Below are 60948 nucleotides of genomic sequence, written 5' to 3'. Positions count from 1 at the left end.
ATTTGGGATTCTATAACAATAAGACACCGGAGTGTCCGCTATAAAAATAGACTTTGACTATTGGCCCAGATCATCCGATATTCAAGAAAGAGAAAATAAATTAAGATTCTGATCGGATATTTTGCGCTGCTTTGGTGAGACTCTTAGCTCTGTCTACATTGTCCTCTTGCTTTTTGTAAATATAACATTTATTGAAATAGGCTATAGCAAATAGGAATATAGGCAATTTACTACCCTGCTGTCTGATCCAATTCTGATCGGAGTAATTGTTTGATATTGTGATTTTTGTTTGATTCTGGTTGTCCAATTTTTTAAACTTGCCTCAGGCAAATGGACAAACCTTAAGGTCGAGCCTTGGAAATGGTAATGGCCCTACATCTACAGTCTCTTCGCTCTGCCCAGATTCATAACCGTAGAGATTTTTGCTAATTTTGACAGTGAGGAAACATAATCAATTTAAAGTGAGTCGCTCTTGACCTCGGGGAAGACTGAATGCGGCACTCCTGCGCTAATGATTTTGTACAGGGTTTCCCAACTGCCGGCCCACGGGTCCTCCATTTATTTGTAATTATATTCCGATCCCCTGACCATCCACTCAAGAAAAAATCGTCCTGCGACTGAATCTAGTTGATGATGCCTGATTTAGTAGAATATACAATAGAAAAAACTGTTGAATTAGTCTTGCTATGCTTCCTTTCCATATTTCTCTGTAAAGCTGGTAAAAGAAACTCCATTTATAACAGGCCATGTTGTTACAACAGAAATGTTATATGGCACCTTCTTGTTGGCACAACAGATATTCTCTCTCTTTTGTACTGCTTGTATTTACTTCCTCTGTTTTAGCAAGAAAAGCGGGGCTGTTCTCAGATCTGTTTGTACTGTCTTGCCAAATCATATGGTCATTGTCATGCCAAACATGGTAGCCTACCCACGAAAACATTTCCTTCACTATTACTCACACTTGGGTGTCTGGAGTGGCGAAGCGGTCTAAGGCACTGCATCTCAGTGCAAGAGGCATCACTACAGTCCCTGGTTCAAATCCAGGCTGCATCACATCTGGCTGTGATAGGGAGTCCCGTAGGGTGGAGCACAATTGGCCCAGCGTTGTACGAGTTTGGGCGGGGTAGGCCGTCATAGTAAATAATAATGTGTTCTTCACTGACTTGCCTGGTTAAATATATAAATAATATTCTGGCTTCATTAGAATTTTGGACCCACTGTCTTTACACATCAATCACGCCATTCTGTACTGTATGTCTTTACAATATGAAACCAAACACATTCTGAAACTGAAAATAATTGAATAAGTGTTTACCCTGACAATATAGTGTATTTGAATGAAACTACCGGTATTAAGTATATTGACACATCCACTATATACCTAAAGTATTGTGAATAGTATGAAAGCATCACTTGGTTTCATAAGAGCAGGTCATCTGTTTCTGTTCTTTACTTTTTCTTTCTTTATGGTCTAAACCCATCTATTGTGAATAAAGGGGTTTACGATCCAATGCACTACACTACTTAACAAACGAGTGCCATTGTCCATGTTTGACATGAGATCCTGTGTAACATCAGTGGGCTTACGGGAAAGACACACACCTCACCTCTGAGGAACTACAGGGAACCTCACCCTACTGATCTAAAGTGGGTCGTTCCACCAATCCGTTGCCTTTTGAGAAGTGTAACTTGGTCACCTAATTTGTACATTCTGTCATAAAGTTGAACATTTTCAACTTCATAAAAACACATTTTCCCATCTGAAGAGGTTAAATACATAAGAATACTATACTAAATTTTTTTATTTTATTTATTTAACCTTTATTTAACCAGGTAGGCAAATTGAGAACACGTTCTCATTTACAATTGCGACCTGGCCAAGATAAAGCAAAGCAAATGCCTATTAAGTAACAGGGTCGACCGTGACAGGGTTGACAATTTCAATTCCATACATTCCCTTGTGACAGGGGGAATGGAAGCTTGTTGTGAATCACAGGGAGGTGCAATTGAATGCAAGTTGGGTAACAGGGTTGACGTGTTATTGCTTGAGCCACTCAATTTTCCACCACAAAACACCCAAAAATTGGCCAAAAAGAGTATAACAGTATCTTAAAATGCTTCTTAGATTGATGACACCGGACACATAAGTTTGTTTTAGTATTTAATTGTAACTTAGAATAACATTCCCTAATGCACCTGGTGTAAGCTATCTGAGACTTTCTAAAGAACGGTTATACATGGCAGACATAGAAAACAGCTACGGATGCGGAAAGCAAACCACCTTCTTGAGTCAATACTGACATCTTTTGGTAAACATAAATAAACCAGGTTACTACATTCCCCCATTTAAAGCTAATAACCCAACTTAAACATTTTATGATTTTCTCATAACAATCACATGCTATTTTTATATAACTTTTTTTCCCGAACATGATCTCCCTTATGATCTAAAATAGTCTGGCGGACGTATCTCTAATAGAGCGTCTCAGAGGTGGTGTAGCTGGTGCCACCAGCACTTCACCCCCTGATGGTGAAACAAAGTCCTTTTGTGGAGACTTCACAGGAGGAGGTCGTCCCGGAATGGTCTCAGGAAGTTGAGACTTGTTGGTCTCAGGTTGTTTGTCCAACTGCAACTCCGGGGAACGTTCCAATGTCCTGTCCTGCTTGTGTAAGCATTGATCCATGTCCACGGATGAAACTGGAATTCGAGCTCGGATCTGATCCACGTCTCCTTAGTCTTTGTCCACTTCTGATGATCACAGTATAGGATACTTGTCCTGAGCAATCCTCAATTGTAGCTGGAATCCATTTAGGACCAAACCCATAGTTTCTTGTATAGACATCATCTCCAGGTGAGAAACTTCTGAGTGTGGCTCTGTTGTCGTGATTCCGTTTTTGATTCCATTGCTTTTGTTGTATTTTCACTTTCAGGTCTGGCCTGATGAGATCCAAGGTTGACCTTAACCTCCTTGACGTCAGCATTTCTGCAGGTGACAACCCAGTTGTAGCTTGAGGAGTGATCCTGTAGCTAAACAATAATCTGGACACCTTTGTTTCAATGCTGTCTTCCTCATCTTCCGCATCTTCCTCATCCCCTCCTTCAAGGTCGGAACTGCACGTTCTGCTAATCTGTTTGAAGATGGGTGAAAAGGGGCCAACATTATATGCTGAATTCCATTTTGTTTCATGAAACTTGTGAATTCAGTGCTTGTAAAACAAGTAGCATTGTCGCTAACCAACATCTGAGGCAATCTCATGACACTGAACTTCTCAATCGTAATGTGCGATGTTGACGTGTTCATGGGGTAAAAATCCAGCCACTTTGAATGAGAATCAATCAGCACAAGGAACATTTTCCCTAGGAATGTTCCAGCGTAGTCCACATGTAGTCGTGTCCATGGTTGTTCCGGCCATTCCCATGGATGTAATGGAGTGGTGGGGGGTGACTTCCTGTTACTCTGACAATCTGTACACAGGGTAACCTCATTTTCCACATCCTGGTCCATCTTTGGCCACCAGACGTATGACCTTGCTAGGTCTTTCATTCCCGACATACCTGGATGTGATTGGTGCAACAACTTCAGTAGCATACCCCGCCCTTGTGATGGGATTACTACTCTTGAACCCCACAGAACACACCCATCTCCAACACTCAAGGCCAAGCGACGAGCGTAGTAAGGCATGATCTGAGGCTCTGTCACAGTAGGCCACCCTTTCAGGATGAATTCATGCACTTGTGATAACGTCACATCCTTTGAAGTCCATTTCCTGATTTGTGCTCTGTTCACCGGTGTGTCATCCAACACATCGATCATCAAGACTTGGTCATTTACTCCTTCCTGAGCGATGATTTGTGGAACGGGCAACCTACTCAGAGCATCAGCATTCCCATGGTATCTACCTGGTTTGTAAATGATTCTGTACACGTGGGCCCTGAGCCACACAGCACAACGTTGAACTCTTGAAGAGACCATTTGTGATACTGGCTTTTGTTCATGGAACAGAGAGATCAGAGGCTTATGGTCCATTATTTCACAGTACACCTTCCATTCCTGATTTTTAGGATCAAATGGTGGTAGTGAGCCCATTGTTGCCAAAGCCATCTTTTCCGATTCTCTCTCCCCTCACACAGTCAATAATTTGTCCTATCCGTATCCAGGGAATCAATCCTTCCAAATCTTCCACCGCTCACCTGAGTCTCACATCCAGCGTTGCACGCCAAACACTCCGTTGAATTCGTGGCAAACTAATTCATAGCAGTCCTCCATAGTCATCCTCGTCGCCAAATATGTAGTATCTTAAAATGCTTCTTAGATTCATGACACCGGACACATAAGTACATTTTAGTATTTAATTGTAACTTAGAATAACATTCCCTAATGCAGCTGGCGTAAGCTACCTGAGGCTTTCTCAAGCATGGTTATATATGGCAGACAGAAAACGGCTACTGATGCGGAAAGAAAACCCGTCTATTGCCATCTATTGGTAAACATAAATATACCAGGTTACTACAAAGCTCATCTACTTTTTAATTTTTTTAATATATATATTTTGTTGCCCTTTTTTGTGGTATCCAATTGGTAGTTACAGTCTCGTCCCATCGCTGCAACTCCCATACGGACTCGGGAGAGGCGAAGGTCGAGAGCCGTGTGTCCTCAGAAACACAACCCAGCCAAGCCACATTGCTTCTTGACACAATACCCGCTTAACCCGGAAGCCAGCCGCACCAATGTGTCAGAGGAAACACTGTACACCTGGCAACCATGTCCGCGTGCATTGCACCCAGCCCGCTACAGGAGTCACTGGTGCACAATGGGACAAGAGCATCCCTGCAGGACAGACCATCCCCTAACCCAGATGACGCTGGGCCAATTGTGCACTGCCCATGGGTCTCCCGGTCGCGGATGGCTGTGACAGAGCCTGGACTCGAACCAGGATCTCTAGTGGCACTGCGCCACTCGGGAGGCCTCTACTTTTACACTATGATTTGACTATTAGATGTTAAATGTTTCTTTTGAGAATTTTATTTATATTTTTTTATTTAAAGTTTCACCATATTAAAACAAGAGAAACTTGGAGAAATGTTGGGGTTACAGTGAGGGAAAAAAGTATTTGATCCCCTGCTGATTTTGTTCGTTTGCCCACTGACAATGAAATGATCAGTCTGTAATTTTAATGGTAGGTTTATTTGAACAGTGAGAGACAGAATATCAACAAAAAAATCCAGAAAAACGCATGTCAAAAATGTTATAAATTGATTTGCATTTTAATGAGGGAAATAAGTATTTGACCCCTCTGCAAAACATGACTTAGTACTTGGTGGCAAAACCCTTGTTGGCAATCACAGAGGTCAGATGTTTCTTGTAGTTGGCCACCAGGTTTGCACACATCTCAGGAGGGATTTTGTCCCACTCCTCTTTGCAGATCTTCTTCAAGTCATTAAGGTTTCGAGGCTGACGTTTGACAACTCGAACCTTCAGCTCCCTCCACAGATTTTCTATGGGATTAAGGTCTGGAGACTGGCTAGGCCACTCCAGGACCTTAATGTGCTTTTTCTTGAGCCACTCCTTTGTTGCCTTGGCCGTGTGTTTTGGGTCATTGTCATGCTGGAATACCCATCCACGACCCATTTTCAATACCCTGGCTAATGGAAGGAGGTTTTCACCCAAGATTTGACGGTACATGGCCCCGTCCATCGTCCCTTTGATGCTGTGAAGTTGTCCTGTCCCCTTAGCAGAAAAACACCCCCAAAGCATAATGTTTCCACCTCCATGTTTGACGGTGGGGATGGTTTCTTGGGGTCATAGGCAGCATTCCTCCTCCTCCAAACACGGCAAGTTGAGTTGATGCCAAAGAACTCCATTTTGGTCTCATCTGACCACAACACGTTCACCCAGTTGTCCTCTGAATCATTCAGATGTTCATTGGCAAACTTCAGACGGGCATGTATATGTGCTTTCTTGAGCAGGGGGACCTTGCGGGCGCTGCAGGATTTCAGTCCTTCACGGCGTAGTGTGTTACCAATTGTTTTCTTGGTGACTATGGTCCCAGCTGCCTTGAGATCATTGACAAGATCCTCCTGTGTAGTTCTGGGCTGATTCCTCACCATTCTCATGATCATTGCAACTCCACGAGGTGAGATCTTACATGGAGCCCCAGGCCAAGGGAGTTTGACAGTTCTTTTGTGTTTCTTCCAATTGCGAATAATCGCACCAACTGTTGTCACCTACTCACCAAACTGCTTGGCAATGGTCTTGTAGCCCATTCCAGCCTTGTGTAGATCTACAATCTTGTCCCTGACATCCTTGGAGAGCTCTTTGGTCTTGGCCATGGTGGAGAGATTGGAATCTGATTGATTGATTGCTTCTGTGGATAGGTGTCTTTTATACAGGTAAGAAACTGAGATTAGGAGCACTCCCTTTAAGAGTGTGCTCCTAATCTCAGCTCGTTACCTGTATGAAAGACACCTGGGAGCCAGAAATCTTTCTGATTGAGAGGGGGTCAAATACTTATTTCCCTCATTAAAATGCAAATCAATTTATAACATTTTTGACATGCGTTTTTCTGGATATTTTTGTTGTTATTCTGTCTCTCACTGTTCAAATAAACCTACCATTAAAATTATAGACTGATCATTTCTTTGTCAGTGGGCAAACGTACAAAATCAGCAGGGGATCAAATACTTTTTTCCCTCACTGTAAGTGAGTTAAAATCTTCCTAGAAGTCACAGAGGATGCACGGAGAGACATTTTGGCACTAGTTAGTCAGATTTATTGAATTCTCCATGTGGTCTATACTAAAGGGCACTTAATTTAATATAACAGGCTTTTAAAATTCAATATTGATGCACAATTTCTACTTAAAATATCAAAGGGATGCAAAAGGCACTCATTTGGTGTAACAACCCAGTTGTTAGTGCTTGAGTTGAACTATGACTAATGACACTGTCATCTCCTCCCAACACTTTGTTGATGGGACAACCTTTCCTCATATCGTAGAATCAGAGATGCAAGTCCAAGAACTCTCACTCTCTCTCCCATCCCTCCCTCTTTCTCCGTCTCACTCTTCCCCCCCCCTCTTTCTGTCTCTCTCTTCCCCTCCTCGCTCTTGCTCTTCCCCTCCTTTCCCCTCTCTGTCTCTCTCTATCCCCTCCATCTCACTCCCCTCCCTCCATCTCTCTGTCTCTATCTCTCTTCCCGTCCTTCCCTATCTCTTTCCCTCCTTCCCTCTCTCTCTTCCTCTCCGTCCCTCTCTCTTCCTTCTTCTCTCCATGCTCGCTCACATGATGACGGCTGTGTGACTTATGTAACGAGACAGACAGACAGACAGCTGGGGGTGAGAGACAAAAGCTTTTTCAAACCAGCACAATGAGTCACTGGGATTAAACGTTCTTTGTTGTGTGAGTTTGACAGTATGAGTGCCTGGCATGCATGGTGCACAACATGTTTCAGACAGTGTACTGTAAGAGTACTGAGAAGAAACATACTTGGAAATCGCTTTAGTCCTGCTTGGTTATTGAGAACAGGTTTCAATTAGTAGTTTTTGTAGTTTTGCAGCACCTGCAATTCTATCAGATATTTCATTATTGATACTCAAAGGGCTGTAACAGGCCCTAGCGACCAATGTTTAAGCAGCACATTTTTTTCCACAGACGCAACAAGAAAGAAGGATGTGCTTGCTTTAGATTGGGCGTTTGACGTTTCTGAAGTTATGACGCAGTGTGTCTAAATGCAGTTACAGAGGGTAAGAGGTGAATGTCAAGCAGAGAGACAGAACAAAGGCCAGGGCATAATGGGTGTGTATTTTTGTTATTCTTGTTGTTTTTTCTCCTAACAGGAAACAATATTGACTTCATTTCAAAGGGCCTAATACAGAGCTCGGGCTAGGTTTCCATTGGTTACTCTCACACCATACACACAGACACACCCATTAGCCTACACATGAAATGAATAGATCGAATGTGACATACATTTTTGCAGTTTTATTGAATTCTCCATGTGGTCTATATTAAAGGGCACTTCATCTAATACTTTCATTCTTAAAAGTGTAACTGTATTTAAAAAAAAATAACAAAAATTGAATTTGGCCTTTACTGCTATAGCCAATATAAACTCATTGAATAACATTCATAAATGTCAAAAAATACCTGTAAACAAATTAATCATAAGGAATAAGGTTTGGAAGCATTTTCACTTTTCATGTATAGGCCTATACCGTTAATCTAAGCTTTAAAATATTCCTGATTTGTGTGCTTTCAATCTTAGTTTTGGATATAAAACTCATAGGTTTACACAGGCAGCCTAATTCAGATCTTTTGTTCTAACAACCTGTCTGAACATCATTCAAGGCACGCTACCTCATGCCCTTATTCAACCTGATGACTTGAGAGAGAGCGAGAGGGAGACCAACAGGTACCCTCCCTCTTTAAGATAATTAGCTAGGCAATCAATTAGTCATTGTACACCTGTGTTTTCCTAAATTGAACTACCCTTCCACTCCACACACTCTGTCAATGAGGCCAGTGTGTATGGATGGACTTCTAATCAAAACAATGTTTATGAAATGACCATCATGTGAAATGATAATGAAACATGCTATCAGCCCTGGTTAAAAATCAATGCAAACATGTAATGTCCGGGGATATTTGCAGGTAAGAAACAAACTATTGTCTATATAGTTGACGGTCAAAAACGGTTTAATCTTAATAGTTGTAGGCCTTAGGCCTAGTATTTCCTTATATATTAATTGTCAGAAATACAGGCACGATGCACACAGAGAGCCAGTAGCATGGCTCATCTCTCCAGTGTTGATGGTTTGCCAACAAGAAAACAAAAGAGAGTTGGGGGCTCGCTCACTTTTAATGAAGAGATAAGTTAAGCGGAAAGATATTGGACCTGACAGATCTGTAATCAACAGATTACTTATACAGGACCGTATTACACAATGGAGAAGAGGGGAGCAGGGAAAGAGAAAAAAGGGGACCACCCGCCCTTCTTCCTCTCTTTCCCTTTCTCTCCATAGTTCAGCTGTTAAAGCGCCAACCAGTACAATCAACAATCACTGAGTGACCATTCATTGCCACTCTCTCCAGCTCCAAGCTCCCCATCAACACAGTTTCCCTGTATGGAATGCTCTTGTCATCACTCAGAGAGAAACTGTACAACCATCATGGCTCCAGAGATGAATCTGGGCTGATCTGTCAAACTGCGGTTTAGGAGACGCTCACCAATCGAACGCAGTAAGTTACTGTACTTTCTATTTGTGTTTCCTAGCCTGGGAATCGAGTCTGTTTTTGCTTTAGCCAACTCCTCTCTGTGTTCATTCATTGCCATGAAGAGTTGGCTAAGGAACTCTTAAAGTCTAGGTCCAGGCGATGTGTTGTCTAGACCTTTTGGGGGAAGGGACGGGTTGAGATGCATGTGAAATATTATAGTCAATCAGATTGGTATGACCAGTAATGTCATTCATGTTCATACATTATTGTGGAGCATTATTTAATTCAACCCAAATGGCAACCAAAATGTAACCATAAGTTGTTCAAGCACCATTCAGTACAATCAACAATCACTGAGTGACCATTCCATTTTGACTTCTAAATATTTGATTGTGTTTATTTTTGGCACCACTTATGTTAATGACTCAAAGATGGAGGCGTGGAGTCAAAGGATTATATGGGTAAAAATAGCTGTGTTATTATTATTATTATAGGTAGCCTAAGTCATGCTATGCCTCCTTTCCCTATTTCTCCGTAAAGCTGGTAAAAGAAGCCCCATTTATAAAAGGGCATGTTGTGACAACACATGCTGTCTGGCATCTTCTTGTTGGCACAACAGATATCTTCTGTACTGTTTGTATTTACTTCATCTGTCTTAGCAAGAAAAGGCTGGGTGGTTCTCAGATCTGTTTGTAGTCTTGCCAAATCATATGGCATCTCAACACAGTTTCCCTGTATGGAATGTTATTTTCATGACTCAGAGAGAAACTGTACAGCCATCATGGCTCCAAAGATGAATCTGGGCTGATCTGTTAAACTGTGGTTAAGGAAAAGCTCACCAATCAAATGCATTAAGTTACTGTACTTTTATATTTGTGTTTCCTAGCCTGGTAATATAGTCTGTTTGTTCTTCAGTCAACTCCTCTGTGTGTTCATTGCCATGAAGTTGGCTACAGAAGCACCAGGCTATGTGTTGTCTCCACGTTTGGGTGAAGGGACGGGTTGAGATGCATGTAGAAGACTATAGTGAATCAGATTGGTGTGTATGACCAGCCTCACTCATGTTCACACGGTACACTATTGTGGACCGTTATTTAGATCAACTTAAGTGACGACAAAACTGTAACCATAATATTTTGTCACTTATGTTAATGCCTCAAAGGTGTGGAGTCAACAAAGGATTATATGGGTTTAGAGTGAACAAAGCCTGTCGGTCCTGTAAAGAGCAGCGATTACGTAGCCAGACGGGGACTTCTTGATTGACTTGGTCATGGTTTCATAGATTGACTGGATGAGTTTTCTAAACTTATTTTTGGTATTTTTTCCTGTTCTTAAAGGTAGACAGCATTCCCTTTTCATAGAATTGGGTCAGAAAATGGACGTCATTGTGTTTCTATGAACCAATGAATATGTTAGGGTAATGTACAGGAAGTCAATGTTCCAAAATATTTGCTATCCAGCCCTCTAAATGCCACTAAGAAATTCCCATAAAGTACTGTACTGTTGAATGACTCTTTTGTCTTCTTTATTGAACCTCTTCCTTGCAACATAAGATTACTGAATTTCCTAGACAATTGGCAATAAGGTATTGGAATGTAACATAACAAAGCATGACTTTCATTCTGTCCTGTAGACCTATCATTCATTCATTGTCACTTATCCTACATAGTTGTACTATAGTGTGGTGGTTAAGGGCTATCTCTACTCTCCCCTTGTCAGGTGAGAACCTTGATGACTCTACTACCTGTGGATGAGGATGCGGTCTACACTATCTCTCTGTGGAGGAGAAGGGGAGGGCAGGGGCCTGAGAGCCCGGGTAGGCAGGATGAAGAGACTGCTGTGCCTTCGACACACCCACCGTGTGGACGTCCTGACGGACATGGAGCCGGGGCTTTGGCTGAGGCGCTTCCAGCTGCTGGACACAGAGGTCACTGAGGTGAGTTGGTGGAAAGGTGATGTTTGCCCTTTCGTTATAGCTAAGGGCCAAAGAGAGTGGCGTGGGTTGCATTGAGTGTCAATGCGTAGAGGATCAAAGGTCTGTCTGACTCAGTATTGTGTAAAGTACCTATCAAATGGTAATGTATTAATTTAGGAGGTTAGATTTGGTGGCATGGTGTTTCCCCCTTCCAGTTAGGTAAAGAGTTGCTTGAGTCTCTGTGTAGAGGCTGAAGGGTTTTGTCTGACTGATACCCTATAAAGTTATTGTGCATACACATTTGAGCAGTCAGTTAGCTTGGTAGCTCCATTAAAACCATATAAATATTAGACCTACAGGGACTTGGCAAGTGAAACCAGTGAGTGGGAGCCTCCTGAATATGACATGAAAACACTTTTCTTGTGTCAGAATATCCAGTTGCCTTACTTTGGAAGCTTCCTCTTACCAGGATTGATTTATAAGAGCCTGACATCTCCAGTGACGTCAGTTGCAGAGCTAGGGTTGAGATTTATAGGGGCCAGCTTTACTGTCTAGGTTAGGTTACTGCGTAAATGGTAAGAGGGAGGGGTCATCACTGTGCTGTATAACAACTGTCATGTACCTCAGTGTGCGGTGGTTTTACGTCAGAGCAGATGTTGTTCTCATGTAAGGCTGCTGCTTTTGTTTCCTTTTTCTTCAGTAGTTTGTGTTGTTGAACACAGTAGCTATTTTGACACTGAGGAGGAAGGAAGTCCACCAGGAAGTGTCTGTCACTTCTGAAGCGTGCTGGTTTTAACATGCCTCTTCTGATAAGGGCAATCATTTGGACATGTCCCACAGTTGTAAACCGTATTTCATACCAACAAAAATATTGTTCCAAAAAGACAGTTACTCATGTCATCGATTATACAAAATCGAGATGAATTTGTTTTGAAGTCATCTAATCGGACAATTGTTGTGCGTTGTTGTGAATTCACTGTGTCTCATTAACGTTAATTATTCACCCTGCCCCCTCGGCTACCCCTCTCATTCTCTTTGTGCCTCTGGACTGGCAGAGTGTGGCATTGGATGGCCATGGTTCAGATATTCAGAGGAGAGAGAGGGGGGGAAACTCATTAAGCAACAGTTACCCATTCTCCCCTTTTGAAACCCAATGTTTGCTAATGAGGGGGGTTTATAATAGAAACCGCCATTGATCAAACGCCATCTGCTGAGCTAGAGATGGTTGACACTTTATCATTGGGCGATCAAGGCGCTTTCTCATTGGGACAATTTAGGGATAAAAGTAGATTAGACTACAGTGACAATTTTATAATCAAGACTGTAAAAATGGGACCCGATGCGTCTCGAGTGGTACTCAGAATTAAGGAGAGATGTTGGGGGTAAGGCCCTGCGATAGACTAGTGTCCTGTCCAGGGGTGTACTTGTACATTAAGCTGCCTCACGCTACAGAAACAGGAGATAGGATCCTGCTATATGAGCTGTTCGTTCTGGCTCGCACAAGCCAAGGCTATAAGAACATTGGGACTATAGAGCTACTGTTGAGCTCAACAGAAACCCTACATGTTTCTCTTCACCAAATGATAAATATGGTCTGCTTCTAAGTCATTTTGGAACTTTCAGGCAGCCAGTAGAAAAGGACAGCAACAGGTGACACTGGCTTGGAACACTCAATAGGAACAAAACAGACTTGTTTTTCTGTGGAATTTCCAACCATGCCATACCTCTTACAGACACCATGGTTTGAGAGCAGTCCTGAGAACTGTCCCGACTGGATTTTAGAATAGTGTCAGTAAGGTATGAAGGAGATACCAGGAGCAGTCACATGAGAAGCACATTACAGGCCCATGGTTCTTGCCTGAATAATTCTCTCAGAATTTTCTCAGACTCAGAATTCCCAAAACACTAATAGCAAAAAGCTCATACTGTACCTAGAGAATAGAAAGTGGATTAATGCATTTAAGGAAAAAATGCAAATGTTCCCTTTATGGCTATAGTAGGCCTACAGTAATCAGACATCATTTATACCTACTAAGATGGTGCAAATGTTTGTTTATTACATTGTTTTAAATTATTTTAATTTGCCTAAATAATCCAAAAAACATTACAAGTGTGAAAGTTGTGAATGACATGGCCTGTTACCGTCAGTTTGTGACACTGCTATCACCAAATCTGTTGACGTAAAAGCGCGTGGTATCGAGATTCCCGCCCTGCCTTCACCTGCTAGTACAGCCTCTGCTCTCGCGCTCAGGTGCAATCAGTCACTGCGACTTGCACAGAAACCTGCTGTCGCACAGCTCACAGCGAAGCTCACACAGACAGGCTGTGTAGCGGCTAGGCTATCGAGTTTGAAGTCTGCTTAGAAGTATATTCATCTATTAATGTCGTTTGAGTTGATACAGTATACAAAATATACTCTATATTATTATACGAAATTCAGAATTGTTATTTTGGTCGGATCAGCGACATCCCAGGTAATTTGCGGAACTAGGCTACTGGCCATCCAATAACTTATTTCGGTCACTCACGGATTACTTCATTGGAATATCAGTATCTACCAGCAGCAAAACAGAAGAAATGGCTCCCTAAACTACTGGAAACTTTACCTTCTTTCATCAACTGAAACGACTGGGAAATATGGGGAAATGGCGTTTGTCAATGGTATTAGTTTTACCTTTATTCATTGCTTACTGTACTTCTTTTGAAATGTCTCTGTTCTTTTAGGCTACTTGGTCTACTTTTGTCGCATACAATCAATTAATTACACAGCCTTTTATCCTGTGAGATTTTACTATTTAAAAAAAAAAACAATAGCCTAAAATAATGAAACCTTCATAATTTTTCAAATAATTAATACATTTACTGACAAAGCAAAGAATCAAAATTATTATTATAGGACCATATTGTGATTTTTCCTGCTAATATTATTTTGTTTTCCATATAGTGTAATCACAACTTTAACTCAATATTGTCTTCAAGATTTCATATTTTGGTTTTTATGTAATTTTTTGATTATTTTGAAGGTGCATTTGTGTGTATGTGTTCACACACCAGACAGGGACAGAACATTGAGGGTGCCTATTGGTCCAGACCAGTGTACCATGGAGAGTTATCAACAAAACTTGCATGTCTGGCATATGGAGGCCACCGATATGGAGGGCACAGTAAATAGTGGCTTTTGTTCTCGTTCCCTCTGCAGCCAGCCAGACTCCATTAGGTGTTGTATAATGACAACAAAACAGTCATTTGGAGCCTGGAAATGTTCTTTACGACAGACTATGGATATCGACAGGCTTTTAGTGGCTGTGAATAGCATCAACCAGAGACAGATATAGGGAGAGTTTGGACGTTGCCATCTATATGACTCAGATCCAATATGTCTGACCGTGTGGAAACTTCCTTGTTTCCTCATCCTCTATTTATGGCTTGATTCTCCATTGTGTGTCAGTGGGATACTAGCTAGAATCTTCACCCTAGAAGTTATTATATGGAATTCATGGGCTCTCTCCAGGGACTGAGAACTGCTAGATGTTACTGAAATGTGTTACTCTGATTTTGTTACCGACGTGAACAGAACTCAGAGATACTGAGAGGTACTGTAGTGCTCTCCAGTGCATGGGTAGGCAGGCCCCATGGATACAGTGAGTTCTGCTGTGTCTAAAAGCTACAGGTCTGGGTAGGGTCTTCTGTCTACCTACCCAGTCGGGTCAAAGTCTAGGGGCTACAGAGCTGGTAGCACCACACCCTACCCACTCTACACTGCCCTATCAGTGAAACTGAAACCTGATCCTCTGGTTACATGGTGAGGGTATAACCTCTGTCTAGTCTATGGGATGTTGGGCTAATATGGGCGATGTGGATCTCCTTCTGTATGTCAGGAAGTGTGGATGTGTGTCAAATGGCACCCTATTCACTATATAGTACACTACTTTTGACCAAGGCCCATAGGGAATAGGCTGCCATTGGGATGTACCCTTTGTGTGAAATGGTGTTTGGTTGGTTTTAACACCATACGTCGGCGTCTTCTTCAAAAGAGAAGGAAATGCCATCGTGTTTTTTTGCAATTGTATTTATTTGACCATTTTAATAGCACAACTGAACAACACATGGATGCAATGCATTTAAAAAACGTTGAGGAGAACTTAAACGTATTTCCATTGTGGTTCTCTTTGATGGAGATTGAATATTATCTTTACTTTGCGCTGGGTGATGGAATGGGAGTTGATGTAGTATAGCTTGAGTGGAGGGAGCAACGATGTTGCACATGTCTTGCTAAAAACGTTCCACATTTTAGACATACAGGTCTATAACTAGCAATTATACATTTCAAAATGTATAATGTGCTCTCATACCAGTCAGATGGGATATAATCATACAGTATAGTAAATTCCACTGTTGCTGAAAACATGCCACACATTGACATTTAGGTCCCTATACATTGTGAATGTATAATATCTATTTAATGACGTCACATACCTGTTGCTGTAGAGGCATGCAGTCTAATAACAGGTACCTCTGCAGCATTTAAATTTGCGTAGATGGATGTCTAGCTAAAAATGTGCCACACGTTTTACATTTGATCCCTTAACATTGTGAGATGTGCAATCAATGTTTAAAAAGCTCTCATACCAGCTGCTAGACAGACTAATTGATGCCTCTGCAGTACCTGCATAGATTGAACTGAGAATTCTATGTTGTTTGAAAGCAGTATCTGTGGAACGGTGCTATTGACGTAGCTGTGCTTAACCTTCTCACTTAAACTGCTCATTGCCTGAATGCTTTGAATGTGAAGATCTCTACATTTGACTGGTGGTGTTTGTGTCACAGAGCACGAGGAAAATGTAGGCCACTTCACTGCAGTTGAAGTTGAACGTCTATGTGAATTTAGTAGGACCGGCAAACCCATTTTGATTAATTCTGTGTGTTATGGCACTTTTGGCTAATGTCAACAACCCTTAATGTGCAATTACTATTCTATTGAAGTCTCACCTCCACTCCCTTTGTCTCCCACCAGGACCCAGTGCAGGAGTGGGGGGAGGAGGTGGAAGAGGGGGCCGTGTTCGGCATAACGCTATGTAGGGAGCCTGTGCTCCCCAGCCCCTCCACCCTGGACCCCTCAGAGCCTCTCACTATGTCCCAGTCGACTCCATCGGCTTTCAACTTCATCCAGTACCACACAGTGAAGGTAAAAGCACTTTGAGAGAATGAATGATCAGAGAGAGATGTGGAGAAGGACAGACTGGGGATAGACAAAGGACAAGAGAGGTGGAGAAAGGGAAAGATGTAGGGAGATGGAGACAAGCACTTTGCGACAACTGCTAATGTAAAAAGTTAATTATGAATAAAGTGGATTTGTATTTGATTGAAGGTGCGTCGGTTGAAAGCGGGGACCCTGGAGCGCCTGGTAACCCACCTGCTGGACTCGGAACACCAGGAATCTGACTATGTCAGAGTGTTTCTGTCCACCTACAGAACCTTCACCACCACCAACACACTCATAGAACTGCTCTTCCAGAGGTGAGACACAGAATAGGATTTCATGGTGGTTGTTGTTTTTTGTTGTTATTCAGAGCAACATGCATTTAACCCAAATGTAATTCAGTATGTGGCACTGTGCTGTTGCTCTTCCAGAGGTGAGATGGTTACAGAGATTATATGATGCTATGTTACTTCTGAATGTTTTGTGATATGATCATGTATTTAGCAGACACTTACTGTTAAGATAACTTTTACATGCATGTGTTTTTGTAAGTGGGAAAAGTCATTGAAAACAGTTGACTAAAGACATCTTGTGAAGTAAACCCTTGAGTCTTGCCTGGAGTCCTTGGCCTAGATAGGACCCATACAAAATGACCTGAATTCTTATCAGACTAATAACCTCTGACTAACCTCTGACTAATCTCCGAGGCTGCACTTTGGTTGCACCTTTTTCAACAATATTTGGAAGGCATCTGGCATGATGTAGGACTACCAGTCTAATGTTGTAAGTCTTTCCTAGTTTGAATAATTCAGTTTCACCCCATACATATTTGTGTGATGTTGTGGGAGGCGTCAGTCCCTCAGTTATGAGTTTGCTTAACCGGTTCCTAATTACCTACCACATGACGGGTCCAACAAGAATGTCTAAAGACTCCTTTTTAAAAATGCTGCCTCATAGGTTATTTATAATATTTTATGCAAAATAAAAGATTTAAAAAACTGAGGTTTTCCAGATATCATAGTTGGAGGATTCCTGGATCTCCTGCTTATTCCCTCACGATATCCAGGAATTCTCTAACTGGGATTTCTGGAAAATCTGGAAACCTTATTCTGTGATAATATTGTATTGAACTTTTCTGAGCTATCGACTAGTAAGACCCTTTACCAGTTCAGTAGTTAGCCTTTTACTGGAGTTTAATGCTATCTGCTTTGACCTATGACATTTAGAACCCTAGAGATAATGATTAATTGGTTGTTAAGCTGTCATCCTCATTTCTGCAGTGCTGGAAGCAACAGGCTTCCTTAAGAAACTGACGTCACCATATGCTAGCCCCAGGGCACATGGATTGTAATGGACAGCAATGGGCTTTCCGCCGAAGGTCAGGTCTCTGTAGTTTATATGTTAGTAAAGGGCTTCTCTTGCTTGTCAGATTCATGGTATGGGAGGAGAGTAGCAGAGGGCCAACTATTTCTTTGACAAAGACCATGTTGGTCAAAACATTGCTTTGTACCCCTAAATCCCTTGTAGGAGCAGTAACCATTGAGGAAACATTCAGGTTTTTTCTAAGTACTGCATGTCTCTATTTCCATAGGGATGATATGATTGCCAACCTGGACAACACAGTCTGCCCAAGGAGGTATGAGGAACTTCACTCTCTCAACTACTTCTACAATGTCTTCTTACCATAGAACACCCTTGATATTAATCACCCCCCTTCCTCCAGCACCCTGGTGCCCCTGATCAGAACCTGGCTAGAGGAACACAAGGAGGACTTCAGGGAACCCCCTCGGCACCCCTCCCTGAGGCTGCTCTGTTTCCACCTCCGCCACCGCCTCGCCTTCCGTCGCCTCGCACAAACAGCTGAGACGCTGCTCAAGAAGCTCCAGGAAGAAGGTTGGTAGCATTCAGTAAGGCAAACCGTAGAAAAACGTTTTTCAACAGAAATCAAACTCTGGGTTTATATTGGACAAATGTAGGTAGTATCTCGCTGTTTCAAGTTTTTATCCTTGCCCCTTTCTCTCACAAGCAAAAAACTACATCCTACCTCACCAGTAGAAGTCTTACAAGTTGTGATTTTGCTTATTTTCTTCCTAGATCGCATTAGTCTGCATCAGTCTTCACCAATAGATAATAGTGATTGTCAGCAGAAAGAGGAGGGGTCAGGAGAGGAAGTACCGAAGGAGGTGACTGGAGACTTTATGGACTTCCCTGTCATAGAAGTGGCAGAGCAGCTGACACAATTGGACGCTGTAAGTGTTAAACATCTTTATGACCCAACCCTTTCTGTTCAATCACTCCGCATGAATGACAAAGCTTACAAAGTGTATTTCCCTCCTTCCTATAGGACCTCTTCATCAAGGTGGTCCCATTCCAGTGCCTGGGCTGTGTCTGGTCTCAGCGGGACAAGAAGGAGAGCCGCAACGTGGCGCCCACCGTCCGCGCCACCATCGCCCAGTTCAATGCTGTCACCAACCGGGTCATCACCTCCCTGCTGTGCTCCTCGTCAACTTCTCCGATCTCTGTCTCCTCCTCAACCCCGAGTCTGTCTACGGCCCCTAGCTCCCCTCTCCTCCCCCACACCAGCCCCACCCTCAGGGCCAGGGTGATAGAGCGGTGGATCGCCATAGCACAGGTCAGCAAGTCCAGATGGTATACATAGAACATATATTTATCTACATTTTGAGCGCTTTGGAGACATGTTTTGCTTTGTGTTCTGTCCTGCCCTCTGTAGGAGTGCAGAATGCTGAAGAACTTCTCCTCTCTGAGAGCCATCCTGTCAGCCCTGCAGTCCAACGCTGTGTACCGCCTCAAGAAGAGCTGGGCTGCCGTCAACAGGTGAGATATGCAGAGGCACGGTAGCAGGTTTACATTTTGTCAGCCAGGGTAAGTTCTCAGACCCAGATTTACTCTACTTCTGAACTGAAAACCACTTGGATATTCTTCTTTGAGTGGAAAGCAACCCTGAATATGGTGGCTGAGATGCATACTGCACATTTCTGAAAACTGACAATTAATTTTATTTTAGGGATTGTATGGCCTGTTTCGACCAGCTGTGTGAGACGTTCCCAGATGAGAACTGTGTTCTGACCAGCAGAGAGATCCTGGTGGAGGTAAGAACCACAGAATAGAACCAAAGAATGGTAGTGGTTAGAGCGTTTGGCCAGTTACCAAAAGGTCGCTGGATCGAATCCCCGAGCTGACAAGGTTAAAAAAAATCTGTAAATCTGAACATGGCAGTTAATCCACTGTTCCCCGGTAGGCCGTCATTGTAAATAAGAATTTGTTGTTAACTGACTTGCCTAGTTAAATAAAGGTTCAATTAAAAAAAATAAACACAGAATGGCACCACAACCATAGAGTTCAACAGTAAGAACACCACTTAAAAATACATTTTCCACCTGAGTAGCAACATTTACTGTTCTGTTCCATAAGCATTTTTTTTCATTTACATTTTAGTAATCTAGCAGATGCACTTATCCGGAGCAATTAGGGTTAAGTGCCATCCTCAAGGGCATGTTGACAGATTTTTCACCTAGTCAGCTCAGGGATCCGAACCAGCGACCTTCCAGTTATTGGCCTAACCCTCTTAACTGCTAGGCTACTTGCCGCCAACTAAATGACTGATATGGGTGTTAATACAGTATAATGATAGGGCTGTTATCATATCGGAAGTGTACACTTCAGCACAAAAGAGCCATTGTACTTTATACTTTGGCCACACAATCAAATAGGGTCAGTGATATCCGATAGCACTGTCTATCATATTATATTCACTTTTACTTGTTGGCTTTGTAAACGGCCCACATCTAAAGGTGGCGTATTCAATATGACTGCCAGTTTCGGGCTGGGCACACTGAGTCACACCGCTTTGACTGAACCCACACACGCCTCCGGGTAAAACTAGCAACATCTATTACCAGGCGGAGGTGACTTGGTATGTGTTGATTCCAGAGGAAGCTGGTGAGGGGAGGATGGCTCATAATGGATGGAATGGAGTTAATGGAATGGTATTAAGCACATGGGAAACCAGGTGTTTGATACAATTCCATTAATTCTGTTCCAGCCATTACTATGAGCCCGTCCACCCATTTAAAGTACTACCAGCCACCACTGGCTGATTGTCTAAAGAAGGGTGTGTGCTTGGGTTTTATAGGTGATTCAATCTCAGCCTTATCATGACGGGGGACAACCAATCAGACACCACACCCAATAATAACAAGAACTAAGTAGTTATTAATTAACTTAACTATGTACTGCACAAGGAAGTATTATAGAACAGCTATTTGGCTTGCTATGATTGCCCCACCCATCTCATATCAAACTCCATGTACTTGTTTAAGCCCAAAACAAGTAGATGCAAGTAGTGTGACTGTGAATAATGCACGCTATTTCAAGCACTCATGTGTAGGAACCTTTATTGATTCTTGGCTAATGGATGGCAATTGATTGATTTTTCCGTGCCCATTTTATACCAAGCCTAATGTGACTGTTGTATTTGCTGTTCTTTAGGATGGCAGCCAGCCGGATGACAACGCCGCCCCCAAGTCACCCCAGCTGTGCCCCATGTCTAAACAGATGGTAAGACTACTTCCTGCCCGTGCTTTAGGTGTTCTAACATGATCTGTACTGAAATGATAGAACTTCTGTCTGAGCACCTACAGTATATTGTATGAACAGCTAGAATGCTGATAATATTCAGTTACTGTCCACAACAATCGTGCGAATCCATTCAAATCTGCCGACATTATGTGGCTTCCTTATTCTTTGACTTTGGACCACAGAGCACGAGATACGTGGAGAAGACAAAAATAATACTGTTAGCTCAGCAAACAAGTCTCTTCCTAATACTTTATAGCGAAAAGAGGAAGTGAGGTAGGAATACCCCTTAAACACGTCTTAGTTTCGACTTCTCCGAAACAAGTTACATGCAGCCTCTGTCTGTGATACTGGATGCTTCCCGAATGGCACCCTATTTTCTATATAGTGCAATACTTTCTGGTCAAAAGTAGTGCACTATTTAGGGAATAGGGTGCCATTTGGGTTACACAGTGATTCCCTAATATAGATCTCTCTCCGTTCCAACCTTCCTCCTTTTAATTTCCATCCTCTCGTCCAGTGGAAACTCTTAGTCAGCTCAAATCACAACACTTGCCTTTTGCACACTTTAATGACACTTGAATTTACGTATTACAAAGTTAACTTAACTTAGACCCTTTTTAGTCATTGTGGATCATCATCAGGTCAATGTTATATAAAGGTTAGGTGATGATGATTCTGTCTATGCTTTCTGTATAAACACAATCGCTGTGAACTGTTTTATGACGTACCATCCCATTGTCCTTCACACAATATAAACTGTTTACATTGTTTAGAACGTGTCCCAATGGCTCCTTATTTAGTGCACTTCTTTTGACCAAGGCTATCGTGAAAATTGAGTGCACTATGCAGGAATAGGGAGCCATTTGGGACGAGTGTATAATCTAGGATAGGCTGCTGTATGACGTAGTTTCTTATCGTCCCTCAAACAGAGCCCGACCAGTGGTGTAGTCCCCTACCTGGGCACCTACCTGACAGTCCTCACCATGCTGGATACTGCACTCACAGACACAGTAGAGGTGAGATCACAATTCTAATATCTAACCCAATGTATTCAATACGAGTGTGGCTTTGTGATGTGGCCTTCCTAGACCTTTTGGTGGTCAGAACATCCCAACTTTTCACTCCTATTTATATGACCCACTTTCCTTGTCTATTATTTGTCTGCATTTACAATGGTCTGATATGTGAGCTCATTTCAATCCTATTTGTATCCCAATTCACAGGGTGGCCTCATTAACTTTGAGAAACGTAGAAGGGTAAGTGTCACCCCCTAGTGGCTTTTAAAAGAAATGCAACCAATCTCAGTAACCATACAGTACTGTGTGTGTGGGCTGTATCATGACATTCTCTCCCTCCCTCCCTCCCTCAGGAGTTTGAGATCCTGTCTCAGATCGGCCAGCTGCAGGCGTTCTGCTCCTGCTACAGCCTCCCGGTAGACCAGACCATCTCAGCCTGGCTGCAGAACCACACCATGCTCAATGACCAGGAGAGTTATGAGCTGTCCCGTGCTCTGGAGCATCCGGTCGACCCTTGTCCAAACTCGCCCTCTTCCTGGAGCCAGCGCCTGCTCAACAAGAAGCTTGCCTCGTAAGTCTGACCTTCATATGGCCAAAATGTCAAGAATCCTTTCTGACATAATGTATTATTTACCCCATGCCACTCTACCCAAATACAATACTCCACTGTGTTGTAGCTAGGCTGGGTACCAGTCTTTTTCTAGCTAACATTCCACTCCTGTCATCTCTTTGTCTTCAGCCAATGACAGGAGTATATTTAGTGATTTAATGGGGATCCTAATAAATAGAGAATACACTCCTGTCATTGGCCAAAGACAATATATGTTAGGAATATACTTTATCTATTGAGGGAAAAGAAGTAGCAAGAGTCCTGCAGGTTTTCCCAAACAACAGCAGGTGCTCTTGGAGGGGAATAGTCATTGAAAAGCTAAAGGAAAAATGATATCCACAAATGGTTAAGTGGTGGTAAAAAAATCAAAGTCCAGGCACTCGTGTGGGTTTGAAAGTTAAAAATACTTTGTGTGAGCTACAGCATTATTAAAACACACCAGCGCGTTTTGGCTAATGCCTTCATCAGGGTGTCTGTCTATACCTCGTCTCTATTGAACATGTGAGTGTTTTTGAGGTATTTGTGAGCACTTCAATGAACTCTTTACATTTTCATGTGTGTGTAGGTTGCTGTCGGGCACTGATGTCTCCAGCAGAAAGACCCATTCAGACCAGCTCAGTGTGTCGTCATCAGGCTCCAGTGGTTCTGAGATGGAGGATCTGTCCTCACCACAGCCATCTCCCCTCAGCGTCAAACTCAAGGTAGATAACCATGTCCAGGATTCAATCAGATCTGGGTTCAAATATTTGATTTCTTTCAAATATTTTTTTTGCGTTTTGATTGAGCCTGCCTGGAGAGCCATTTGGGTGGTGTTTGCACTTTGGGGAGTATTCTATTGGTTCCAATGTGCCAGGCAAGCTCAATAAAGCACAGCTAAAGTACTCTTTGAATCCAGGTCCGAAGTTATATGTTGACCTTGTTTATGTATAACAGTTATTAGCCAGTTAGCATGGAGCATTTATTATGCCTCCTCTCTCCCAGTCTCTGTCAGGCTCCCTCCACAATGTGTCTGAAGGCCTCTCCTCCAACACCACCTCCCCCACTCCCTCCAACGCCTCCTGCAGCTCCTCCCAGCCCGACCTCTCCTACTCCTCTATGGCCATGAGCCCTGACTGCTCTTCCTCCTCCTCCTGTTGCTCCTCCTCCTCTCCTCCGTGCTCTAAGCCCGTCTATAACAAGCAGGTAGCCGACTCCTGCATCGTGAGGGTGAGCGTGGAGTGCGGCAACAACGGCAATGTCTATAAGAGCATTCTGGTGAGTGAACTCTAACAAATACTCCCTTAAAGTGCCCCAATGTATATCTCTCTCTTCACTGGTTAGGGATGGTAGTTGATTTTCTAGATTGTAGTAGTAATAATAATTGGGATTTCCACCTCCATAAGAGTGTACACTTGAAGCAGCTTATATGTCCAGTGTGTTCTACTAACCTTGTCTCTCTGTTTCTCTTGTCCAGCTGACCAGTCAGGACCACACTCCTCAGGTGATCCAGAGGGCCCTGGACAAACACAACCTGGAGAACATGAGCTGTACAGACTTCAGCCTCACACAGCTGCTGTCCCAGGACAAAGGTGAGCGCAGTCAGAGTAGGAAAGAAGCTTACTCTCCCTTGTCTCCTTTCTTCCTCTGCACTTTTAAACTACATTTTGTATTGTGTTCACCTCTGTTGTTGATCAGTACAGATAAAGGAGAGGAGACAAGGAAAAGAAGCCACCATAGTCTATTGAGATACACATTTGGGGTCTATGGCACTCAATATAATCCCCATACAACCCATACTGATCTATATATTCCCACCAGAACTCCAGATCCCTGACAAGGCCAACGTGTTCTACGCCATGGCCACCTTGGCCAACTACGACTTTGTCCTCCGCCAGCGCTGGAGGAGCCACAGCAGACGCCTGGGCACTTCTTCTAGCCCCGGGGCCCAGGGCAGGGGACACCATGCCAAGTAGATGGCACCACAGCTCCTCCGCCTAGTCTGGAGGGAGAACTACAGCAATAGAGAAGGGTGGAAGTGGAATTGTGCCCCACGGGAACCATGGCGTATTCACTGTAACTGAGCTAGCTGCTAATGCTTGGTAGAAATGCACATTTAAGCCTTTCATTGGCCACAGCCTGAGAACTTGCATTGTGAACACCATTATGCAGCTTCTGCACCAGGACGTGGTTGACTCATCATTGGAAAGGAGATTATTTTGATACTCATGGATTCAAGGATGGGACTAGATGCATTCCAGGAGGTTCCATATTGAAGGATTGAAAACCAAGAGAGATAAATATGCCAAGAGGTGCTGTTTTGAGGGGATAAGTATGTGGAAGATGGAGTACTCAGAGATTGAAACTGAACAGGTGAATTGAAGTGACGCAAGCAGACATTTTGTGGCCTTATATCCACTTCGGTGGATTGAAGCCATATGGATGTCAATGGAAGACATGAGAAATCAACCACAACCATTTTCTACACAAGACTAACACCAGCTAATGTCAACAAATATGCTATGGCACTTTAGAATGTTGACCAGTGTATCGAACCAACACTCCAAATGCACTGCATGTCATTAATTTAGCTCCGAACAGCAAAGACTATTATCAACACAAGGGACTATGCATCTACTTATTTGTGAAGAAAAGGAACAAGGAGGAAGGAAATCGCCCTTTCTTCTCCAAATAGGTGTGTTATCTTCCAACATAAAGGGCATGCAGGTCATTGACCCTGGGTCGATGGAAGTGTCCCACATGATTGAGTGGGGTGTGTAGGTCTCACATAATGATGCAGTCCGTATGTGCTGAGGGGATGACCATTCACATGGCCCACACCCCTGGGTACGCGGTTCTAACATTTCAGAAAGTGAGGAAGGAAAGGTGCATTTAAGTATTGGAGCAGGATGTGTTCTATAGGCTTTAGATATACGCATATATATATATACACACACACACACAGACCGAGACAAAAATGAATAACAACAGTAGATATGATAGTGTTATTAGCAATATGTATATAGACCAAATCGTTTCAGTAATTATTCTCAGTGCTATGTTGCATTTCAGTGTTTCAGCTTTGACAAATTATAAAGTGATGTTATTTGTTTAATTTTTATGAGTCTGAATTGTTCAATGGAGGGAGGGGCAGTGCAGTGCCTGGTAAATGTACAGTATGTTTAATGTCTTAACTATAATGGGAAGATGGCACTTTAAGTCTCTTATCAGACTGTTTATTTTGAATGTCAAATGAAGGATATAAACAGTGTACAGAACATTAAGGACTCTTTCCAACGCTGACCAGGTGAAAGATATGATCCCTGATGTCAGCTGTTAAATCCACTTCAATCAATGTAGATGAAGGGGAGGAGACAGGTTCATGGATTTTTAAGCCTTGAGACAATTGAGACATGGATTGTCTGTGTGCCATTCAGAGGGTGAATGGCAAGACACACGATTTAAATGCCTTTCAACAGGATATGGTAGTAGATTGCAGGCACACCGGTTTGTGTATGTCAAGAACTGCAACGCTGCTGGGAACGCTATAGACACCTTGTAGAGTCCATGCCCCAACAAATTGAGGTTGTTCTGAGGGAAATGGAGGTGGTGCAACTCAATATTAGGAGGGTGTTCTTACTGTTTTGTACACTGTGTTATTCTATACGTGACTACAGGCTTTCTGAAGAAATGCGGAGGAGGGAGAGGGTTTCCCACAAACAATGTCTGATAACCCCCCCCCCCCTGGTTAAAACAGGCCCATTTGATTTCAGTGGGGACATGACTACATGAGAATGACATTGAATGTGGATGTTGAAAGACACAGAATGTGATGGTGTTATTTATGGTGAATTCATTACCGGTGTGAGGGCAGTGGGTGGTTGGTGAATGTGGGTATTGCTGATAGTGTTGTGAAGTGTAGAACTGTTTACAAGTCAGATGGGGAGACAACAGAGAACAAGCATGAATTGACCTTTTGTGCTGCTTAAGATTTAGCTGAAACCCCTAGTGTTTTATTCGGAGAGACATTTGTCGTGTGTGTACATTTTACTAAACTTGTGAGGACCAGAAGTCCTTACTAGAATAGTAAACCAGCAAAACTTCAGAGAAGTGAGGATGTTTGGCTGGTCCTCACTTATAAAAAGGCTATTTTAGGGTTGGGGTTAAGGTTTGGGGTTAGGGAAAATAGGATTTTGAATGGGAATCATTGTTGGTCCCCAAAACGTCCTCACGAGTATAGTAAGACATAGTTGGGTGTTTTAATTCAAGCACTTTTCTCTCAATGTCACTTTGTTTTAAACTATGGGATATTGATTAATAAAGATTATACTCAACTCATGTTGACTTTGCATTATATCTTACACACTAGTCACCTAGTCCATGCTATTTGTCACCTAGTCCATGCAAAAAATATAGCTTTATTTTACATGATAGTTGTGATAGGGTAGGAACATTAGTTTGGTCAGACTTTCCCCTGGGACTAAATAGGGAGGGACCGGTTAAAAAGTAAACAAAAGCGTCCCTTAGACGTATGCAGGTGAGCATTTTTGTACCTGAAGTTTGTAGAGACTGTGTGGTGTCGTTGCTATGCTGTGTCTGAGAACCATTTGGAGAACCATGCTGTTTGAAGAAATGTTTTGGGTGTGGTAAGGTAATTCCACTGTGTGTTTACTTTGATTGTTAGTGTTTTTGTTTATTGAGTTTGACAGACTAATGCATTATTTATTGCTTTATCAATTAAAATACCTTACTGTCACTGCAGTAGTATCTTTGTTTGAAGTTTATTCTGTTTTATAGAGATGTGATATTGAACCTGTCCTTCATTGAAATGCGGTGGCTGACTTTGAGCTTTGAATAAATAATGTATGACATTTGAGCAATGCTCTTTCTCGCCACATGGTGGCACTACAGTCTGAGTGGAACTATGAAACCGATAGAGCTGGCCGGTGTCAAGTATTATTTGACAAAGAGCCAAATGGATATTGAAAAGTATCGGTGTAGTTAAACACCCACCCCTCGCAAACCATGCTATCCAAAAATGTTTACACCCCTTTTGTTGGCAATTCTACACAGTTGTCCATGTTTTATGTATGTTCATATGATACTAGGGGTCGAAGCCCGACTGAGTTCGCCCACATTTTTGTATTTTTAGTCTTGAATCGCAGTCCGTATTGCCCCCGTTCTGGGTCCGGTTCCGGCCAGCGGTCCGCTTGTTGAGGAGGGAGGGTGATAGGAGACTGGTCTGGCGATCTGCTGACTCCAGTCTGTATTTCAACCACTAGTGGGCAGAAGAGCTTTATAACGTCTATTGGAGACAAAGAACAATGAAGAGAATGTAAGACTGTTCCAAATCCATTTCAACACCACTGGAATGTACATACACTGAGTTCACAAAACATTAAGAACCTGCCCTCAGAACAGCCGCAGTTCATTGGGGCATGGACTCTACAAGGTGTTGAAGGCATTGTCAAGTTTGCTGGATGGCCTTTGGGTGGTGAACCATTCTTAATACACACAGGAAACTGTTGAGTGTGAAATCCATCAGCGTTGCAGTTCTTGACACAAACCAGTGCGCCTGGCACCTGCTACCATACCCCGTTCAAAGGCACGGCGATCTTTTGTCTTGCTCATTCTCTCTCTGAATGACACACATACACAATCAATTTCTCAACTGTCTCGAGGCTTAAAAATCCTTCTTTAACCTGTATCCTCCCCTTCACCTACACTGATTTGAAGTGGATCTAACAAGTGACATCAATATGGGATCTTAGCTTTCACCTGGTCAGTCTGTCATGGAAAAAGCAGGTGCTTTTAATGTTTTGTACACATGAAACTATAAATCTTGAAATGTGCACCATTCACAGCCTTATCATTGTGCTGCCTAAACAAACGTCAACAGACAGGCACACCACAACCCCATGAGGGAATGTGAAGTGCTCTGTGATCCAACCACTTTGTTCAGCACTGGCTGTTCTTTTTAATTGTACCAGAGAGGACAGACTGAAACAGGGCGAGTCTGGATTTAACTCATGTTTTCTAAAATGGCCTACGGCAAGCACAGCCTTAGCTTTAAAATGACCAATACACCATGTGAAAGTGATATTCTCCAACCACATCATCCTTCCGGTTGCTGTCCCCTAATCTTTTGAATGGGTTTGATGATTATAACCAATTCCAGAAAAATCTGTAATTTAATAAAAAACATATTTGTGTCTGGATGAATTTACATCTGCCAGATGCCTTTTATGAAGTTTTGCCACCGAAGTCTATTGCGCAACGTTTTTGCACATTGAATAGAATTCAAAAAGCATACAAAAGTTCAAAAACGACAAGGCTACTAACTCGAAAAAACGATGCGTCTCTTTCATACCGTATTTAAAAAGAAGCCAAAAGCCTAGTCAGTCAATTGACGACAATATTCCATAATTGAAATCATCATAACACATCCTCAACGATAAGCTGCAGGCCATGGGGGAAGGAGAAAGAACGACATCCGTCTCAGCCACTCTCCCTCCTTCTCCACTCTGACCTTATCATCATGGATACCAAACAAAGGTCAGAGGTCAAAGTGACAGATGCTCATGTGAGCCCCTTATAGATAGAAACAAACCCAATGACCGTCTGTCAGGGCCGAGACATCACACGCCTCTTCTGAGTATCCACCCCAAATAAGGAAATAAGGGCCTCCCTTCCCCCCTGTGACCGCTGTCTGGCGACCGCAGCATTCCAAAGGTCGTGACCCTGTCTAGCACATTCCTTGTGTGTGTGTGTGGGGGGGGGGGGGAGTCCTTCTCGATGGTGGTCGATGTTGTTGTGGTCTTCACAGGTTTTCATTACCATGAACCAGGCCTCCAGTTTAACCTCTGACCTCTCATAGTGTGTGTGGATGTAAAACATGGATTTAGGTTAGCTAGGTTTAGGGTTAGGGTTGTGTATGGATGTAAAACATGGGTTTAGGTCAGGGTTAGGGTTGTGTATGGATGTAAAACATGGGTTTAGGTCAGGGTTAGAGTTGTGTATGTGTAACGGATGTAAAATGGCTAGCTAGTTAGCGGGTACGCGCTACTAGCATTTCAATCAGTTACGTCACTTGCTCTGAGACTTAAGTAGGGTTTCCCCTTGCTCTGCAAGGGCCGCGGCTTTTGTGGAGCGATGGGTAACGATGCTTCGTGGGTGTCAGTTGTTGATGTGTGCAGAGGGTCCCTGGTTCGCGCCCGTGTCGGGGCGAGGGGACGGTCTAAAGTTATACTGTTACATTGATGCTGTTGACCCGGATCACTGGTTGCTGCGGAAAAGGAGGAGGTTGAAAGGGGGGTGAGTGTAACGGATGTGAAATGGCTAGCTAGTTAGCGGGTACGCGCTACTAGCATTTCAATCAGTTACGTCACTTGCTCTGAGACTTAAGTAGGGTTTCCCCTTGCTCTGCAAGGGCCGCGGCTTTTGTGGAGCGATGGGTAACGACGCTTCGTGGGTGTCAGTTGTTGATGTGTGCAGAGGGTCCCTGGTTCGCGCCCGTGTCGGGGCGAGGGGACGGTCTAAAGTTATACTGTTACATATGGATGTAAAACATGGGTTTAGGTCAGGGTTAGAGTTGTGTATGGATGTAAAACATGGGTTTAGGTCAGGGTTAGAGTTGTGTATGGATGTAAAACATGGGTTTAGGTCAGGGTTAGGGTTGTGTATGGATGTAAATCATGGGTTTAGGTCAGGGTTAGAGTTGTGTATGGATGTAAAACATGGGTTTAGGTCAGGTTTAGGGTTGTGTATGGAGGTAAAACATGGGTTTAGGTCAGGGTTAGGGTTGTGTATGGATGTAAAACATGGGTTTGGGTTAGGGTTGTGAATGGATGTAAAACATGGTTTTAGGTCAGGTTTAGGGTTGTGTATGGATGTAAAACATGGGTTTGGGTTAGGGTTGTGAATGGATGTAAAACATGGTTTTAGGTCAGGGTTAGGGTTGTGTATGGATGTAAAACATGGGTTTGGGTTAGGGTTGTGAATGGATGTAAAACATGGTTTTAGGTCAGATTTAGGGTTGTGTATGGAGGTAAAACATGGGTTTAGGTCAGGGTTAGGGTTGTGTATGGATGTAAAACATGGGTTTGGGTTAGGGTTGTGAATGGATGTAAAACATGGGTTTAGGTCAGGGTTAGGGTTGTGTATGGATGTAAAACATGGGTTTGGGTTAGGGTTGTGAATGGATGTAAAACATGGTTTTAGGTCAGGTTTAGGGTTAGGGTTGCAGATGAGTGTGAAGAACATTTTGCATGCTGTTTGATTTTGAAGTTGTAAAAATAAAAATGTAATTGAATTGACTTTTTTGTGTGTTGAATGGAGGGAGGCAGTATGTGTGCAGTTTGTGAGGGTTAGTGTGTGGGTTTACGAAACCCTGACGCAATGTACGTCCCTCTTTACTGTAAACACTTGCCTCACACTCACCCTAGGCATATTGGCGCCCACTTAAAACAGACTTTGGCCTCTTGTGTCTTCTCCCCCCTCTAACCTCTCTCTGTCCCCCTCTAACATTTCCCCTCTCCCTCTCCAACCTTTCCCCTATTCCTCTCTCTATCCCTCTCTAACCTTTCTCCTATCCCTCTCTCTGTCCCTCTCCAACCTTTCCCCTATCCCTCTCTCTGTCCCTCTCCAACCTTTCTCCTATCCCTCTCTCTGTCCCTCTCCAACCTTTCCCCTATCCCTCTCTCTATCCCCCTCTAACCCAGCCCGCTCTCTGTCCCCCTCTAACCTTTCCCCTATCCCTCTCTCTATCCCCCTCTAACCCAGCCCGCTCTCTGTCCCCCTCTAACCTTTCCCTTATCCCCACTCCCCTCTCCCTTCATCTTTCTATTTCAACTAGGTGTGTGGGCTTATGAACAGTCTGAGTAGTAGGCAGGTATTCAAGCTTGTTTGGGTAAGAATTGGAAAAAAGGAAAAATGACACTGGAAGATAATTGACAGGATAATATTCTGTATGTGGTTTGTATTTGTGTTGTGCTTTTGTATTGTGTATTTCTGTGAGGTTTGAACGTGTGTGTGTTAGAGTTTGTGGGTCATATGTAGCCCACTTTATTCTATGGAGAGTGGGTCATATGTAGTCCACTTTATTCTATGGAGAGTGTAACTTTACATGACTACTTGTGGATCGGTGTGAAGCTGCCCTACTGACACTGAGCCACTGACTGACTGACTACCTGGGCCTTTGTAGGAGTAGTTCTGTTCCGTCTGATTGTGTGGGAGTCTGTGTGTTTATGTAGACTACGTTAAACCTCCCAGTGTCTCATTTTACAGATCAGTATCAGGCTGCCCCACTGACTGACTTTGAGTGTGTGTGTGTGTGGTCGTGAGTGTGTATATGTGCATCAGTAACAAAAAATAGGTGGGTAAACGCTCATGGCCGTTTGCGGCTTTTCATGGTGAATAAAGTCACCGTCCTTATGTTTTCATAGCAATTTTCCACGATAGGTGGGTAAACGGTGACGCTCAATACAAAAGGTGTGTAAGCGGCATATATGTGCATTTACCCTTCGCTACACAGCTGGTGTGTGTAATCTGTGTATGTAACCTCCTTTATCCTTCCCACTGTGTAACTTTACCTTACTACCTGTATGTGCATCAGTGTCAGGCTGCCCCACTGACATAATGACTAACTGGCCTCCATCTCGCTCCACGTGAACATGCCTGCTCTAACCCAGTTAGGCTGCTTCCATTACAGGGAGAGAGTGCGTGCGCGTGTGTGTGTGTGTGTGTGTGTGTGTGTGTGTGTGTGTGTGTGTGTGTGTGTGTGTGTGTGTGTGTGTGTGTGTGTGTGTGTGTGTGTGTGTGTGTGTGTGTGTGTGTGTGTGTGTGTGTGTGTGTGTGTGTGTGTGTGTGTGTGTGTGTGTGTGTGTGTGTGTGTGTGTGTGTGTGTGTGTGTGTGTGTGTGTGTGTGTGTGTGTGTGTGTGTGTGTGTCCATCACACACACTCGCCTGCCTTTGTGCCCCAGTGCTCTATTTCTGTACATAGAGACAGACCGACAGCTGTGGTCCAGAGTTGTGTGTCACCTACTCCAGCCAGTTGGACCCTAACACACTGATCAGGACTGTGTCCCAAATGGCACCCTATTCCCAATATAGTGCACTACTTTTTACCAGGGCCAATGTCAAAAGTATACCAAACATTAGGAACACTTTTCTAATATTGAGTTGCACCCCCTTTTGCCCTCAAAGCAGCCTAAATTCGTTGAGACGTACTCTACAAGGTGTCGAAAGCGTTCCACAGGGATGCTGGCCCATGTTGAATCCAGTGCTTCCCACAGTTGTGTCAAGTTGGCTGAATGTCCTTTGGCTGGTGGATCATTCTTGATACACACAAACCTGTTGAGTGTGAAAAACCCAGCAGCGTTGCAGTTGTTGAAACAAACCGGTGCTCCTGGCACCTACTACCATACCCCGTTCAAAAGCACTTCAATCTCTTGTCTTGCCCATTGACCCTCTGTATGGCACACATACACAATACATGTCTCAATTGTCTCAAGGCTTAAAAATCCTTCTTTAACCTGTCTCCTCCTTCATCTACACTGACTGAAGTGGATTTAACAAGTGACATCAATAAGGGATCATAGCTTTCACCTGGTCAGTCTGCAGTGCATTCGTAAAGTATTCAGACCAATTGAATTTCTGTACATTTTGTTACGTTACCGGCCTTATTCTAAAATGTATAACATGTTTTTTTCCCCCCTCATCAATCTACACACAGTACCTCATAATGACAAAGGAAAGATTTTTTGAAATGTTTGCACATTTATTACAAGTGAAAAAGTTTTCAGACCTTTTACCTTTTATTTTGTTGAAGCAGCTTTGGCAGCGATTCCAGCCTCAAGTCTTCTTGGGTATGACGCTACAAGCAAGGCTGTAACGTAACAGAATGTGGAATAAGGGAAGGGTTCTGAATGCACTGTATGTCATGGAAAGAGCAGGTGTCCTAAATGTTTTGTATACTCAGTGTATAGGGAATAGAGTGCTATTTGGGACGCTGACCTTTATTTAAAGTAGACCTGTATTTATAATGTCTGTAATTTATTCAACCATGATTGAACACTCAGGACCAGTCTTAATCAGAGATCAGTCTATGTGCATGCGTGTGTGTGTGTGTTTCTGTCTATGTGTCTGTCCATGCATGTCTGTAGCCCTGTGTGTGTGAGTGGGTGGTGTGTTTACGTGTGTGTGTGTCCCTTTTCAAGTACATCTGTGTATGCCTGGGTGCATGTGTGGCTGGATACATGTGTCTGCTGCTGCTGATGGTGTGTGTGTGTGTGTGTGCTTGTTTAGTTGCATGATGCAGATATGGGGCAAGAGCAAAACGCCTGTTATGTCCCGTAACAGCGGGTGGTTGGGGGCTGTGGCAGTGTCTTTTCATGACGTGTGTGTGTGTGTAACAGCCAGATGGAGTAGAAGGCTGAGACTAATCTAAACAGCTAATCTGGTTATAGACCCACCATGGTGTCCATCACTCACTGTCAACACGCTGGTTACTACTTCAACACATAACACATAAGCTACTGCTGGCTATTAAGTTGACTTGTACTGTGCATACAAAATATAGTCCATCACTGACTGTGTACAGGCTGGCTACTACTTAACCATGGAATATACTGTGTACTGCTGGCTAATAGGTTGAGACTTATACTGTACATACAAATGTACTGTAGGCCTACTTAGGCTTATAGAGAATTCAGTGAACATCATGGATTCCATCACTGACTGGCAACACGCTGGCTGGTTACTACCAGGGCCGGATTACCGAAAGGCCAAGCAGGGGTTTTTGTTGATGGTTGGGTGCCACCCAGATAGCATATGAACAGGTCATAAGCAATGGCAAAATGTGTAGAATTGCAGGAAATTTGCTTAAAACGGCAACATTTTCTCTCCGCCTCATGACAAAATGTCTAGATTTCCAGGAAATTGGCTGTAAAACAGCACCATTTTCTCTCAGCCTCATGAAAAAATGTGTAGAATAGCATTATATAACCGCGAATTTCTCACTCTGCCCAATGGCAAAATGTGTTGAAATGCAGGACGTTTTGGGAGTTGGGGGGGCCCTCTGGAGGTAGATGCCCCGGGGCCCCAAATGCGTTAGTCCGGCCCTGGTTACTACTAGTACTTCAACACATAAGACATAAGCTTCTGCTGGCTAAAAGGCTGACTTATGCTGAAGGCCTACATGTACTTAGGCTTTTGGAGATAACGTTGCGTAACCTCATGGAGTCCATCACTGTCAATAGGCTGATACTACTTAGACACATGACTATTAGCACCCACTTACACTTACCGGGCTTACTGTAGGTTACTGTTGGCTAATAGATGGAGCCAAATCAAATTGTATTGGCCGCTTACACATATTTTGCAGATGTTATCACCAGTGCAGCGAAATGCTTATGTTTCTAGCTCCAACAGTGAAGTAATACCAAACAATACAATACACACAAATTAAAAAAATGTAAATGAAGAAATATCAGAATGAGCAATATCAGAGTCCAGAATATATGATGGTGTGTATATACTGCATGGACAGTATATGAATAGAAAATGTGTGTACAGCATTAGTTATATAGGATGAGCCTTCACTAGAATACGGTGTAAAATCAGTGGGTAAACCTTATTAAAGTGACCAGTGTTTAATGACTGCAGTGCCTTCAGAAAGTATTCACACCCTTTGACTTTTTCCACATTTTGTTGTGTTACAAAGTGGGATTACAATGGATTTAACTTACATTTTCCGTCAACGATTTACACAAAATACTCTGTCAAAGTCAAAGTAAAATTCTAACATTTGTCAAATAAAAGATGAAAAATAAAACACTGATATACTGTATCTTGGTTAGACAAGTATTCAACCCCCTGAGTCAATACATGTTAGAATCACCTTTGACGGCGATTAAAGCTGTGAGTCTTTCTGGGTAAGTCTAAGAGCTTTCCACACCTGGATTGTACAATATTTACCCATTTATTATTTTCAAAATTATTCAAGCTCTGTCAAAGTGGTTGTTGGTCATTGCTAGACAACTATTTTCAAGTCTTGCCATAGATTTTCATTTCAGATTTAAGTCAAAACTGTAACTCGGCGACTCAGGAACATTCACTGTCTTCTTGGTAAGCAACTCCAGTAAAAAATGTTATCCAGAAAAAACCCTCAGTCCTTAATGATTACAAGGATACTCATAACATGATGCAGCCAACACTATGCTTGAAACTGCAGTACATCACCAAAATTATGTGGACACCTCGTCAAATTAGTGGATTCGGCTATTTCAGCCACTCCCGTTGCCGACAGGTGTATAAAATCAAGCACACAGCCATGCAATCTCCAAAGACAAACATTGGCATTAGAATGGCCTTACTGAAGAGCTCAGTGAATTTCAATGTGGCACCGCCATAGGACGCCACCTTTCTAACAAGTCATTTCGTCACATTTCTGCCCTGCTAGAGCTGCCCCGGTCAACTGTAAGTGCTGTTAATGTGAAGTGGAAACTTCTAGGAGCAACAACAGCTCAGCCGCGACGTGGTAGACCACACAAGCTCACAGAAGGGGGCCGCTGAGTGCTGAAGCGTGTAGCGTGTAGAAATAGTCTGTCCTTGGTTGCAACACTAACAACCGAGTTCCAAACAGCCCTGGAAGCAACATCAGCACAATGGCTGTTCGTCGGGAGCTTCTTGAAATGGGTTTCCATGGCCGAGCAGTCACACACAAACCTAAGATCACAATGCCAAGCATGAGGCAGCAGTCTCTAAGGTGCAGGGTGGAGTACTGGGTGGTTGCTGAGTAAGTTCAGGGCAGGTTACTGGGCGGAGGCCGGCTAGTGGTGACTATTTAACAGGCCTGGAGATAGAAGCTGTTTTTCAGTCTCTCTCTCCCAGCTTTGATGCACCTGTACTGTCTCCACCTTCTAGGTGGTAGCAGGGTGAACAGGCCGTGGTTTGGGTGGCTGAGGTCCTTGATGATCTTCTTGGCCTCCCTGTGACAACGGGTACTGTAGATTGTGGGTTCCCAAACTGTTTCTCTTGGGCCCCATTTTGCGCACGTGCATTTCTATCGGCACATGGACTGTTCATGACACAAACTGTTCACACCCCTCTTATTGGTAGAAATAACATTTTTCAGGTTTATAGCTTATTTCCTGCAATTCTACACATTTTGTCATGGGGTGCATCATTTTTTGCCATTTAAAAGCTAATTGTCTTGCAATTCTATACATTTTGCCATGTTTAATGTGTATTCGTGTGATATTTGAGTGACTCAAACATTACAACAAAATCTGTGGGCTAAAAAATCTAGCAAAAAAATGTTAGCTGACATGGGCTAGTTGATCTGGACATTTCTGACAAGTTATAAATAGCTCTCTAAGGTATGCAATGGCTGACAGTTTGGGAACCACTGCTGTAGATATCCTGAAGGCAGTGTGCCCCTGGTTATACGCTGGGCTGACCGCACCACCCCCTGGAGAGCCCTGCGGTTGCGGACTGCCAAATTGCTACAGCCCGACAGGATGCTCTCAATGGTGCATCTGTAGACGTTTGAGGTTCCTAGGGGGTCCTAGACAGTGTGGTAAAGAAGGCGCAACAGCTCCTCTTACCACACTGTCTGTGTGGATGGACAATTTCAGGTTGTCAGTGATGTGCACACCGAGGAACTTGAAGCTTTTCACCCTCTCCACTGTGGCGAGTTCAATGTGGATAGGGGCGTACTCTCTCTGCTGTCTCCTGTAATCCACGTTCAGCTCTTTTAGTTTTTTTTACGTTTAGGGAAAGGTTATTTTCCTGGCCCTCACCCTCTCCCTGTAGGCTTTCTCGTTGTTATGTTGTCTGAAAACTTGATGATTGAGTTGGAGACGTGCATGGCCACGCAGTCATGGGTGAACAGGGAGTACAGGAGGGGGCTGAGCACACACCCTTGTGGGGCCCCCATGTTGAGGATCAGCGTAGCTGGGGTGTTGTTGCCTACCTTCACCACCTCGAAGTCCAGGTCCCAGTTGCATAGGACGGGGTTCAGACCCAGGGCCCTGAGCTTAGTGATGAGCTTGAAGGGGACTATGGTGTTGAACGCTGAGCTGTAGTCATTGAACAGCATTCTTAGATACTGTAGGTATTCCTCTTGTCCAGATTGGATAGGGCAGTGTGATGGCGTCATCCTTGGATCTGTTTGGGCGGTATGCAAATTGTAGTGGGTCTAGGGTGTCGGGTAATGTGGAGGTGATATGAGCCTCTCAAAGCACTTCATGATGACCGAAGTGAGTACTACGGGACGATAGTCATTTAGTTCAGTTACCTTTGCTTTCTTGGATACAGGAACAATGGTGGACATCTTGAAGCAGGTGGGGACAACTGATTGGGATAGGGAGAGATTGAATATATCCGTAACACTCCAGCAAGCTGGTCTGCATATGCTCTGAGGATGCGGCTTGGGATGCCATCTGGGCCGGCGACGTTTTGAGGGTTAACACGCTTAAATTTCATAAGTTAGAGTACGTTCCTGTCTTCACACTAGCATGCCACTTAAAATGCATGCAGCGGCATGCCCAATACATTGCTTCATTCAAATGAATATGCTAGTGTAGATATTGGAATGGGGTCATACTGTTACTGTACATACAAATATACTGTATATAGGTCAATGGAAATGCAATACATTACAGACCTAAATACATATTAATATCTACACATTACAATTGTATAATACATAACTACAGCAGATATGTGGGTTACTATTGACAATATACAGCAGATTGAGTCATATAGGCATATAGAGTGACTGTACAAAACATTCTGAACATGACATAGACTGACCAGGTGAATCCAGGTGAAAGCTATGGTCCCTCATTGATGTCACTTGTTAAATCCACTTCAATCAGTGTAGATGAAGGGGAGGAAACCAGTTGAGCTGACAGCCCTTTTGCACTGTTTCGCTATGGTTCTAGTCATCAATCTAGCAAGAGGGCAATATTTTATGAATGAATTAGTGTGTCCCCCCCCCCTGGCTTTCAGCTGGAGTTGTTTATGTCTAAGAAAAAAACACTTTCAACCCATATGATCTAGTACACAATAAAAGTATCATAAAACATAAAAATATGATATGATTTTAGAAAAACATTGTGAATGAATAAGCCTTTTCATACTTTATAATGTGTCCATATTGTAACGTTCGTCGTCTGAAGATGAGGAATCATCGGACCAAAGCGCAGCGTGGTAAGTGTTCATGTTAATTTATTAAAACAGAACACTAAACAAAATAACAAAGAGAATGAACGAAACGAAACAGTCCTGTCTGGTACAGACACAAAGACAGAAAACAACTACCCACAAAACACAGGTGGGAAAAGGCTACCTAAGTATGGTTCTCAATCAGAGACAACGATAGACAGCTGCCTCTGATTGAGAACCACACCCGGCCAAACACACAGAAATAGAAAACATAGAACACAAAACATAGAATGCCCACCCCAACTCATGCCCTGACCAAACCAAAATAGAGACATAGAAAAGGAACTAAGGTCATGGCGTGACAGTACCCCCCCCCCCCCCCCAAAGGTGCGGACTCCGGCCGCAAAACCTAAACCCATAGGGGAGGGTCTGGGTGGGCATCTATCCGTGGTGGCGGCTCTGGTGTGGGACGTGGACCCCACTCCACCTTAGGCTTGGCCCACTTAGGTGGCGCCTCTGGAGCAGGGACCCTCACCGCCGACCCCGGACAGGGGGGGGGGACTGTGGCGGCTCCGGGCAGGAGGGCGACTCTGGCGGCTCCGGACAGGAGGGAGACTCTGGAGGCTCCGGACTGGAGGGCGTCGCTGGAGGGTCCGTACTGGAGGAAGACTCTGGAGGGAGGAGACGCAGAGACAGCCTGGTGCGTGGGGCTGCAACAGGGCCCACCAGGCTGGGGAGACCTACAGGAGGCCTGGTGCGTAGAGGAAGCACCTGATAAACCGGGCTGTGGGGGAGCACTGGAGCTCTGGTGCGCAGCCTTGGCACCACTCCTCCAGGCTGAATGCCCACTTTAGCCCGGACCCTCCAGAGTGCAGGCCCAGGTTGAACCGGGCTGTGGTGGAGCACTGGAGATCTGGTGCTTACCGCTCACACCTCTCCATTAGGCTCAATGCCCACTTTCGCCCGGCATGGGCGGAGCGCAGGCATAGGACGAACAGCACCCTCCCAGCGCCCCGGAGACACAGTACGCAGAGCCTGCGCAGGATACCCTGGGCCGAAACGGTGCACCGGAGACCAAACACGCTGAGCTGGCACAATCCGCCCTGGCTGGATGCCCACTCTCACATGGCACTTGCGGGGGGCTGACCTATAGCGCTCCGGGCTATGAGTGCGCACTGCCGACACCGTGCGCTTCACCGCATAACACCGTGCCAGATGAAATCCGAGCACGGGTAGCATTCCAGAGAGACATCAGGGATTGCAACGTGCTCTGCTTCACGGAAACATGGCTAACTCAAGAGACGCTAACGGAGTCGGTGCAGCCAGCTGGTTTCTTCATGCATCGCGCCGACAGAAACAAACATCTTTCTGGTAAGAAGAGGGGCGGGGGGGTATGCCTTATGATTAACGAGACATGGTGTGATCATCATAACAACACACAGGAACTCAAGTCATTCTGTTCACCTGATCTAGAACTCCTCACAATCAAATGTCGACCGCATTACCTACCAAGGGAATTCTCTTCAATCATAATCACAGCCGTATATATTCCCCCCTAAGCAGACACATCGATGGCCCTGAACGAACTTTATCTGACTCTTTGTAAACTGGAAACCACACACCCTGAGGCTGCATTCATCGTAGCTGGGGATTTTAACAAGGCTAATCTAAAAACAAAACTCCCTAAATTCTATCAGCATATCGATTGTGCTACCAGGGCTGGAAAAACCCTAGATCATTGTTATACTAATTTCCGCGACGCATATAAGGCCCTCCCCCGCCCCCCTTTCGGAATAGCTGACCACGACTCCATTTTGTTGATTCCAGCCTACAAACAGAAACTAAAACAACAAGCTCCCGCGCTCAGGTCTGTTCAACGCTGGTCCGACCAATCTGAATCCACGCTTCAAGACTGCTTCGATCACGCGGATTGGAATATGTTCCGCATTGCGTCCAACAACAATATTGACGAATATGCTGATTCGGTGAGCGAGTTCATTAGGAAGTGCATTGACGATGTCGTACCCACAGCAACGATTAAAACATTCCCAAACCAGAAACCGTGGATTGACGGCAGCATTCGCGCGAAACTGAAAGCGCGAACCACTGCTTTTAACCAGGGCAAGGTGACCGGAAGCATGACCGAATACAAACAGTGTAGCTATTCTCTCCGCAAGGCAATCAAACAGGCTAAGTCCCAGTACAGAGACAAAATCGAGTCGCAATTCAACAGCTCAGACACAAGAGGTATGTGGCAGGGTCTACAGTCAATCACGGATTACAAAAAGAAAACCAGCCCCGTCGCGGACCAGGATGTCTTGCTCCCAGACAGGCTAAACAACTTTTTTGCCCGCTTTGAGGACAATACAGTGCCACTGACACGGCCCCCTACCAAAACCTGCGGGCTCTCCTTCACTGCAGCCGAGGTGAGTAAAACATTTAAACGTGTTAACCCTCGCAAGGCTGCAGGCCCAGACGGCATTCCCAGCCGCGTCCTCAGAGCATGCGCAGACCAGCTGGCTGGTGTGTTTACGGACATATTCAATCAATCCTTATCCCAGTCTGCTGTTCCCACATGCTTCAAGAGGGCCACCATTGTTCCTGTTCCCAAGAAAGCTAAGGTAACTGAGCTAAACGACTACCGCCCCGTAGCACTCACTTCCGTCATCATGAAGTGCTTTGAGAGACTAGTCAAGGACCATATCACCTCCACCCTACCGGACACCCTAGACCCACTCCAATTTGCTTACCGACCCAATAGGTCCACAGACGACGCAATCGCAACCACACTGCACACTGCCCTAACCCATCTGGACAAGAGGAATACCCATGTGAGAATGCTGTTCATCGATTACAGCTCAGCATTTAACACCATAGTACCCTCCAAACTCGTCATCAAGCTCGAGACCCTGGGTCTCGACCCCGCCCTGTGCAACTGGGTCCTGGACTTCCTGACGGGCCGCCCCCAGGTGGTGAGGGTAGGTAACAACATCTCCACCCCGCTGATCCTCAACACTGGGGCCCCACAAGGGTGCGTTCTGAGCCCTCTCCTGTACTCCCTGTTCACCCACGACTGCGTGGCCATGCACGCCTCCAACTCAATCATCAAGTTTGCGGATGACACTACAGTGGTAGGCTTGATTACCAACAACGACGAGACGGCCTACAGGGAGGAGGTGAGGGCCCTCGGAGTGTGGTGTCAGGAAAATAACCTCACACTCAACGTCAACAAAACAAAGGAGATGATTGTGGACTTCAGGAAACAGCAGAGGGAGCACCCCCCTATCCACATCGACGGGTCAGTAGTGGAGAAGGTGGAAAGTTTTAAGTTCCTCGGTGTACACATCACGGACAAACTGAATTGGTCCACCCACACAGACAGCGTTGTGAAGAAGGCGCAGCAGCGCCTCTTCAACCTCAGGAGGCTGAAGAAATTCGGCTTGTCACCAAAAGCACTCACAAACTTCTACAGATGCACAATCGAGAGCATCCTGTCGGGCTGTATCACCGCCTGGTACGGCAACTGCTCCGCCCACAACCGTAAGGCTCTCCAGAGGGTAGTGAGGTCTGCAGAACGCATCACCGGGGGCAAACTACCTGCCCTCCAGGACACCTACACCACCCGATGTCACAGGAAGGCCATAAAGATCATCAAGGACAACAACCACCCAAGCCACTGCCTGTTCACCCCGCTATCATCCAGAAGGCGAGGTCAGTACAGGTGCATCAAAGCAGGGACCGAGAGACTGAAAAACAGCTTCTATCTCAAGGCCATCAGACTGTTAAACAGCCACCACTAACATTTAGCGGCCGCTGCCAACATACTGACTCAACTCCAGCCACTTTAAAAATGGGAATTGATGGAAATTATGTAAAAATGTACCACTAGCCACTTTAAACAATGCCACTTAATATAATGTTTACATACCCTACATTACCCATCTCATATGTATATACTGTACTCTATATCATCTACTGCATCTTGCCATCTTTATGTAATACATGTACCACTAGCCACTTTAAACTATGCCACTTTATGTTTACATACCCTACAGTACTCATCTCATATGTATATACCGTACTCTATACCATCTACTGCATCTTGCCATGCCGTTCTGTACCACCACTCATTCATATATCTTTATGTACATATTCTTTATCCCTTTACACTTGTGTGTGTATAAGGTAGTAGTTGTGGAATTGTTAGGTTAGACTACTTGTTGGTTATTACTGCATTGTCGGAACTAGAAGCACAAGCATTTCGCTACACTCGCATTAACATCTGCTAACCATGTGTATGTGACTAATAAAATTTGATTTGATTTGATTTGACCAGTACCACGCTGCTTCTGGTAAGCACGGGGAGTTGGCTCAGGTCTATCGCCTGACTCCTAGAAGAAAAAGAAACGCACACCTATTTAGGCGAGGTGCTGGCTAGCGGAGTAGAAAACTTGAAAATAAAGGAGAGCCGCACACTCTAGGAGCTCAGATGCAAAAATATTTAATTTACCAACGTTTCGACAGGCAAGCTGTCTTCTCTGTTTTATCGCCTGACTCCGCCAATCTCCCCGTGTGCCCCCCCCCCAAAAAATGTGGGCACTGTTGACGTTGAGGCTGGTGTTCTTAATGTTTTGTACACTCAGTGTATATGCCAGGGCTCTCACACCCTTTTCCTGGAGAGCTACCATCCTGTAGGTTTTCACTCCAACCCTAATCTAGCACACATGATTCTAATAATTAGCTGGTTGAAAAGCTGAATCAGGTTAGTTACAACTGGGGTTGAAGAGAACTTACAGGTTAACTCTCCAGGAACAGGGTTGGAGAACCTGGTATAGGCCAATGGATATGGAACAAACATAATAGTAATATGTTATAAAAACACAAATCAATGTTTGGAATGAGATAACTGGGTCATTCTCTAAACACTTTCCTGCTGTAGTGACAGAGTAGAACATACAGTTGATTGGCAGAACCTAGAGGTAGTAGGCATGGAATGGGCATAGTGTGAGTATCATGTGTTGGATCTGTAAATGCCAACATACCTAGGATGGTGTTAGTGCCTCTCCATGACACACACACACACACACACACACACACACACACACACACACACACACACACACACACACACACACACACACACACACACACACACACACACACACACACACACACACACACACACACACACACACACACACACACACACAGCCCAGCCCAGCCCAGCCCAGCCCAGCAGTTAGCCCAGTGGCCTACTTCCTATTCCCCTAATTCTATTTTTGCTGGCTCTGCCACCCGCTGTCCTTTTTGATCCCACTCCCACATTAAGTTGAAAGTGTCAGAGTCAAAATGCTTTTTAGTCTGGCGTGGTGCTTTTAGTGTTTCCAGATTATGTCCATAGTGTCACAGCAAGTTATTGCATCTCCATCTCCCATAAAATGTAATGCCTGATGAGAGTTGCCTGGTTAAGGTCTTTCTCCCCCTCTTCCCCCTTTCTTTCCCTTAATGTAATAGACAGCCATGGAGATCTGTCGACTGTAAGGTCAATTTAGGCTCTGAAGGGGTGTTTGTGTGTGAAGGGCCAAGATTGACCTACATTTCACTGAGCCCTTCGATCCCCCCTCCTCCTCCCTCTCCCTTCTATCCCCTTGCCCCTCCCTCCCCCAAGGCCTTACCCTCCTTAATGCTTTTATGAGACACTATATCTCTCTCCCGCTACCTCTCTCTCTCTCGCTCTCTCTCTCTTCCTCTACTTACCTCTACCTCTCTTTCTCTCTCTCTCTCTACCTCTACTGTACCGCTCTACCCCTCTCTCTCTCTCCCTTTCCCTCTCCCTCTCTCCCTTAGTTTCCTTCATTCTCTCTTTCTGTTTCTCCTTCTCTGTCTCTCTCTCCTCCTTTCTATCAGTATTGGTTGTGGTATGAAAACAGCCAGTCTAAGCCTCACATCTACTTACACAAACACCCCCAGACACACATCTACACTCTTAGAAAAAAGGGTTACAAAAGGGTTTGTCAGCTAATGGGAGAACCCTTTTTGGTTCCAGTTAGAACCCACTTTGGTTCCAACCCTCTGTGTAAAGGCTTCTACATGGAACCAAAAAGGGTTCTTCAAAGGGTTATCCTATGAGGACATACTAAGAACCATTTTAGGTTCTAGGTAGGACCTTTTTTTCTAAGAGTGTAGCCGTCTAACCTAATTCTTACAGAAAACTGTGGGGGAATGGGTGGTGCTAGGCAGCAGACAGGGGTAAGCTGAACTGCTCAGCAGTCAGTCATGTAGCCAAGCATGTTGGAGAGGCATTGTCTCTATTTCTACGCAACAACAACCCCAACCCTCCCTGACCCACATCTACACTACACCAAGGGTATGTCCCAAATGCCACCCGATTCCCTTTAGAATGCACTACATTTGACCAGGACCTGATGTTTTAATACTGAAGCTTATATGCTACAATTAGAAAATAAAGCTTTTACAAAAGCTAGTAGATTGGAAATTAGCAGGATGTGACGTTTGCTAGCAAGGAATGGTTCTACAAATGAATTCACTCATTCTGACTCAGTATACAAAACAGGTCCCCAGTGTTCCTCTCCTGTCACTGTAAAGCTTGTTTCCTATCCGTTTGACTGAATAATTGAGTCATGTTGACATGTTCCTCTCTCTAACCAGTAGGACCATTAGGACCCAGGAGGAAATGACTAACAACATGACCGTCGTCGGACGGGGCCACAATGTCCCCCGCCTCAGCCTCTGCTGCAATAGTCTATGTGCTGGGGGGCTAAGGTCAGTCTGTCCTATCAGATGTAATTCTCCTGTCTTATCTGGTGTCCTGTGTGAATTTAATTATGCTCCCTCTAATTCTCCCATCTCTCTCTCTCTCTCCCCTCCTGGAGGACCTGAGCCCTAGGACCATGCCTGGCCTGACGACTCTTGGCTGTCCCCGTCCTCAGTCCACCTAGTCGTGCTACTAACCCAGTTTCTGCTGTTCTGCCTGCAGCTATGGAACCCTGACCTGTTTACCAGACGTGCTACCTTGTCCCGGAACTGCTGTTTTCGAACCCTCTTGCTCCCTCCCTCCATCCCTCCCTCTCTACCGCACCTGCTGTCTCAACCTCTGAATGCTTGGCTATGAAAAGCCAACTGACATTTACTCCTGAGGTGCTGACCTGTTGCACCCTCTATAACCACTATGATTATTATTGGCCATGTACTCTTATAATCTCCACCCGGCACAGCCAGAAGAGGACTGGTCACCCGTCAGAGCCTGGTTCCTCTCTAGGTTTCTTCCTAGGTTCCTGCATTTCTAGGGAGTTTTCTACATCTGCATTGCTTGCTCTTTGGGGTTTTAGGCTGGGTTTCTGTAAAGGCACTTTGTGACAACTGCTGATGCAAAAAGGGCTTTATAAATACATTTGATTGATTGATTGATGACCTGACAGCCTGATGACCTGACAGCCTGATGACCTGACAGCCTGATGACCTGACAGTCTGATGACCTGACAGCCAGATGACCTGACAGCCAGATGAGAGTGGAAACTGTTGTTTGTGGAAAGAAGTAACTATTGCGTAACATACACCCCTGTCACATGTAAGATGAGGCAGTGGCAAAGATTGTTGATTTGAGAGAACACGCTTTGGTTTAGATTAGAAGGAGGGAAATATGAGAGATAGAACAGAGTACAGCATTTACTTGTGGTTCATTTACTTTCCTGCATCGAGTCACACCCAGACAACATGTAGAAACCTAAAATGCATACGAACTCACTAACTCCCTCACCCCCTCCATACTCACTCACTCACCAACATACAGTGTTAACACTCTGTGTTTTTCCTCCCTGCCTCCCTCCCTCCTCATTCCATCCCTCCCTCCCCTCTGACCTACATCCAGCATCAGAGTGGTGGTTATGTAACTCTGGGTTGTGTTGTTCACGACAGGCTCAGACCCAGACCCATTGCATTGGCTTCACTTCGTCGAGGGGCGGATCTCTATACACTCTGCAGTCACACACACACACACACACACACACACACACACACACACACACACACACACACACACACACACACACACACACACACACACACACACACACACACACACACACACACACACACACACACACACACACACACACACACACACACACACACACACACACACACACACACAACCTACAGTCAGAGCTGCAGTCAGAGCTGTGTTCTACGGTATTAAACTGTATTTCCAGACAGGAAGTTGGGTAGACCGGGAGCCCAGAAACCACACCAGGGCCACTAATGCTATATAGGCTACTGTACACCTGTGTGTGTGTGTGTGTGTGTGTGTGTGTGTGTGTGTGTGTGTGTGTGTGTGTGTGTGTGTGTGTGTGTGTGTGTGCGTGCGTGTGTGTGTGTGTGTGTGTGTGTAAAAGTAGCAGAGTAGTATATAGAGTATAAAAATAGCAGAATAGAATCTTTCTTGATGAAAGAAAACAGTGTTCTATTGCTGCGTATCCCAGGGTAACAGGGCGGGACAGTGGTAGACCTATTACCTTATTTCCTGCTACTGGTCACGGCAACCATTTCAAATCCCACCTGTGGCTGTTCTACACAGGTTACTGTTTTTTGTCATGAATCTTGTTCTGGAGGCAGCTCTGCAGAGTGGTCACTAGCTGGCACAGCCACAAAATCGGATTTTAAATCTAACCGTAACCACACTGTTAACCCTAATGCCTAACCCTAACTTTATAATAAGGACAAAAAGCAAAAAAGAATTTCATGAATTTTTACAACATAGCCAATTTTCCTGACGAAGGCCATCAGCTGAAACGTGTCGGAGTTTTTAAACTTTGTTTCCATTGAACATGCCATGCATTTTTCATTACCAATTCACCCCTTTTACCAAAGAGCACCTTCTGTCTATAAAAACCTACTATTGTGTACCTTAGCAGGGCTTCCCTTCCTTCTTTTTTCTACATAGCTCAGTTGCAAAGTCAAAATCTGCTAAGGGGAAATTGCTCAGTTCTTACTCCAGGACAAGACTCATGACAATAAACGTCAACCTGCCTGTTCTACAATGATGACATGTCTTTGCACCAAAATGGTGGCACTCCTTACAACCTTTTGCCCCTAGCTTCAAACCACTCAAATTTCTTTCCTTCAAGCCTAATCAAAATGTGCACGAAAAACATGCACAAGCTTATCAGATGGTATCAGTGTGAACATCAAAGACTCCCACGTTTTGTTTTGCTTTTACTTCAGCTGAAGTTACGTCAGTAACAATAGCAGGAAGTCAACAAGGTCTGTGGCCTCTGGCATTAGGTAGTTCCACCCATAGTGATTTGTCTATGTACAATGTGAGGAGGCTGTGTTTAATAGGGGTTGAGTCACTGGTGTGTGTGCGTGTGTGTGCGTGTGCGTGCATGTGTGCGTGCGCGCGTCCTGCTTTGATGAGTTTGTCGGAGTTGACACTGCAGAGGCATGTGACGTAACCTCCCTCCCTCCCTCTCCGCTCCTCACTCTGAATTCCCCTTCTCTTCCCTCAACCCTCATCCTCCTCTCTGCCCCTCCCTAATGACCTACTTTTCCATTGAGCTGCTTTCGCAAGCTTCTGCATACTACAGCTTTTGAAAAAAAGGGTTGAAAAAAAGAGAGGGGGAGCGATGGGGGGAAAGAGGGAGAGAGAAGGGAAGTGAACCGGTAGAGTCTATCTATACTTACATACACAAAGCACTGCGGTTTTCTACGGAATGTCACCTTGGCTACGTCCCAAACGGCACTCTATTTCCTATATAGTGCACTACTTTTGACCAGAAATATATGGACTATATAGGGAATAGGATACCATTTGGGACAAAACCTTGCTATGACTGACTGGCTGCCGTGGCAACATCTATAAGCCCAGCCAGAGGGGAAATGTACAAGCTAGGATAGAGCCCATAGCTGTCTGGTAACTAATCACCAGCAACAGGGTGTCTGTATTCCTGAACTGATGCACAGAACACCATTAAGTCTTAAGATCTCTGCTACATGTGTAGATTCACTGATAGAAGATGGAGGAAGACTGAGTGATGTTATTCTTTTTATTAGAGGAAATGAATGGTTAATGATTGTGGTGGTTAGGTTGTGGTGGTTAGGCAATGACTTGCATTTACATGTTTGCTTATTACGCAATTATTTGATTATTGTAATTATGTTCAAGGCTTGTTATAGAATGCAATATGTAATACACCTGTTAGGGTATATATGACCATATTCCCCATATATTGATTATAAATATAATGCTGTATTGACTTGTGAATGGCCATTGGAGTGTTTCATTTATATTATTTCAAGTAATGAATTATTAATAACAGAACCTATAAATACTCGCTAGTCACTGTTATTCTCATCATGTAAGAATACTTTGAAATATTACCACTGCATCAAAGTGACTTGTAGATGGCACTTGAGAATGTTTGATTGATATTACTCATAATTGCTAATAGTCCATTTATAATGTTTATCACGTAACCATACTGTGAAATATCATCTTGTTCCTGACATCCCAGTGAAAGGAAGCGCTTGTGCTATTTCTTACATCGACAGCATGTTCCAACTGAGGTGCCAACCTACTCAAATTCCTCTAGAGGCATTTTTTTCTTCCACGCTGTTATATAATTTGTTATCCGCGCCGTGGTGGGGTGCATTCTGGGACGGATCCCAGTCGGTCACGTAAAAGCCGTTACTGTTTCAGAGCTAGTGACCCTTGACGATCGTATACAAAAAATCTAATCATGATGTAACAGGGGGTAAAAAATCTACACCTACTTATACACATACAGCCTATATACTGTACAGTATATACACCACATACATACATATATATGCATTTACAGTATATAGGGTGTATGTGAATAAGTAGGTATAGATATATAGGACTTTACTAGACATATTCGTTTTTATCAAGAGACATACCTTGTACAGCATAGAATCTATGGTGTTACATAACCTGACCTGAGACCAATGAGTTTACAGTAATAACTCATGATTATAGGGCTCTGTGGACATTCTCATTCTGTAGATGTATTTCTTTTCAAAGAGACACACCTTTATATTATAACTGATGCAGTGATATATAAACGTTGACAAATGAGTTTATTCTCTCATGAGATGGATTATGTGGATATTTCCATAACAGCCTAAACCTACTCCAAAATATATATTATGTCACTTTGTAAGATGTGTGAATTACATGTAGTAGCCCTATCCTGCAGTCAAATGACCTAGTGGCCTCATGGGTGGAATGTTACTCATATTGTTCAAAATTCATAAACATTCTTTTTTTAAAGCAGACGAAAATCCGGTGTTTCTATGTCAAATGGTTTTGTTATATTTCAGTCTTCTTTGATGTATATAAAGTGTAATATTGGGATGCAAACTCAAAATGTAATACACTTCAACTGTATTTCTGACATGGTACAGACGTCTTCTTGTTTTTTAGCCCATAACCATGTGTGTGAGGTGTATACTTTCGTTTCAAGAAAAGAAACACTATGTGTGACCCTGATTTAACCCACTGCTGTAAAAGGTTAATCTATTTAGAGATGAGCGTTATACTATTTCCAAATGAGTTTATGTGGATATTTCCATAACAGGAAGCCTGGGCCTATAGTGTACTCTATTATAACTGTGTTAGGCATATTAGTTTATCAAGAGACAGATGATGCACTGTAGCCACGCTATTATATAAACTGAACCCAAAAGTTTTCTGCAAAATGTTGAGGAGCAAAAGCCTCTCACCCATTATGTGATTACTGACTAGAGTGTGAGAGTGTGTAGTAGCTTAGTGTGTGTTTATGTGTTGTACTCAGGACTCTGCCGCCCGGCGGCTTGTGTGTGTGTCCGTTGGTGGAGTTTAGAGTTTATGACATGAGTAAGTAGGTCACCACGGTTACGTCATGGATGTTAGATTCCGGTGCCCTAACTGGCATGGCCGTTGGGACTCAGTGTGTGTGCGTGTGTGTGCGTGCGTGTATTTCTGGCCGTTGGGACACAGTGTGCTTGTGCGTGCGTGTATTTCTGGCCGTTGGGACATAGTGTGTGTGTGCGTGCGTACGTGTGTGTATTTCTGGCCGTTGGGACACAGTGTGCTTGTGTGTGTGTATGTGTGTATTTCTGGCCGTTGGGACACAGCGTGTGTGTGTGTGTGTTTGTGTGTCACACTGATGCTCTTCACATTACTATTAATCCTCTTTGCCAGGAAAGATGGGAGGGAGGAAGGAGAGGCAAGAAGGAGAGGAGATGGGGAACACTAGAATACTGAAGCTATTTGTGTTTGTATCTGTGTAGATTTTTATGGCCTCGTTTTAAAAGTTCTGTTCGGTACAGTACTGGACGAAGGGAGGAATGGACAGAGGAGAAGAGGGGAGGAACACTAAAATACTGAAGATATTTATGTTGCAGATTTGTAGCTGTGTTTATAGGAGTACAGGACAGAGTCGAATTGATCAGTGTGTTCTGTGCTAAGATGTGTCCTGTAATAAATCATATTCTGGGGAGTTTTCTACATGTATATGTTTTATATGGCATATAATATATGTCTACTTTTAAACTGCATAAGTCATCTGCCAACTTGATTGAAATATTTTTCCCCCCCTTCAATTTCCCTGGTGTTCCATTTATGACCATTTTATCATGTGTTTGTGTGAATGAAGTTCACCATTAGAGCAGAAAGAGCGCAACAAAAGTTAAAAAATCACATGAAACAATACTTTTCATTTATGTCTTTTTCAACATCCTTTTATTTTTCAATGTTTTCAATCTTTCAACAATCAGAATGAGTTGTTGTCATAACCATTGCATTACCCATTTCTGGACCATCAATTTCCTTAACCATCCGGCAAACCACAAACGTTGAACAATATCACAGAGTACAAATGTCAAGGGATAGGGACATGGGTAAAATACATACGTTACAGTATCACAATCAGGAAGATACAAGGGGACGGAAAAACACACAATAACCCCCCAAAAGAACTGAATAAAATAGAAAATAATAATAAAATAATAATAACAACAGTATCCAAGAGAGATAGAGAACTTTACATTTATACAGAACGGCCAGTAGGCAGGCACGTGGATGTGAGACGGTTAACTAGTACATACATACCTGTATGATCCACAGCTGATAAAGCAACTCAATGTAAAGGCCAAGATTGGGGATTGGTTCTTTTGACCTATGAAAAGTAGAGGCACCTTTGAGTGAGAAGAGAGTAGTTTCCCCATTTGCTTCTCAAGTGCAATTACTACTTGATTCCTATGATCAGTAAGTCTAATGAATTGAGAATTTGTTGAGCTCTGGATTGCAATGTGCTTTTGTATTCATGGTTTTACCATTCAAAAAGTGTAGTGTGTAGTCTTGTGATATGTTCCTGACTGGCTTTAACAGGGGCTTTCTGTGTGTGTGTGTAAGAGGTCAGTAAAAGGTCAATTGAAGGTAGGTTGCTCCAGGCATTTGCTAGTGACATGGAATCGAAATGAAAAGAGTTTCTTAAAGCGGTGGTTCATACAGACATTTTTTAAGAAAACAACTTGAGGCATTTCATTGACATTGAGAACAGACTGTACAAAAACTTTCTCACAAGGAAAAACGGATAGCTTTTCTTTTTCCACTTCCACTTCTCCTTGTTATTTTTTGTTGTTTTTCATTTTTTTCTTTGTAAAATATATTTAAATATATGTACATTTTATATATCACAGTTATGTACAATCCAAGTGCTTGAAAAATGATCGGGTGTCCTATTCTGCATAGAGCAGGGATAGGTGTTTAGGGAGTAACGGAAACTGGTACAGCTGTGTTGTTGGTGGGGAGGAAGAATGGAACTCATTGTCAGGGGGGTTGGACGTGTTTCTTTGGTCATGGGAATGTTCCCAGAATGCCTTACCACCCACAAAGCAATTGGCCACTTGAGAGTTCAAACCAGAGCCTGAAAACAGCCTTCCATTTAACGTTCATTCTAACCTTCCATTGTGATGTGATGTTTGTCTTTTCCCGAAGGAAACAAAATGTGAGTTCCATCCATTCCATTCCCCTCATTCTTTTCACTCCACCACATTTACTGAACCAATAAGTGATCTATTATTATCATTGTTCATGGATTGGATAAATGGATGGAGTGGGGAAAGGGTCCATATAAAAACATGGTGACACAGTGAACCAAGTCTTTTGAATCTGTCTGTGGTGATTGTGAACATCACTTTGACTGTCCTTGTTATTATCATCATCATCGAAGAGGAGTGTCTGTTGGCATAGTGGTAGGTGAAAAGGAGTGAGACACCTGATGATGAAGCAAAACTGAGGTTGGTTGTTGGTCGCAGTATCTCAAAGAGTCTTTGGTGCTCCCTTATTCACACCTCTTATTCTTCCTCCCTGCGCTGGATCCCTTTTTGCATTCCTTCCACACCTCCTCTCTTTCTCTTGCTTCCCTCTGCTAGCAGAACTCTGACTCGTTCTCTGCCTCTTTGTTTTCCCCATTGCTATGGCTGCCATGTTGGTGGTTGCTAGGCAGGGCCAGGTAGGGATGCTGGGGATGAGAGGGGGAGGGGGATGTGGAGGAGGCGGGGCTTCTGTTTGGCGCCTCCCCCTGATTGGACAGCGCTCTGTATTTCAGACGGAGCTTGTGGGGCAGGTAGGTGGCCTGATCGTCTCCACTCTGACTCTGTGGCACCGACGTCTGTGATGTCTCCCTCTGGTTGTAGCTTCCGACCTCGGAAGATGAAGATGACGGTGACTCGTCATCGCTAGTGGAACCACCTTCTTTGTCTGAGCTCCTTTGATCGCCATCACTAGACGAAGTGTCTTTCCCAGAGTGGGACTCTGTGTAGTAGCCCTCTCCGGCCCTGGGGCCGCCCTCGTAAGTGAGCACTGGGGGCTCCTCCTCATCCAGGGTACTGAGATAGGCGTTGTTGATGTGGTGCTGGTTGGAGGAGTGGCTTGACTTGTTGCCTTCTTCTCTACTGTGGTGGAGGAGCTCTGGGGCGAATCCTTCCTTGTGGCCGCCATCTTGGGTCTGATAAGAGCTGTACTGGGTTCTCTGTGTCTCCTGATGTCTTTGCTGCTCCTCGCGGGCTCGGTACCTTTGGACCTCCTCTGTGATGGTCTCTGTGTTCTCGGACTGTCTGCTTTGTTGGACCTGGGACTGTTGTTGTTCCATGTCCTCTGCTTGCCTCTGGTTCTGGCTCTCCATATAGGAGGAGCTGGGGGAGCGGTACATCTGGATCACACTCCTCTGGGCTGGGGCTGCTACCTGCTGGGGTGCTGGGCTGGCAGACTCCTGGCGGTTGTTGTTCTGGTGGTTGTGGTGGAAGTCCATGGCACAGTCGGCCTCTTGGGACCTGTGTTGGTGGCCACCGTTGAAGGAGATCCCAGTGGGGAGACCAGCATCCATGTCAGTGTCGTTGGACTCCATCTTGATCTCATAGCCCATGGGCTCGGGACTGGAGGAGTCGTCAGACATGCACCCGTCGGAGAGGGATCCTCTTGGGGAGTATTTTGGGAGTGGGGTGTGGCGTTCCCCTCTGGTGGACTGTTCTGCTTCGGACGAGTCGGAGTTCAGCAGAGTGTTACCACAGGCACTGGAGTACCCGCTACTGGAGAAGTAGGGGTTACCAGCACTGGACTGTCCGTTTCCGCTGTTGGAGAGCTGCTGGCTCTTCTCCATGTAGGAAGCAGTGCTGATGAGGCCGAAGCGAAGCTTCAGCTGCAGGAGTTCCGTCTTCAGGCGGCTGTTCTCATCATTCAGCGCCATCACACGGTTCTCCAGCACCATGTCGTTCATCCTCCTCTTCTCTCTGGAACGCTTGGCCGCCTCGTTGTTCTTGCGCCGCTTCTCCCAGTAGGAAGCGTCCTTCTTTTCGTCGGAGATGAACTCTCGCTTGCGACGGCTGGACATGCTGTTCTTTGAGCCGCCTTTGGTCTGGCGGCGCGGGACGTCATCGTCGCCGGGTCTGGGAGACAGTGGCGGGAGGCTCTCGCTGTAGTTAGAGTATGTGTCTATGTCCAGGTCGTTGTTGTTGTTGGGCGATGCAAAGTGAAGATTCAGGCTTTCCATTGTTGAGTCCTTTTGACCAGATTGGTGATCTGGCATTAAGGCCAAATGGGGGTAAGGGAGAGGACGAAAGTTCGTTGGAGAGAACTTATTTGTATTAACTTTCTCTTTAAGTCGCAGGATCTGCGAAAAACTTGGGGTGAGGTATTTGTGCTTCTCTAAGGCTGAACCTCATTTGTTAAATTACGTGACAAAGTTTTGTGAAATTTGAGTTTCAAAGTAGGTTCTTCTGTAATCCTTGAAGTCTCTAGGATGCAGGAGGGAAGTAGGTCAGTTGGTCTACTGGAAGACTTTTTCTTGTAGGCTGGGATCGCTCACGAGGAAACGCACTATAGAAAGAGAGAGAATAAGAGAGAGAACATTCATTAGTTACCATAAATACTATGCCTTCCCACTGTGACATACATTAGGCATTCAATGTATTTCAATGTTACTGTACAATGGTGATGATCGAGACAGAACATACAGTCCTCGAAACTCATGATGTGATTAGTTCAGGGTAGTCTTAAGTTCACATGACTTCATAACTGCGAATCTGACACGTGATCCAAACTGCAATGGATCTGCCATCACTCATACACTGGCATGTCACCATTTGCTTGTGCCCAGAAAGTATACGAGCTACTATGACATAATCATAACATTATGTAAGAAATGTTTAATCTTGGATTTGAATCTGAACATTCCTTTTGATCACCTTTCACAGTCCCTCATACTCAAAAGGACTTTACTTTGCTAAATGTAACCCTTATTGGAGTTCTGTGGAGGAGAAGGTGGGGTATTGAGGTGGGCCGGCCTGGGTGTATACAGAGAGGGAGGGTGAGTAGCGCAGCGGCACGACCGGTACCCTTCCCACTCCACTCACAGGAATATAGGTCAACACTGCTCAGAGGCTGCTAGGCGGCAGGTAGCCTAGTGGTTAGACCATTGAAAGGTTGTTGGATCGAATCCCCGAGCTGACAAGGTAAAAATCTGTCGTTCTGCCCCTGAACAAGGCAGTTAACCCACTGTTCCTCGGTAGACCGTCATTGCAAGTAAGAATTTGTTCTTAACTGACTTGCCTGGTTAAATCAAATTAAAAAATAGGCGGGTGGCGCGGGTAAGGGAGGTTCTGAGCTGCAGTGTCTAAAGCTCTCTCTGTACAGTGTTGTGTAACAGCGCTGCATCAGACAGTCACATAAGAGGGCCAGTCTGACCTAGTGCCGGGGCTGCAGTTACTGAGGGACGGGCATTCAGGGAGGGAGAAAGGGAAGGAGCGCAAACCGTCTATGTATCGACCTCTAATAATGTCCCTCTATAACCTTTATCAGTTGCCAGGTGGGATATTTGTAAATGTAGCTATACGGTCACATTGGTCTCTTATGGCACAATTGTTTACAATAATCTATCAAAGAGGTCAACTCAAAGAATCACTAATTTGTGACTTATTGCTTAGTCTGTCTATGTGGGCTGATGTCCTGAAGCTGACATATGACTTGTTATTCAACTGGCTGTGATTCCCCAACGGCACCAGAGGAGAGAGCCAAGGTCTCTGTTCCTTTATAAAATGCCAGCTAGAGAGCCTGCCAGGTATTACACAACCACGATTAGTTAGTATGTATCGAGTGCATTCTGTGCCCCTACCGACGGGAAACATTGCTCAACGTCCCCTTTTCTCACAAGTCACCAACATCGGTCGGTGGTGTTGCTGCATTCGCAGTTCAGTTGACTCATCTAGATGTTACATAACGTAAATGCGCTAATTCTAGATCTGTTGCGCTGAGACATTAATTATGCATCACTTAACAGGGCACTGTGTGTCCTATCTAGATTTTCTATTTCTCCACCAGAAAAACAGATCTGTGAGGATTCAACTTAATAATCTATCTAGGTCATTGCTGTGTTACAATTACTAGTTCATTATTTTTTTTCTGAAGCAACTCCCTGAGCCAACAAGACTGCATCAGCCAAAACATTGACAGAGTCCGTTGCTGTTTGTGATTCTGATAACAGATCAAACAGAACGCTGAGGTAATCATGATGGCCTGTTCTGATTGGTTGCTGTCTTATTGATTCAAATTTTAGTCAAACAGGAAAACCTGTAGATCAGTAACAGAAGCTTTTGGTCAAATATTGTTTTCTTATCTCTTTTTCTATAGATTCAATATTGTTTCTAATGTTAGGTATTTAATCGGTTAATTTCTGGTCTTTGCTACCACTATATCTAACAATAGCTCAAGTAAGACTAAATAAGGTCTGGTTTTATTTTTGGGATCGGATCTAAAGCCGTCTCTACTCCGTCTATCACTGACACACTAACTGAACTCAGTACAAGTAGAGTACTTTCTAGCCACTTCATTTGGCTATAGAGCTTGTCTGGGTTACACAACCTGACCTAGTCTCAACCTCTCATAACAACCTGACCTAGTCTCAACCTCGTCATAACAACCTGACCTGGTATCAACCTCATAACAACCTGACCTGGTAACAACCACATCATAACAACCTGACCTAGTATAAACCTCATCATAACAACCTGACCTAGTCTCAACCTCATAACAATATAGATCTAGTCCCAACCTCATCATAACAACTTGACCTAGCTTCAACCTCATCATAACAATCTAGAGTATGACCATTTTATTACATAATAATACTAGTTTACAGTATATCTTTATCAAGGTGGCAGCTCCTTTCCTCCTTTCCTCATTTGCATAATATTTTTAGTGGTTACACCTTCCAGGACACTTTTCTCTGTCTTTTTTCCACAGTGGGAGACAGCCAGATAGGAATTCCCTCCTATTTTGCTCTGCTGTCTTTCTTCCCCCTAAAGAATCACCACAGCCACCAGATGAGCCATCTCTGTCTCGGTTTTGGTTTTCGCCCAGACACAATAATAGTATGTTTTAGAAACAAAGTAGCGAGGGAAAACAGAAAACTAGAATGTCAGGAACGTCACAATGTTTCCACTCATCGATCAAAAGAAGGGAGAGAGAGAGAGAGCGCCATTGCGTGTCCCACTGACCTAAAAACGGAGCGCTGCGCATTTTCATCTACCTCATTGATATGGTACTGGTGCTTCATTGTTGTGTATTTTATTCCTTGTTTTTTTTATTAATCTGCATCGTTGGGAAATGGCTCATAAGTAAGCATTTCATGGTAAAGTTCTATCCGGAGCATGTCACAAATAAATGTGATTTGATTTAAACAGAGCTTGCTCTCTGCCTTTGACTGCGTGCCATAAAATAGGTAAATAGAGCTGGAGAGGGAGGAAAATGGAGAGGGGGGAGGGATTACAGTGCGCTCTAAAAATAGAGTGATAGAGAAGGGGTATTGGGGAGGAAGGCTGGCGAGAAGGGCTTGGATGAATTCAATTGGTGGACACGACATTAAAGGAATTTTACAGACACTGCGGTACGATGTAAAAAAATGTTTTTTAACTTGAATAGCCTACGTCAGCAGCGCAAAATCGGATGATAAAACCCCTGGTGACTGATACGCAACACGAATTCCTGGATACTCTATTTGACACCGGGAGGGGTCTCTATGCTACTCTATCTATATGCAGACGATAAACAGCATGCATTTGAGACTTTAAAAAATATATATATATTGACGTCAGAAGGCACATACCCATGTTCCATGTCAAAATCCGACATAACATATTTCATAGAGCTGTGAGCGACCGGGCTGATGTGCTCATGTTCTGAATGTCATTGTGAGATGTTTACAAAGCAGAGCTTGCTTAATGCTGAAATATTAGCCACACCTACAGGTCACACACTGGAGGTCAGAGTGAGCACATTTTAGAGGTTGAATTCTCTCTGTAATATTGCAGTAAATACTGGATGCTACAGCCAAATTATCATTCCAAAGGGATAATACAAAGAAAAAAGACAGAATCTCCCTTGCTTCCCACACAATTATCAAGCCCTAGGAATGACTCACTCACAGCTAGGATTTCACCACCAGCGAGTTTAGCTGGGGGGAGATGTTAAAGACGGATGGGAAATGTTAGCACAGCCAAAGCCGTTCTCAGGCGTTTCACCACCACCTTTGACCCCCCCAAAGGCAAGACTGAGTAATGCAAAGCATCCCTTTTCCCTTCCATCTCCAAGACATGATGAGCCACCCACATAAATGGACATGTGGTGGAGAGGCCGGTCAGGGCGCCTCCATTTTAGGTTCTGGCTTTGTCTTCTAAGAAAAGGCACCTGGAATCTAGGGAGACATTCTAGGTCAACTCTGAGTTCTATATAAGCATGTCGTCCTCTCTGTCACATGAGCTTGCGGACTAGGCTACCCCCCCCCCCTTCTTTTCCATCTGCAACTAGGCAAATGCACTTTATTTATGTTCAATGTTCCTTATCAATGTTCTTATCAATGTCCATTTAGGATGTACTTATCATCCTTTGAATAGGCCAATACGTTACAACAGACCAATATAGATGGCACCAAACCTGTGCCAAACATCTCTAATCCCTCTACAACTTCCTACCCATAAAGATCTGTAATACTGTAACATGGACTTCTGCTCTCCATTCACTTGCAATAAAACGAGGGTGTTGTTTGCAAGGTGTAAGTCCAAGCATCCTTCAAGGTTATAGCCTAGGTTAAAGTACCCTAAAAGTGACTTCACTATCGGGCAGCCAAGGTGTTCAGCTGCTTCAGATTCCACAGAGGCTAAATCTAAGAGTGGCAGGAGTCTACGAAGTACCACGAACCCCTAAAACGTTTTGCCTTCTAGTGTTTTTATATATGGCCAGCTTGTACCAGGCAGGTACACACTGAATCAGAATTCGGTCAAAGACGCTGTGTGGCAAAGTCAAAGAAAAGCCCTCCTGATTATGTTTCATGTCACGGTGAACCGAGTTGTAGACCAAAATGTAGCTCTAAGTCTTTCCACACATCCTGCTTTCCCCCAGTCTGAGTTAGACTGGTTTGACCAATATTCAAATTGGGAAAGAAAGGCTGTTCTGTAAACAGACCAACTGGCAGCAGCCTAAAAAGCTCAGTGACTGCTGCTCTGCCGACTGAGGGGTTTCCCTCTATTGCATCATGTCCTGGAGTTGGACAACTCAACACACACAAGCCCTGTTTCTGGTTATTTTAATTACGCAAAAGAGCTAGTCCCATTAAGATCCCATGGGAACAAGCAACTTTATACAGACTGGCGCAAAATACCGGAATTAAACCACCTGATATAATTGGTGTAATTTAATTACACCTAAATAGGACTTGAGTGTTTTGTTTTAGTACAAGGTTTTGCAAGAAATATATAAATAGCAAATATAGTTGTACTGACTGGGAGATGACTGTAATGCATTCTGCTTAGGCGATGGGAAATCATGTACAGGAGAGAGATTAAAGTAGATGTGACGTGTCAAAATTTTGATTGATGACCCTATGTGAACTCTATGTGAACTCTATGTGAACCCTATGTAGTGATGACGTGTGCATGTCTTCTGGTCAGGCAAGCCTGGTTAGGTGGGGGCTATGGGGTGAGTAAGGGTCCATTTGACAGGCCGTTAATGATTGATGACCCAAGCCTGATTTATGACCCTATGTAATGATTTATGACCCTATGTCATGTAGAAGGGTGCATGCCCAGGGGGGTTGGTGGGGTTGAGTAAGTGACCATGTGTCAGGTCAACCTGTTACTGTTTCTCACGGTTTGGGTTGGTTAATGCCCCTTATAAAGCCGCTGAACAATTCCTGTTTAAGAGTGCACAAGATAACCCCCTGAATATTAAACAAAAATGACACCTATGCCAATTTTAGGGATGTTATGCTCGGCTTGTCATGAACCCAGTGACCAAAGCCTTGAAGAAGTTCTGTGTGAAGCTCCAGAATGTTTTAAAGGATTTTTGGGTACGAGTGAGGGCCGTATGTCTTACATATTCCACCCTGAGGATTCTACGGTAAAGATATTCACAGACAGTGGATCCAAACCCATTTATCAGGCAAAACCTGGGATTTTTTCTCCTGCTCTGGGGATGAGAGAATGGCTAAAGATGGGTGCGCGCGTGGGGGTGTGTGTGTGTGTGTGTGTGTGTGTGTGTGTTAGAAACAAGGTCCCTTCGCATTGTGGACATTTCAAGCTTTCAACAACAATAAAACAGCCATCTAAATAATGTTTCTAGGCCTAACACACTGTTGAGTTTCCTATTTAGTTGTCTTTATATGTACATGCACCGAGCTT

The 60948-nt window shown here is 44.0% G+C and overlaps 2 protein-coding genes across 4 annotated transcripts in view; one reads left to right on the top strand and one right to left on the bottom strand.

Annotated features, from left to right (window-relative positions):
- The first annotated feature begins 8458 nt into the window (after window positions 1-8458).
- On the top strand, window positions 8459-27291 carry rgl3a (ral guanine nucleotide dissociation stimulator-like 3a). 3 transcript variants are annotated; one of them, XM_071389369.1, is made up of 19 exons: window positions 8459-8650; window positions 9149-9238; window positions 10934-11150; window positions 16144-16314; window positions 16498-16646; window positions 17921-17965; window positions 18053-18222; window positions 18424-18578; window positions 18674-18961; window positions 19061-19164; window positions 19355-19439; window positions 20839-20907; window positions 21858-21944; window positions 22152-22184; window positions 22298-22515; window positions 23120-23255; window positions 23536-23808; window positions 24008-24122; window positions 24352-27291. In XM_071389369.1, the coding sequence occupies exons 3-19, from the start codon at window positions 10965-10967 to the stop codon at window positions 24504-24506; spliced, it is 2439 nt and encodes an 812-aa protein (XP_071245470.1). In that variant the 5' UTR covers window positions 8459-8650; window positions 9149-9238; window positions 10934-10964; the 3' UTR covers window positions 24507-27291. The 3 variants fall into 3 exon arrangements, with proteins under 3 accessions (XP_071245470.1, XP_071245469.1, XP_071245472.1); XM_071389368.1 differs by having other exon boundaries at window positions 9092-9238; XM_071389371.1 differs by lacking the exons at window positions 8459-8650; window positions 9149-9238; window positions 10934-11150 and adding an exon at window positions 13392-13790.
- Window positions 27292-51431: 24140 nt separating this feature from the next.
- The window catches only part of nfil3-5 (nuclear factor, interleukin 3 regulated, member 5), a 39163-nt gene continuing 29646 nt past the window's right edge, over window positions 51432-60948 (bottom strand). The window contains exon 2 of the mRNA XM_071389367.1: window positions 51432-55096. Coding sequence (XP_071245468.1) covers window positions 53151-54806 — 1656 coding nt within the window. The 5' untranslated portion in view covers window positions 54807-55096 and the 3' untranslated portion in view covers window positions 51432-53150. The remainder of the gene's footprint in view (window positions 55097-60948) is intronic.

The sequence above is a fragment of the Salvelinus alpinus genome, chromosome 2 (genome assembly GCF_045679555.1).
Source record: "Salvelinus alpinus chromosome 2, SLU_Salpinus.1, whole genome shotgun sequence".
NCBI classification, from domain to species: Eukaryota; Metazoa; Chordata; class Actinopteri; order Salmoniformes; family Salmonidae; genus Salvelinus; species Salvelinus alpinus.
Note: the sequence above shows the minus strand (reverse complement) of the source record. Positions and strands in the feature narration are given on the sequence as shown.

What these genes read in the sequence shown, in the direction of transcription:
- rgl3a (XM_071389369.1), top strand. Translation starts at nt 10,965, where the DNA reads ATGAGGATGCGGTCTACACTATCTCTCTGTGGAGGAGAAGGGGAGGGC. An exon ending in GGTGGATCGCCATAGCACAG is followed by an intron (nt 18,962 to 19,060) that starts GTCAGCAAGTCC and finishes TGCCCTCTGTAG; the next exon opens with GAGTGCAGAATGCTGAAGAA. An exon ending in GCCCCATGTCTAAACAGATG is followed by an intron (nt 20,908 to 21,857) that starts GTAAGACTACTT and finishes TCCCTCAAACAG; the next exon opens with AGCCCGACCAGTGGTGTAGT.